At 43.3% G+C, this 72,089-nt stretch overlaps 2 protein-coding genes across 2 annotated transcripts; one reads left to right on the top strand and one right to left on the bottom strand.

Annotated features, from left to right (window-relative positions):
* Positions 1-20,357: 20,357 nt before the first annotated feature.
* On the top strand, positions 20,358-26,809 carry LOC145413287 (uncharacterized). Its single transcript, XM_080283016.1, has 7 exons — positions 20,358-20,475; positions 21,179-21,278; positions 22,020-22,153; positions 22,601-22,834; positions 25,101-25,284; positions 25,800-25,952; positions 26,569-26,809. The coding sequence occupies exons 1-7, from the start codon at positions 20,358-20,360 to the stop codon at positions 26,807-26,809; spliced, it is 1,164 nt and encodes a 387-aa protein (XP_080139142.1).
* A 4,804-nt stretch (positions 26,810-31,613) lies between these two features.
* LOC145413298 (fatty acid-binding protein, brain-like) lies at positions 31,614-40,605 on the bottom strand. Its single transcript, XM_080283029.1, has 4 exons — positions 40,536-40,605; positions 33,665-33,837; positions 33,025-33,129; positions 31,614-31,765 (listed from the first exon to the last, which is right to left on the bottom strand). Exons 1-4 carry the CDS (start codon positions 40,603-40,605, stop codon positions 31,715-31,717), a joined length of 399 nt encoding a protein of 132 aa, XP_080139155.1. The 3' UTR covers positions 31,614-31,714.
* Between the last annotated feature and the right edge of the window lie 31,484 nt (positions 40,606-72,089).

Here is a 72,089-nt window from a genome sequence, read left to right on the forward strand (position 1 = left end):
GCAAGAGAAAGGTCAGCTGGTAAAATGACTATGTGCTTGTGTGTGTGTGTGTGTGTGTGTGTGTGTGTGTGTGTGTGTGTGTGTGTGTGTGTGTGTGTGTGACGTAAACAGAGGCCAAACACCTGTCCAATTTAACCTTAATTAACCCCCCTCAATTAACCCCTACCTGTCCCCCTTGACACCTATAGCGATGACTCAGGTATGGCGATCACCTGTGCTCTAATTAACAGCTCATGAACGGCACAGGTGTTCCTGGAGGTGAGTCATAGGTTGCTTTTACTCCAGGCATTACGACACCCAGGCCATATGAGTGGGTCAAATAATAACTTAGAATGATTCGCTAACTGGCTGGCGTTGAGGGTGTGGAGGATGCTTGGTGGGGGTTGTAACTAGTGATATGTGTTATCTTGTTATCTGTCATCACTGGGGTGTTATGGATTTGTTAGGTTAGTGATAAAATCGGTGATGTTCACTGATATAAATAGGTCATTGACATTCGCTAACACGTCATCATCATTATCATCATCATCATCTTCACAATTATAAATATCATCATCCTCATCATTATCGCCATTATCATATAAGCCAAATCAACTGTAGTAATATAAATAGGTCACTGGCATACATTACACGTCTTCGTCGACGTCGTCGTCGTCGCTGTTGTCATCATATGATCATCATAATGATAATAATCATAATAATCATCGTCATCATCATTATCATCATTATGATAGTCATTGTCACCGTCGTTACTGTCGTCGACAATCATCATCATCATCATCCTCATCGTCGTCGTCGTCACCGTAGACAAACATCATCATCATAATCATTATCATCATCGTCGTCGTCATCGTCGACAGCATCATCACACAGACAAATTCACATATTATGCCCTCTAATATACACAGGTGAGTGACATCCATTAACATATCAACATTATAAACACAGCCACACACACCACCACACCACACGAGCTAATAAAACAATAACCCGGAATAACACCGTATTCCAACGTCTGCTGCGGCACTATGGGGAGGGGGACATCAAGCTTCGTATTCTTGTTCAATGAGGAAGCTCCGTAACACCTCTGCCATGGCGATTTATTTTTGGACGTGGGAGGTTAATAGCCTTTTGTACGTTATTTATGTAGAGTATGACCATATGTGAGCGATTTATGTAACTCAGAATTGGACAGTAAAGAGTAATAAGCAAAATAAATCGCCTAGGAAAAGATGCACAGTTCGAGCTCACATTGTTCATCCCTCGGCCGAAACTGTCACCACGAGGAACAAGGAACAGTGTTTACATCAGGGAAGACGGTAGTGCAAACAGCCCTGTAGCCACTCCTGACGTCAGCAAACCATTAAACCAACTCTGGCCAGAATGATTTGAAGGAGTGTGTAGAGGCGCCAGGTGTGATTGAAAGGATTATACAGTGACGTGGTATGATTAAGAACACCTGTATTTACCTGTATTGCTTCCACATAACATAACACAGACTTCGCCACATCCCATAAAAGTACTGTATGTAATTTTTTCACATAGCATAGCATAGTTCCTCTTCTGTAAATCAAATAAATGCATTAATAATAAAATAATTAATTCTTAAATACCATGTTGTGTGTTTTTTTTAATTTCCTTCTGTTAATATCAGTTTTTTTTCCTTTTATTTGACTTCTGGAAGGATGGAATACTTGAGTTATCCCGATCATGAGAGGGGCTACGATGGGAATACTGATGCTCGCAAATTACTCTGCTTCATTAATACCTCCATCTCTCTCTCTCTCTCTCTCTCTCTCTCTCTCTCTCTCTCTCTCTCCAGCATCTGTGACCCGACATGATTCACAGACCAGCGCTAATAATATATATATATATTTTTTATTTTTTCTCTTTTTTTCTTTCTTTTCTTCTCTCTCTCTCTCTCTCTCTCTCTCTCTCTCTCTCTCTCTCTCTCTCTCTCTCTCTCTCTCTCTCTCTCTCTCTCTTTTCTTTCTTCTTTTTCTTCTCTGACTCTTTTTTTTCTTTCTTTTTTCTCTCTCTCTCTCTCTCTTTTTAGGTCAAGGCAATATTAGTCATTTCTCTCTTAATATTGAAACTCTCCACTTCCACTTCTCTTTCCCTTCCATCCTCTCTTCTTTTTTCCCCCTCCCCTCCTCTCCTCTCCAAGTTTCCCTCCCCTCCCTCTCCCTTCCCACACACCCCTACCCTTTCCCCTCCTGTTCCCCTTCCTCTTCCCCTTTCTTCCTTTTCCCCCTTTTCCTCCCTTCATCCCTTCTCCCATCATTTTATTTCCCTCTTCCCTCACTCCATGTCTTTCTCTCCCCGTTTCCTCTCCAATTTCCCCTCTTCTCGTGTTTTTCCCATATCATCCCTCCTTTTATTCCCCTCTCCTCCTTCCCCCCTCCACACCTTTCCCCTTCCCTTCCCCACTCCACCATTTCCTCCCCTCCTTTCCATTCTTTTTTCCCTCCCCCCTCCTCTTCCCCTTCCTCCATTAATCTTCCCTCCCTATCCCTTTTGCTTTCCCTCCATTCCCTTCTTCCCTTCTTTCCCTCCACTCTTCCTCCTCCCCTCTCCTGTCCCCCTTCTCCCTCCCTCCCTCTCTCTCCCCTCCCCTACCCATACACTCATGCCACTCTTTCTTTACATCCCCTCCCTCCACCCCACTTCCTCTCCCCCTCCCCCTCTCCCTGACCTCCTCTGACCTGACCTACTGTGACTCACTCCTGACCTGCCGACCTCTTCATCTCACCTCACTTCACCTTACCACACTTCACTGCAATGATGATGATTATGATGATAATGATGATGATAATGGTGGTGGTGATGATGATGGTGACGGTGATGATAATGATAATAATGATGATGATGATGATGATGAAAATGTTAATGATGATGTTTCTGCTACTGATGATGATGATGATGATAATGATGATAATAATAACGTTAACTACCCAAACGAATCTACAATATTCGTGATGCAATTCGTACTCTCTCTCCTCACGAAGCTCCCCCCTCACGCCGGTCATGTGGACGTAACAGAGGGTGTGGTGGTGCTCTGGCCTCACACGAACATCTCTCCTAGTCGTGCGGAGTCGTGAGGCACCCCTTATGACTCACGCTGTCTCACTCACTCGCTCACTCACTCTCACTTGGTCACTCACTCACTATCTTACTTGGTCACTCACTCGCTCACACACTTGCCTTGCTTTAGGTTTCTGTCTGACTATCTCACTCACTCACACACTTGCCTTACTTCAGGTTTCAATATCCTCTCATCCCTTGCTCTCACACATATGCTGGCACACACACACACACACACACACACACACACACACAGAGCTTGGCACTCTGACTCATCTTGTACGCTATCTGTTGTCTCTCCCTTCCCTCCCCTTCCCCTCCCCTCCCCTCCCCTCCCTCTCCTGGTTTTGATATCAGTGTGCAAAGGTGAATCGGTGAGTGGATTTTAGATGATAATGACGGAGTTGTAGTTAGGGAGAAAGAAGCTGTATGTGTGTGTGTGTGTGTGTGTGTGTGTGTGTGTGTGTGTGTGTGTGTGTGTGATGCTCCTACAGCCGGTAAAAAGGACTATTACAGCCTACAAATTACCTTCTTATATATCCCACCTTCACTTCCGTTTGACCTGCGTATTCTGATGACACCTGGCCATTTTTTTCACCTGAGGACCCCCCCTCCCCGTGACATTAACCCTCTCACTGCCACTGTCTCTCCCTTTCCTCCATCTCTCCACCTCTCATTTCTCCTCCTTTTCCATCTGTTTCCTCCCATCTCCCCTCTTCCTCCTCTCCTCCCCCCTCCCCTCTTCCTCTCCTCCCCCTTCCCATCCCCCTCCCTCTCCGTGACTCACCTCACAACACCTGTTTGCAAATTATTTTTTAATGGCCTTTCCCCTCCCCTCACCCCTCTCCCCTCCCCACCCCTCCCCAACCTCCCCCTCCTTCTTCCCTCCCCACCCCTCCCCAACCTCCCCCTCCCTCTCCCCTTCCCCCTCCCCTCGTCTCCTCTCCCCTCATTACCATCTTCCCTCCCCTTTCCGTTTCTCTTCCCTCTCCTCCTTTCCTTCCCCCCCTTTTTCCCTCCCCTCTCTTCCCCCTCTGCGACTTGCCCACTCCCTTACCTGTCCCCTCCCCCTTCCCCTCCTTCTCTTCCCCTTTTTTCCCCTCTATCCCCTCCCCTTTCCTCCCCCCCTTTTCTTTTTTATGTTCCCTCCCCTCCTCTCTTTCCTCCCCTTCTCATCTCATCTCCGTCCTCCCTTCCTCTTGTTCCCTCCCCTCCCCCCCTCTTCCCTCGCTCTCGTGAGGCCAGTCAGCTCAGACGTGCTAGAGACCTGTGGTAGTGTTGTGCTAGTGTGCTTTAGTGATCTGTGATAGTGGTTGTGTTAGTGTGTTGTAGTGATCAGCGATAGTGCTGTGCTAGTGATCCGTGAGTGTGTGTGTTGTGGTGACCCGTAGTGACCCGTGATAGTGTGTGCTACCTTGTGTGAACTAGTGCGTAATGGCTTCCTCGGCAGAGAGCTGTGTCCCCACTGCAGGTACTGAAAAGGACTACCTTGAATTAAAGGAGGAACTTCTCGAACTGAAGCGGGAGGTACAAATTCTCAGGCAGGAGAAGGCACAAATGAGGGAATTGTTGGAGGAGATGTTGGAGGAGAAAGAGAAAAAGGCTGAAGGTTGGACACTTGTTAACAAGGGTGCAACGAAGTTCACTCTTAAAAAGCGAACGGAAATTAAGACAACTAATACATTCGACACACTACGGGACGAATGTGAAGGGAAGGCAGAGAGGGAAGTAGAGGAGAAGGACGGTGAGAGAACTTCCAGTACAGGTAAGTATAAACAGAACAAGAAAGGTAAGAAAAATGTTGTTGTTGTTGGAGACTCCCAGGTGAGATATCTGAACAGGGCCATGTATACTCCACTCGCTAAACATGTGTGTCTTCCAGGGGCCAGGGTGGCTAATGTGGTAGATAAAATTTCAAATATCGTAAAGGAAAGTGGTGACAAACCCACTGTGTGCCTCAGTGTAGGAGGCAATGATATTAGTAGCCGTAAGAGTGAGGTACTGTGGAAAAGGTACAAGTTGATGTTAGAAAAGGTTAGGGAGAGGGGAGGAACCCCTGTAGTGCTTGGTGTTTTACCAAGGTGGCGGGTTGGAAGGGAATGGTTGAGCAGGGCAATAGGGTTTAATTGCCGCCTTGAAAGGTATTGCAAAGATAATGCAATACCTTTCATAGACAGCTGGGACCGGTTTTATGGACGAAGTGCCTTGTATAGTTGGGATGGGACTCATCTTAGCAGGCAAGGAGTTACTGTTTTAGCTGGAATGATAGATAGGGAGTTGGAGGGATTTTTCGAGATTGAGAAGTAGGTGTACAGGAAGATGCAGCAACTACACTCAGAAATCATTATTACCATGTTTGGATAGATGCATCGATACTTGCAAAATTAAGAACAAAAGTTCAACCAATAGTGTAGATACATCCACTCAGGCACCTCAAATTGAGCAGGCGATGATAGATGATAGAACAAGCGATGATAGAAGGGCGATAAGCGATAGTACAAAAAATTGTTATATTAGTAAAGTAAAGAGTTTCCCAGTTAGTAATAAAATAAATAACAGTAAATGCCAAGGTAAAGGCATAACTACTCGTAATAATCTGAAAGTGTACTACACAAACAGCCGGAGTTTACGTAATAAAATGGATGAACTGAGGGCTTTAATTTGTACAAAGAAAATAGACATTGCCGTTATTAGTGAAACTTGGATGAATACAGACACTCGAGAATTTTTAGCAGAATATCAGATAAAAGGCTATAATATTTTTGTGTCAAACCGTCAGGGAAGAAAGGGGGGAGGGGTAGCTATTTATGTAAAGGATTCATTAAACTGTTACAATAAAGCAGACATTAAAGTAAATAGGGACACAGAAAGTGTCTGGGTTGAAATTAGTAACAATAGGGAGAAATTAGTCTTAGGAGCAATTTACAGATCTCCAAAATTAAGTAGAGCTGATAGTAAATACCTCTGGGAGGAAATTAGGAAAGCATCACAGTCCAGCTTAGTAATAATTGTTGGGGACCTTAATCTGCCAAGGATAGATTGGAGAAATCAGACAGGAGATGCAGAGTCAGAGGAATTTCTAGAGGTAGTACAGGATAATTTCCTTTATCAGTATATCAGGGAGCCCACCAGAGGTAATAATATACTAGATTTGGTTTTAGCTAATAAAGAAAATATCATTAGCGATATAGAGGTTGGTGGACGACTTGGTAATAGCGATCATGAAGAAATTAAGTTCAAATTTATTTGGGATGTCTGTTCCACTGAAAATACCTCCACCGTTCCTAATTTTCGTCTAGGAGATTTCGATGGCTTAAGAGCTTATTTTCGAACGGTATTCCACAGGGAGATTAGCTATTTGAGGGAATGTCAGGTTAGTGGGGATCCCCAGGTCATAGGTCAGGCGCAGGAAGCACGTGGGGACGTCCGTCAGGTGTCTGTGAGGGGAGGTGGTAGATAGGAATGTAGTCCAGGTGACGGAAATTAACTCAGCTCCAGTACCAAACAGACGTTCGACCAGTGAGAAGTATAACGAGTTAATAAATATAATATACGGAGGCCAAGATAGATATATTCCTTCAAAACCGTTTAGAACTAACAATTCAGAACCAAGATGGTTAAACAACAGATTAAAATCTCTCATAGGCCAAAGGAAAGGAATATATAGAAAAATAAAACGTGGAGAGGAACACTTACGTAACCGGTACACAATTTTAAATAGAGAAGTAAAGAGGGAGATAAGAAAAGCAAAGAGAAGTTATGAAATTAAGGTTGCAAGTGAATCAAAAGTAAACCCCAAGGGTTTTTATCAAATGTACCGAACGAAAAATAAAGATAGGATAGGACCACTCAGAACAGAATCAGGTGACATTACCAGTGAAGATAAAGAAATGTGCTCCATCCTAAATAATTATTTCATATCAGTATTCACCAAGGAAAATCTAAGCCAGCAAATATTTACCATGAGAATACGGAAAATATTCTTAGTAAAATAACCATTAGTAAGGAGGACGTATTGAAAGAAATTAACAAGTTAAAACCTCAAAAATCGCCAGGTCCGGACGATATATATGCAAAAATTATAAAAGAAACCAAAGAAGAATTATGTCAGCCACTTTTAACGTTATTTAATGACTCTTTAAGTTCAGGAGAAGTTCCAGAGGCGTGGAAAACCGCAAACGTAGTGCCCATCTTTAAAAAGGGTGATAAATCAGCTGCGTCGAATTATCGTCCGATAAGTCTAACGTCAATAGTAGGAAAAATGTTAGAGTCAATTTTGGCAAATAAGATTAGAGAACACTTAGAAAGATTTAATCTTATAAACGAAAGTCAGCACGGATTCAGGCAAGGACGATCCTGCCTCACAAATTTGTTGTCATTCTACTCGGAGGTCTATGAGGCAGTAGATAGCGATAAAGCTTACGATGTTATTTATCTGGACTTTAGTAAAGCTTTTGATAGGGTCCCACACGAAAGGTTAGTTAGAAAGGTTCGAGCACACGGTATAGACGGCGATATCTTAAAATGGATAGAATCCTGGCTGAAAGGACGAAAGCAGAGAGTATTAATAAATGGAACTAAGTCGGACTGGGGATTAGTAACTAGCGGTGTACCACAGGGTTCAGTACTCGGTCCCTTATTATTTATCATATATATAAATGATCTAGACTTAGGAGTCAATAGCAGAATCAGCAAATTTGCCGACGATACAAAAATAGGGCGTATCATTAACTCGACTGACGATTGCCATTACTTACAAAAAGACCTCGATACATTGTCCAAATGGTCTAAAACTTGGCAAATGGAATTTAACGTTGAAAAATGTAAAGTACTTAACGTAGGCAAGACCATTGGAGATACTAAATACAGCTTAGATAACAAAGAAATTAGCAAATCGGAATGCGAGAGAGATCTAGGAGTTATGATTAGTAACGACCTTAAACCTAGGCAACAGTGCATTAATGCGAGAAATAAAGCAAATAGGGTCCTAGGATTTATTTCGAGAAGCTTGAGCAATAGATCATCTAAAGTAATACTGAAACTTTATCTAGCATTAGTAAGGCCACATTTAGACTACGCAGTACAATTTTGGTGTCCTTACTATAGAATGGATATTAATTCGTTAGAAAATGTACAGAGAAGAATGACTAAAATGATACATGACGTCCGGAACCTGTCATATGAAGACAGACTGAAAAGACTAAATCTGCATTCGCTAGAGAGGCGTAGAGTAATGGGAGACTTAATTGAGGTTTTTAAGTGGATGAATGGTATAAATAAGGGAGATATTAGCAAGGTACTTAAAGTGAGCATACAGGATAGAACTAGAAATAATGGTTTCAAACTAGAAAAATTCCGTTTCAGAAAGGAAATCGGTAGAAATTGGTTTGGTAATAGAGTAGTAGACGAATGGAATAAGCTACCTAGTAAAGTAGTTGCTGCCTCTTCCATTGAGAGTTTCAAGCATAGGCTAGATAAGCATATGACAAATAAGGGGTGGATATAGAATAAAGAAAATATTATAACCAATACTAATTCAAAAATAAATTTTCTTTTCAGGTTACACTATGATAGTCTCTATTCTCCTTTCACACTTTCCTGTAAAATGTCCACGCCAGTTTTTCTATACGGCGTGGTGTTCTTTCTGACTTTTTCCTGCCGGCTTCGGCTGGAGGGTTTGGAGGGCGGGGGAGAGCCTTCTTCTTTGCTATCCTTATCTCATTCTAGTAGTTCAGTTACTCTTCTAGGAGCTGCCTAGCATGGGCCAACCGGCCTACTGCAGTTATCCTCTCTTCTTATGTTCTTATGTTCTCCCCTCCCCACTCCTTTCCCTATCTAACACATTTCTACTTCCCCTCCCCCTCTGCCTCCCCTCCCATCCCTCCTGCCTCACACTTTTCCACTCTCTCCATCTCCCCCCTCCCTCTATCCCTCCCCTCCCCTCCCCTCCCTCTCTCTGTGCCCTTTGACCTAGGAGCAAGAAACACACACACACACACACACACACACACACACACACACACACACACACACACACACACACACACACACACATACACACACGCACACACACACACACCTTGGCACTCTCTGACTCATCTTGTATGCTATCTATTGTCATCCCTCCCCTCCCCTCCCTCCCCCTCCCCCTCCCCATCCATTCCCTCCTGTTCTTTCCTATCTCCCTTACTATCCTTGTACTCTCTCTCTCTCTCTCTCTCTCTCTCTCCCCCCAAATCCCACATCCTTTCTCTCCCATTCCTTCTTCCTCTTCCCCTCCTCTCCTCTCCCTCCTCCTTCCTTCCCTCCTGTCCCGTCCTGTTCTCTCCCCTCCCTCCTCTTCCCTTCCGTCCCTTCCTATCCTTTTCCCTCCCTCCTCCTCTCCCCTCCCTCCTCTCTTTCCTCCCCTCTCCCCTATCCTATCCCCTTTCTCCTCTTCTCTTTCCTCCCTTCCCCTCCCTCCTCCTCTCTTTCCTCCCCTCTCCCCTATCGTATCCCATTTCTCCTCTCCTCTTTCCTCCCCTCCCCTCTCCCCTCTCCCTCCTCCTCGCCATCTGTTCATAACTTATTACTTGCCTTTGCTCTCTCTTTCCTATTCTGAGGAGACCATTTAAGATATTGTGTTGAAATGTAGCCACAACACACACACACACACACACACACACACACACACACACACACACACACACACACACACACACACACAATACACGACAACACACAGCACAATACCACACCACACACACACACACACACACACACACACACACACACACACACAACGACACAAAACACGACAGCACACACAGCACAATACCACACCACACAACACACAACGACACAAAACACGACAGCACACATAGCACAAAACAAACACCACAACGCAACACATAATACAACACAAACACCCCAACACGCAACACACTAGTCCCCCATTACAACACTGCTTAGCAATAATTCACAGTCCTTTTTCCTGCGGCCTTAATTATCAACGCCTTTCCTTTAATTCCTCCGATAAGATGAAGCCCATTTACATCTCTTAAAACACACACACACACACACACACACACACACACACACACACACACACACAAAACGACCAGCAGGTGTTACCGTTTGTTTCCTTCAGTGTGTGACTCCGAGTACTTTTGAAACACGAAATTCTTTGGCATACATAAATTCAGTTGGTGTATGACTCCTTGACAGACAGACAGACAGATAGATAGATAGATAGATGGCTAGATAGATATTATATTTCACTCTCCTCTCATGTGTTATCTCATGCAAACCTCTTTCAGTAATCACAAAGCCTTGGTTAGATTTTACGATATGGCTAATTGGTTATTTTACCTCTCGAGCCAGGAGGGTAATTACGGCCTAATGAGGACCTAATTCCCACTCTTACGAAAACAGGGACGTATTAGGAGTAGTATTTTCAATTTTGTAAGTCCCCCCCCCTCTCTCTCTCCCCTCTCTCGTTTTCTCTCTCACTTTTTTTTTTTTCCTTTAAGATTTTACATTGAATTTTGTATCCCCCCGACTGATAACCTTTCTATAGGTCACTAGGCCTTCTGGTGTCCATAGCTTCAATATTTTCCTTTCTACTCCTATCATCCTACGTCGACAGGTGTTTGTGTGGTGGTGTGGTGATGGGGAAAGGTGGTGTGGTGGGGACAGGTGATGTAGTGGGGACAGGTGAAGTGATGGAGACAGGTGGTGTGGTGGGGACAGGTGGATGTGTGGTGTTGATGTGATGGGGACAAGTGTGGTGGTGTGGTGGTGGGGACAGATCGTTATGTGGTGGTGATATGATGGGGACAGGTGGTTGTGTGGTGTTGACAGGTGGTTGTGTGGTGCTGACAGGTGGTGGTGAGTCAAAGGTGGTGACTTACTCATCTCTTAATTACCTGCCTCATCACCTGCCCGCCCCTGCCTACCTGCCTACCCACAGACACTCGCTACACACATTTTAATAAGCACTCTTGGCCACACTGAGGACTTTCACCACACCAGCACTACCACACCACCACACCATACCATACCACCACAGCATCTAGCCACACCACTACACCACCACCATACCACCACACCATACCATCACAGCATCTTACCACATCACACCACCACCACCACTATACTGCCATACCATCACAGCCTCTTACCACACCACTCCACCACCGCCATACCACCACCACCACACTATACCACCACCACCACCACCACCACCACCACCACCACACCACTCTAACCCTAACCCTCACCTCACTTCACCTCACATATTTCACCACACCACCCCATGCCTACGTGTTTTTCTTATCTATTTTTTTTATTTATATCTATTTTTTGGGTGGCGCACCTGTGTTACCTGCCAATCACTCCCGGAACACCTGGCCTAATCACTCAATCCCCCACCACCTGGACACTAATCACCAATCATCTGTTGTTTGATCATATAGTCATCGTCTTCCACCACCTGGCCGATATTTCCACCATCTGGCCAATACTTCCACCATCTGGCCAATATTTCCACCACCTGACCAAAAATAATCACCTTCCACCACCTGGCCACCTGTGCATGTCGTGTATATCATCACCATCATCATCATCATCATCATCATCAACTTAATTTACCTGTGCAAGCAGAGGCGGGTGTGGTACGCTATGGCTACAGATCACTACCCCATCTTCTTCACTTCTATTTTCTATCCCTGTGTATTTTTCCCAATCCTATTCTTATTTCTGCTCTTTTCTGCTTTTCTATCTCTTATTTCTGCCTCTTTCTTGCTATTTCCTGATGAATTTAATAAACTAAGGATTGATTTTTGAACTGGAGGGGTTAGATGTGGATTTAGTTGACGTTTTCGCCGCTAGAGGTCCTTTGCACCGTCCAAGGGAAATATTTTAAAAGATCCGATTTAAATTTCTAAGATAAACGAGTCTCCTTATCAGTTAACTCTTATCATAAACGGTTTTATTTTGGGAATATTGTCATTTAAATATTTACTGTAATATTGGACTGTAGGCTGTTTCTTATTTTCTACTTTAGTATTTGCTCTAAATGTGGAGTGATTGGAAGCTATAGGAGTGGAGGGGAAGGGGGGAGGATAGAAGGGAAGGGGGTAGGATAGAGGGGGAGGGGGTTATGTAGAAGGGGAGGGGGTGGGATAGAAGGGGGGGAAGGGGAAGAGAGAGGGATGGGGGGGGTGAGTTTAAGGGTATGTTTATGCAGCGTAACTTAATACTGCCCAAGAGTGGAAGGATTAGTTGGCCTGAGCGCCATCTTGGGGGAAAAGATTTATATGCCTGTTGGTAGGTGGCGCCACACACCTCATTGACTCACACATACATACATACATACATACCCGGTACATACACACTCGCACATACATACATATACATATAAACACACACAAACGCTTACATACAGGTTCACATACACGCATACACTGACACATGCAAGATCGAACACACACACACACACACACGAGAGAGAGAGAGAGAGAGAGAGAGAGAGAGAGAGAGAGAGAGAGAGAGAGAGAGAGAGAGTACCATGACCTCATCCAGCAGGTAATGTACTCATGGGGGAGGGGAGGGGAGGGGAGGGGAGGGGAGGGACAATAGGGAGGAAAAGAGGGAAGGAGAGGGAAGGGGAGGGGGAGAGGAAAGGAAAGGGGACGGGCAATAGGGAGAAAAGGAGGGAAGGAGAGAGAAGGGGAGGAGGAAGAAGGGAGGAGGGAGAATAGCTAGTATGGAAGGGGAGGGGAGGAGGAGGGAGTGGAGAGAAGGGAAAAACAGGGAGAAAAGATGGAGTGGTGATGGAGGTAAAGGGACAGGTGGTGGGGACAGGTGGTGGAGGCAATTAGTGGGGTGGTGGTGTGGTGGGGACAGATGATGAGGATAGGTGGTGGAGGCAATTAGTGGGGTGGTGGCGTGGTGGGGACAGATGGTGGGGATAGGTGGTGGGTTCAGGTGATGAACAGGTGATGGAGACAGATGGGGACAGGTGGTAGAGACAGGTGGTGGGGTGGAGGGACGGTGGGGACAGGTGATAGGGACAGATGGTGGGGGACAGATGACTGGGAACAGATAATGGGGAGAGACAGTGAGGACAGGTGGTGGGGACAGGTGGTGGGGACATTAGAAAGTCAGGTGTGGAGGTGGTGGGGTGGGTGAGGCGGAGGGTGAAGGGGGTGGGGGGAGAGCCAGTGGAGTGTGCCAACAAAAAGGCATTGGGATAATCTCTCTGACTCACACATGTTCAGAATCTCACAAGTCTGCTCATATTTATCCAACATTCCTTCAAACACTTTCAGTATTGCTCAACTTTCCTTTCCATTCCAGCGCCTCTCTTTCTATCTCTCAGCCATCTTTTCCTGCAATACTTCTCTCCTTCTTTTAGGTATACTGATGAAATTTACGTAATATTCCTCGACTTGTCCATCTTGCACAAGTCATCCTCAATGGCCTAATATGTCTCACTGTATTTCTTAGTCATCAGCCATCTTGCTCGCCAGTATTCCTCAGTGGCTACCTTTGTAATACTTCAGCCAATATTCCTCAGACCCATTCTATTTTGCAAGGTTTTCTTTTTCATCTTATTCCTCCTCTTTAGCTCCCTCAGTCATCAAGCATCTTTCTTGTCAATATTCCTCCGCGTCGCTAACTCAGTAGAAGTATTTTTGGCATCCCTCCTTTCTTTCAACAATATTCCTCTTTCTTATCAGTATTGCTCAACTATCCTTTTATTTTCCACTCTAATTTATCTTTCTTCTTCCCTCATGCCTTTTTGGAGTGCAATAATCTTTTGTATTTTTCTTCTATTTTGATTTTGGTTCCTGCGAAACGAGATATAAAAATGAAACTAGGATTGGAAGTTATGATGATGATGATGATGATGATGATGGGGACTCTGCTATAGCTCTGTACTGAAGATGGAGGGGTGTCAATTTTAGGCCAGGTTAGAGTAAGAAGACAGGTGACAGTTTTAGAGCAGGTTAGAATGAAAAGAGTATAGGAGTCCCAGTCAAACACGCTCTCCCGTCTGAGTAAAATCATCGACTGTCATAGTGGTGAGATAGTTAACTAGAATAGGGTCCTAGAGTTGTCCTAACGCTGAGAGGGTTAAAATACACTTAACTGTGGCAAATGGGTGTGGTTATTGATGTCCCTAAGTGTTAGTTGATGATATCTTAAAAATGTTCTTAAGCCGATTTGGAACATGTTGTGTGCGGGCCATTTTGTCTCTACCAGGGGCCAGAGAGAGAGAGAGAGAGAGAGAGAGAGAGAGAGAGAGGAGGGGAAGGGTTATTTAGGAAGAGCTGAAGAAATTTGGGATCCATGGGATAAGAGAGAGAGAGAGAGAGAGAGAGAGAGAGAGAGAGAGAGAGAGAGAGAGAGAGTACAGCGTGAGTCACCCGCGGGGGGCCAAAGGGTTAACCAGAGGCATGAAGTTTCCATGACCTTCCAGATGGGCTCCAGGGACTTATTTTACTTTTTATTTTATTAATCTATTTACCTGTCTATCTATTTACCTGTCTATCTATTTACCTATCTATCTATCTATCTATCAGTCTATCTATCTGTCTATCTATATCTCTATTATTCTTTTTTTTCTTTCTGTTTTATTTATTTAATCAGCTCCCTCAATGATACTTTTTAAAAATTATTACGGCCCTACAGAAGCAGTTACTTACCTGTGGTCGACGGGACTGCTCGGACAGACAGATCTGGCTTAAGCAACAACAACAACTAGAACTACAACAAGAGTATCATCACCACCACCACCACCACCACCACCACCATCATCATTACCAGCACCATCATCATCATCATAACCATCATCAATCCTCCTCCTCCTCATCATCATCATCATCATCAAGACAGACGAGACAGCTATATTTCCAACTAATATATTCCTCATAAATACAAGATAAATATTCCACTTCCCCTCCACCTCTGCCTCGTAAACAATACCATGAAAAATTTAAAACCACGATATTCCCTTGACCTGCAAATACTCTATGTGAATATTTTGAATTCCAGTATTTTTGAATCCTAACCAATCTAACCCAAATAAATCTAATCCAGTCTTATCCAGCTAACATATTAATCTAAATCTAATCAATAATCTACCTAACAAGCTAAATCTAATCAGCTCTAATCCACCTAAACACTAACCTAGCCTAATCTAACATAGCAGCCTAACCCAATTTAGCCTAACATAATTTACTTTAGTCCAGCCTCTAATCTTCTATCCTAAGTACAAAATAACTAGAGAAAAATATTGTTCGTTTTCTTTGCCACAATTAACTGAAAATGTGATGTGGGACGTGATTATTTTTTTTTAATTAATATTGGCGATTTTAATTAACCTGCAGAAACCCTAGAAGTGATCGTGCCAATAAACTGTGTGTGTGTGTGTGTGTGTGTGTGTGTGTGTGTGTGTGTGTGTGTGTGTGTGTGTGTGTGTCATTAACAGCCTTCGTGATCAATTAAGTCAATTACTAGGGAAACCACTTGTTGAAAAATGAGCAGTGATATAAGTGATATTAGTTGGAAATATAGCTGAGTTACTTGAGAGGAGCATGTGGAGTGACGTGGAGGGACAGGTTGACGAATGAAGACGTGAAGGAACGTTGTGGGGTAGATGTGGATGTGGTTGAAAAAATACACTGAGGTGGTTTGGACATGTGGAGAGAACGGAGAATGAAAGACTGACTAAGAGGGTGTATGTAGGTGAGGTGGAGGGAGGGAGAGGGAGGGGTAGACCGAGGATGAGGTGGAGGGATGGAGTTGAGAGGTATATTAGGGAGGGGGGGGGTGAGTTGGGGGGAGGGTAGTCAATTGGTGGGTGACAGAGTGACTTGGAGGCGTTTTGTCTGCGGCCACCCTTTGCGGGATTAGGGCGTCGGGCTATAGATAGATAGATAGATAGATATAAGTAAACACGAACTATTTGTTTGGCCTATAATTATGCATTGGGAATTAAAACTTAGTGTACATGAGGGAGTGCTGCTTGGAGTGGTGATAGAGGGAGTGGTGACAGAGAGGGAGAGGTAGTAGAGAGGGAGTGGTGATGGTGGTGGTGGTGGAGAGTGGTGATGGTGGTGATAGAAAGGGAGTGGTAATAAAGTGTAGAGAGGGGATCGTGATAGTGGTGAGAGAGGGAGTGGTGATGGAGTGGTGATTGATAGAGAAGGAATGGTGATAGATCCGCATTATGAACTCTGGGATTGGGCGTCCGCAGCAGACAGACGGACAGACAGATAGAAAAATAGCTTGCTAGATAGATAAACAGATGTATGGTACAGGAAAAATGCTTCTGAGGACCCACTATAATATATTCTTCAATTTTCTAGTTTTCTATGGAAGAGACAAGGACTTCGGTTCTGGTTTCGAGAGAGAGAGAGACAGAGAATGAGAGAGAGAGAGAGAGAGAGAGAGAGATGCAACGCTCATGTGTATCCTCCATATATAATTCATCTTCAGACATAACACAAGCAAAATAGAAAATAAACAAACAACAACAACAACAGCAACTTTTCAAGACCTTCCCGCAACACACGAACTTTTCCCCTGAACGTGAGGGGGTCGGGGTGGGTGGAGGGGGGTGACCTTATGACCCCCTCCCCTTCCCCTCCCCTCTCCCCCACCCACGCCCACACCCCCTCCCGCACGCCCTCACACCTTGCCCCACCCCCTACACCACGCCCACCCACCCACCCACATGTTTATCCATACACCCCTCTCTCTCTCTCTCTCTCTCTCTCTCTCTCACACACACACACACACACACACACACACACACACACACACACACACACACACACACACACACACACACACACACACACACACACACACACACGACCCCGTCATCTAACATCCATACATTGTCACGACTCAATCCTTACACCACACACACACACACACACACACACACACACACACACACACACACACACACACAAACACGTGCAAAACGACAAAAGAAGCCATAAACCACACACAAGAGGCCGACAGACACACACAGCCTGAAAAACACACACACACACACACACAAACACACACACACACACAAACATATACAGTATAAACACCCACTTACACAGTCTCTGTCTGTCTCTGCCAGATTGTTTTTAGTTTTGTCTGTATGTCTGTCTGTCTCTGTTTCTGTCTGTTTGTCTGTCTGTCTGTCTGTCTGTCTGTCTCTCTTGCTGACACACTGCTGGCACCAGAACACAACACAGCACAACACAGCACTACTCAAGACATAACACAGCACAACACAGCAAGACTAGGGTGTTTGTAAGCGCATATCTCAGCCTCTGGAGAGAGAGAGAGAGAGAGAGAGAGAGAGAGAGAGAGAGAGAGAGAATCTTGTGCCTCTGATTCTCAAAGTAGAAAGTGTATGTTGGCGTGTTTTATCGAAGGAGTGTGGGGTCAGCTGTCGCATTCATTTTCATACATCAGCTGGTCAGGGCGATTAGTGTCATTCAAGAGTCCGCGTCTCCCGATTTGGACGCTCGCTTGACTTTCTAACGTGGCTTCCTTCGGAGTTGCATTCGGTAGATACTTTGGCGACCTAGATTGGCTCATTCTATTCTCAAGGTAGTTCCCGCCGTAAGACAGCTCTAACAGTCTTAATTCGCGAAAATGGCTCAGACCGATTTTAACGAAACTTGGTGGAAAAGTTGAAGACTATCCATTGAAGAAATCTGTATGTTTAAGAAAAATAGATCAAAGGTCAAGGTCACAGAGCAATGTCAAAGTTAACTTTTCCTTGTGACCCTCAAGATATTGTTCTTCAAAAACAGTAGGCTAGGTTTTGTCATGAGCTGCCCCTCAACTCTTCCACCAAATTTAGTTAAAACAAAATTTTTAAAAATGTTTCTTTTCTCATGCCCTATGATACCCTTAATGATCTTGTTACTTTAAATTTAGCTAGAGAGATTTCCTCTGATTATTTACTACACTACATGGGTGATTTAGTTGGAAATTTGGGTGTTACACGATGGTTTATTAGTTTTTCTTGCTGTATTCTAGCATTGCTCGCTCTGCAGCGCGTGGTGGTATTGCCCAAGCACGCCAGCTGGTAACGCTGATGTAAACATGTAAACAAAGCTTGGTGAAGGTGGTATATGCTGAGAGGGACAACATGCATGCCTTGATTCACTAAAACAAGAGGAAAGATGACTGAAAACAAGAAGAAAGAGGACTGAAAACAAGAAGGGGTTCCAGCCACATTAACGTGAAGAAAACGCCAAACATCACAAACGGCAGCCGTAGGTAAGGCTGTGTCGAGTCAGTCGTGTTGTGACCCCATGCCAGCCACATGAAGCATTAGTGTATATTTAATGAGTGTATAGGATAAAGAATTCAAGTTCTTACTAATATATACTAGTCATGTCATACTTTGTTTCTTGGCACTTTGAAAATCCTGAGAGAAACGTTGGTGAAAATTTATACCTTGTTCTCATGTAAGGCCAGTGATACAGTATTGTTTTTTTCCCCTAAGAAATATAGCCTGATTATCACGGTACAGTAATAATGTAAAAAAAGTTGTGGATATATGGTATTTTCATGCTGTTGTACGACTACGTTAATGTAACCTTTTGGCCGCGACCTAGCATTTCTCAGTCATTCCCCTGGACGCGACTTAAGTCCCTAAAAAATGGAAGTGCTAGTTATTACACTGTTGCTACTTTTTTTAGATGGAGATGATCATGAAGTTTCCATTTTTTACTGTGATAATGGTCAAAAATGCACTTTGTACGAAAAAATTGTCATTTTCTGAGAAAAATGCGAAAACAGCCTAATTATTTTGCTGTTGCCTGATTTTTCAATGATGACGAGATTATTTACATCAAGCAAGGTTTTTTACTTGTAAATATAGTAAATATACACTAGATGCAAAGTACAGTACACTGTTTGTGTCACATAAAAGAAATCAGAACTTACTGTATTTGTACAAAAACAACAAATTTTTGGACAGAATTTTTTTTTTTGGCTGTTTCCTGAAGTGGACTTACATGTCATGAAGAAGAATTAGTAGGGCGACCACAGTTACCTAATGTGTCGAAAGGGTTAACACAAACTAAGTCAAATGACATTTAACCAAACCTTGAGCGCAACATTTTTTGCTCCTAACTTTGTTATCTTTCTGTCCTTAGTTATTTTTGTATAATTCAGATGTAACAAGTTAATTACACCATGATGGAAGTCCCTGTCTGATAAACAATCTGTGTGAGTGAGCTTTTCTAGATTTTGCTTGAAACAAGTCAAAATCTATCTATCTGTCTATTGCCAGACACCATAATCCCTTAAGGGGTGGCCATTTGACTTTGAGTTATTTGTTTTAAGGGGAGGGGCACTAACCCATCACCAACCTACTTGACACGTAGGGAGCACGTATGGTTTGGTTGTTTGGTTACCACCCAGCGTTGTAAATGGAAAATCTGTCAAAATCTCAAGATGACGCATTTCATGAGATGTATGTCATTTCAGCCAGTTTTTGCTTTTGTACAGCCATTTTTTTTTTTTTTTTTTTTTTGTAGCATCTGTTACAGAGTTTTTGTTATTATTCATTCAATTTTTTACTCATGTCACCTGCAAATGGGGTTTGTAAATTAAAATTACTACCAAATATTGGACTTTGCCTAATAAACTTTGAGATTTAATGACTCATTATTCCTGCCAAAGTGAAATAAGGTGGAGCAGCCTGAGATTCGAACAAAGGTTTCTCCAGTTCGACCCGCACTCCTCCGATAGGCTTCTTTAAAAAAAAAAAACATCCCTACGTGTCAAGTGGGGTTGGTGGAGGATTAGTGCCCCTCCCTGTAAAACAATTAACTCTGAGCCCTTGGCCACCCCGTTTGGGATACATGGCGTCTGGCAATGGATGGATGGATGGATGGATTATTCCTGCAATTTGTCAGTTAAATGTGGGTTTACTATATTGTCCACATGTACGATTTTTATTTCATCACTGTACTGTACTTTGTTATGTAGTTTTGTACTTCTATGTACAATGCAGGTTTGACATTTCCAGCACAGGCGTTCTTTGCAGGTTTTCATCATAGTGTTGTAAGAGAGCCTTAGCTGAACAAACCCATCTGTACTGTATGGCGTGTACAGTATTTTAGTATGATCTTTAATATTTTTTTTTAGTAAAACTTTGATATAAACTTGAACCATCGACACTGTAATTTAGGTTTTCTTTCAGGTATTGCACTTGAAATAAGAGTACGGGATTGGAGTGCATTTATGAGACAATGCCAAGACAAACAGCGAAAAACGAGGACGATTCTGGGTCTGATTGGGACAGCATGTCAGAAATTGGTCCTCCACCCAGCAAACAGCCAGTGGGAAACAGCACAGATAGATCTCCCCGTGAGTTCTTGTATCATCCCCTTCATATCTGTTAACAAATTTATGTTCACAGTTGGGGAAGGTTTGTATTCTTCCAACTGCTTCCTCCACTGTCTGTGTTTTGCATCTTCTTCAATCAGTAGTGTAAATTTTTTTGCTGTAACCAATCTTCCAATGATTTCTTCATCTTCCTCGTCCTACTGATGCCTTTAAATATGTTTATGTTAAGAATATGGCGGTAGAAGTTAAGATTGCTGACACATATTGTCCTATCCGTCAGTCTTACATCATGTTCACTCATGCCATTTATTCATTTATTTTCATTGTAAAGAGTGCCCTTACATTGATAATGATAGATACAATCCAATCACCTTTTCATCCCTTGGACATACTTTTTATTTTGTTCTAATTAGCACAGGACAGTGTTATTCAGCTTACAAGAGAATTTGTGAGTTGAAATGTAATTATCGTATGGTATATCTTGTAACGTACCAGTACGATGTACTGTATTAGTTATACTGTATATCTGTTACATCAATTAAACTAGCTTTTGTTTCATGTTTCAAGTGAGAACAAATATGAAAATCGTTATAAAATAGAGTAATAAATTGATTCAGTATATCTGGAAATTAAGGGATCAATATGGACTAACGAACAGGATAATGAGAGCCTAGTTAACTGTTACTCCCGGGTCTTTCTGATTTTAACTTAATTTTTCTTCCAGATCAGCCTGTTCCAGTTCCTCATAAGCTTAAGTCCATGACATTTGTAGATCCTCATATGGACAAGACTCAGGCCAAGGACAACCCACCCTATGATTTCAAGTAAGTGGAGAGGTACAGGGGAAACCTTTATGTATTGTAGAAATCTCAAGGTACCATTATGGACACTAGCACCAAAATATGTCAGTGCAATATGGGTGTGATACCATAGAATAAAATACTATTTGATACAGTACTTTTATCAAGACAATTCCCTGCATATTAGACAGATCACAAGTAATAGATGATTTGGCAGTTATCGACCATCAGGAGTACCATTGTGTGTGAGGACAGAACTGCAGTGTATTCTTCAATCTATGTCATAAGATTTAATGCATATTGTGCAGTGATATTTATGGAGCTAGTGAACAGTACATTGTATAGAGTGTGATTGTTTTAAATGCTCCTCCTGCTCTGTTTCCCAGTAAATTCCCCCCAGAAGTACATGTTAAAGTTCAGCCGTTATCTGCAAAGCTGACTATCAGTTTCCCCCAGTCTGCTGTACTGGTTGTATGAAAAAAATAAAAAAATAATGTACTGGGAAACAACCTTGATGTGTACTGATGACCTACTGTACATATTTACACTGTTTCTATTTGAATGGTAATGGCTAGTCCTGTATTACTTCAGTTAAGGTTAGGGACCTATAATTTACAGTATGATATATTGCCAAATAGATTAGACAGCTTGTAACGAGGGCTTAAGCATTACCCCCTTTTTATACGTCAGGACCTTAGGCTGGAACTCAAGATTATTGGGGTACTGGAGTAAGTTTGATTTTTCTTTTTTTTTTCCCCTTTGCAGACCAGAAGTTTCCAGTCCCCACAGATCAGACCCTCCTGTCAAGCCTGGGAAGGGTAGTAAGGGAAGGACGTATGACCCTCGACACGCCTCTGCCAAACATGTGACTTTTGAGGCTAACGACACTGGTAGTCAAAGTTGGTATTGGTTGATGTGTAATCCCTTTAATCTATGTGATGTCCTTGTAAGTTTATTCTTGTTGCTACCAGAGGATTTGATTCAGGTTAGGAATGGCCTCTCATATTACAGGGGTTGATTAATGCTGTATCTAACCCTTCCAGTTCAAAAAAGTATCTCCAAAGATGAATAAAGTTACAGTATCAGGAAGTAGCAGGAATATGGAAAAGGCTGTCACAAGCTCATTGGGTTGATAAAATATATCTTTGTTAAGTATAATTCATCTGTTTTACCATAAAGATCACAGTGAATAACAGAATAATTGCTTGCTACAATTCTGTTATTATGTATAAAGCTGATTTGCCAGTTCCTCTAAGTTTCAGTTCCAAATGTATGAAATAAATCCATAACATGGTTGGGACTATTTGAATCATCTGACGTGTGTGTATTACCTTATTTTGTAACAGATAAGTGGTCTGGTCAAGGGGATGGTGGAGGCCAAGACAGTGACTCTGAGGACCCACTTTACTCCACAGTAAAGCCCAGGAGCAGCAGACAAAAAGGAGGAACAAAAAGGCCGTCTGAACAGAGTGCTAACACCACACCACAGGTCACCAATCCCAATCCTAAGAAGTTACCCTGTCTCAAAGTACCAGGATCAAAGAAACGATTGGAAGGCGTTGATAATGCTGGCTATGAAGGTAAGTTGATAATTTGTGGAGTGCCATAAGTAGTTGTCTCTCTGTTGGGGTACCCGGTAGATATTCAGCCGTCCAGATACGTGATCATATCGTATGCTCATCAAGCTCTGTTTAACTGAACTGTCACTCACATACCAAATTTGTTACAGTATCAGTAGAGAATTTGGAGCTCTCATCCTTCAAAATAGTCATCTTTAGGATGTCTAATGAATATCTATACTGGTATGATTTAAGATGTTCAGTGATGGTAGAGAGCATTCAGTGTGTCATATGCTTACACTGAGTAAACTATATAAAAATTACAGGAAATGTATGAAGAAATCTCATTAGATATTTGTGCCTAATTCCTTCTTATGTTTCTATCCATAACTGTAGAGTTTTAGGATCCATTCTTGACACATCCCATTTTTCCATTTCTGTATGCTGCAGTTCTCGGCCAGGATAACTCCATTCTTGGTATATTTTTGTATGATGCAGTTTGCATGGGTGTTTAGCATCATTTTATGAAGGATCTGTTTACTGAGGTAATACAGATATTCTGCTTCAGCTGCCTGCTTGATTAAAGCAAGTATTTTACCCCATGTGTCTTGGAGGCATATTTTCATGGGCTGAGAAAGATTATTAGCATTTCTTCTTCATTGCTTTATTTTGCATACTGCAATATTATATTCTCTTCTTTGTTAATATGAATTGTACTGTGATGAGAAAGGGATAGATTTAGGTGGTTTGGGCATTTGGCAGGGATGGAAGTTGACAACTGATAAGGGACTGAATAGAGTCCGTTAGAGATTAAATAGCGTGGAGGGCTGCCATCAGATGACTAAGGCCAATGCATTAAAAGATGTTGGAGCCTTTATTAATGAGATGAAATGAAGCAATGGATAATTTTGATAAGTAATACCAGAGAATATTAATGCGCCATATGTAGAAAACCACCTTCCAGCCTGTGAAAATACAGCCTTTGGTTTTACTTGAATTACATGCATGATTTACAGTAGATCCTTTATTTACAGAACTGTTGAAGGCAAAGGCATTCATACTTAAAAAAGTATTAAATCATGAGTTCATTGATGGAACAGTCTCAGCTGTCATATAAAATACTGTACATGCTATGGAGCATAGGATATTTTGTTTTTCCTTGTCTCTCAATGAAACTTCAGTATACGATACTAATTGTTATCGGTATGTACGGTATGAATTAAGAGGTCATCAGAGTTTGTCATCACAGTACGTGTCCTTTTATCAAATGGTGACAATAAATTGGATGTTTGTTAAATTAAGGATCTGCTGCATCTTTTAAAACCCTTTTGTAGCATTATAGAAATTATATGCTGTGTAGCTCTTGTTTTTATCATTGTAACATTTATTTTTTAGTTAAGTATTATGTACTGATAAGAACAGTGTTGTACTTAGTGTAATGTAATATCAGTTAATCATTCTCTTTTAGAATTTACTAAATGGAAATCCCCTATCAAAACAAGGAGTGCTTGGTGTTTGAAATAGTTTAGAACTCTGTGATCCATGTCTGTATCAGTATGAGTTCCGATATTTAGTTAGGTCGGTGGCTGCTTTAACAGTTTAAAGAAACACTAAGTGCTGATGTAGTTATTCTCCATTTCACCACCAGAAGTTGCAGAATAACAGGTAAAGTTTTCATGTTGCTAACAACAGTGACTGGAAAACAACAATTACAGCACAGAGACTCCAGTGTTTCTAAGTTCTATTGCCATTATTTATTGAACGCTGTATTGTTTCTTAGATTCTGGCATTTTTCTCAGCAAGTGCTATCTTTGTTTAAGTCTTACAGTCAAGTGATGTATTTCATTTAGTTTATTCTTCCAGCCTTTGGATGATTTTATTCATCGTAGGTAGGACGTGTATTAATGACAGGGTTAATGAAGGCTATATCTACCCTTTTCATTGTGAAAGTGTCTCCCAGGTTGAATAAAACTGTCTGAGGGGAATAAGATTAAAATATACAGTACATCATTAGCTTGAAGGGGTTAGAAGTGTGCAGTGTTGAAATGAAAGACATCTTTTTCTCTTTTTGTAGTTTATTCTTGCTACTACCAGGTATTTCATTCAGTTTAGGGACGATCTGTAGCTGTGAACCCTTCCAGTTCAAGAAGCATGCTCTGAGATATAAAAAATACTCTGAAAATATCAAGGATGAAATAATAACTACTGTACTGTACATTGTCAGACTGAAGGAGTTAATGGCACTGAACACTAATGTCTCTAGAATCTCCACACTGCCTCATTTCAGAAGATGACCAACCAGTACAAACAGACAGCGGTGTACAGGCCAACCCCAGTGTGAATTCAGTTCGTGTACCGGTCATCCAGCCACAGACAGAAGCATTGCCAAGGGAGGATGAGCTGATGATGAGAGAATATGAGGCCCACTTGGCACGCAACTCTGACAACCGACGCAGAGACAGCAGAGAATGGTGAGTTGACACTTTCAGCCCAAGGATGTCATTTTCTATATTTTCCATCTCCTGCCAGATTTACTTAGCTCTGGAGAGACTCTTTGAACTGGGGGTATATGGTAACTGTGGCCTTGATAAAACCCCTTAGAATATGGGAGGCCCTTTCTAAAGTGAATAAAATTATGAGGATGGCTTACTGGTGAGTTTGTAAATGGTAATGGTAATACCCAGTCCCATATGGTATTAACTACCCCTTGTGAGATGTAAGAATCCAAGGTTGCAGTGTAACTTTACTAAATATAAGTTATTAGTACCGGTACTTTTATTAACAGGCTTAGTTTATTGGCTAGTGAGCTTTTTTGTATGTGATTTGCATTTTTTTTTTTTTTTTAATAAAAATGCTGTAGTGTGACATTGTAGATGCTGTTTTTATTTATAGCTTGAAATTATACAGTACTTAAGAGAGTTCATTTTAGGATGTTTTGAGGGCTTATACAATCCTGTAATTTTATCACTGCTATGTTTATTTCCAGCTCACCCCCTCTCATTATGGCAGTGGGAGGGACATCATTTGATTCATTTGGCAAAAATTCAGTGGTGGCTGTGAATCGTGCAATGGCAGAAAGCTTTGCAGTCATCACATTCCCCTTTACTTGTCTCTCACTGTTCCTACACCACTTCTTGAGGTAAGTAATGAGAGTGATAGCGGAACTTTGGTGTAGAGAAGAGTTATGCAGTTTTATATAGATAGAGAATAATGAAGAAGGAAGAAAAATTTACATGTAAAGACAGAGTAACCTGAAGACAGTATGGCAAAGCCACCCCTCATCTGAAGTTACCAAGGAGGTACGGTACCATGTTAAGGCATTGTAAATGATGATGGTGATGAATAGGAGGAGGCTGCAAAAGTGTCATGGGAGATGTGTTCGTGAAATAAGTTGAACAAATAACACAAAATGAAGGTACCTTAGTTATGAACGTATTTGGAATGTAGATGAAACGTGTTTCAGTAAAAAATGCATGGTAATTATGTAATCTTACCAGATGGAGTTGGTAACAGTGATCATGTGAGAAAAATTTATAACAGTCCCTGTAACTGATCATGTTTAAATTTACTGTTATCAAATACTGTATTACATTCTTTTACAGTAATGACTTGTATATGTTGACTTCATGTATACACTAATATGATTACAGTTTTTGTTAGTGAATCCCTGCTATAACAGTACTGTACCAGTATAATTACTATGTACAGTACCTTTTTGCCTTTAAGTACCCTGAATTTCAGTAACTCGTTTTCAGGTTCCTGCTTCAAGGCGTATTACGACCCTTGATGGTGGACCCCCTGACTCTAGTGGTAGAGTTTTTGGTACGACCACTGGTGGCTGGGGTGGTGCGGCCATTGTTAGCAAGTGTTAATGTGGCTGCTACAAGTCTCTCAGACACATTCTTGGTCTGTGTACGTCCAGTTACAGCCATTTTGAATTCCTTCAGGCTGGTGGAGGTCAACTACACCCGCAGGTATTCAGTTGAGGAGATATGAAATAGGGAGAGGAAGGAGAGTAGTGAAGTAGTTGGGAGGAAGAGGAAGGAGAGTAGTGTGGTGGTTGGGAGTGAGAGGGAAGAGAGTAGTGTAGTAATTGAGAGGAAGAGGAAGGAGAGTAGAACAGTGGATGGGAAAGAGAGGGAAGAGAGTAGTGTAGTAGTTGGGAGGAGGAGGAAGAAGAGTAGTGTGGTGGTTAAGAGGAGGAATAGTAGATCATTAATGATATGGGAAGATTGGAATGTGGAGTGCCTGTGGGAAAGAAGGTCACAGTGGGATAAAGGAGTGTGGTTGATTCAAGATAAGGCTCTGTGGAGGGCTGCTTGTTATGAGTACCCAAGATGAAAAGGTTTTGGCTACAGAGACTAACTCATTCTTGAGTGAAGCATTTGTTGGGTACCGTATTGGCTGGATTAGATTACATGTTGATTAGGTAATAAAGTCAGTACTGTTTTTTATGCTGTCTTTCCTTCAGGAAATGCGTGGACAAAGCATATCCATGGCAGAAACATCATTAGGCCACTTGGTCACTTTGTGCTTTCTTCTCTCTCACATGCCCTTCCTCATTAATCCTTTTATCTGTTCATTGGTACCACATATCGGGTGATCTTGATAAAAAGACCACACGAACCTAACCTGATGCCACTGCAGTCGTTCATTCCAATTTCCTCCAACCTCCTGAATTTATCCTACTGTACTCCTCCTCTATCTTATTTGTTTTAACCCTTAAGCCTCAGCAGATGACATTTATTTACCTTGCCTAATACCAGACAATTTTACTTGATGCTGAGAAGTACCCAAGGGCTAAGTGTTAAGAAACTATCAAAATTTAAACTTTAAACCACTGTGATTACACCTATTGTTCTCTGGCTTATGACAGAATTTTTGACGTACTGCTGAAAAAACATCCTAAGGTGTGAGAATCATCCCTCTGTCCCTCATTCCATCTCAGTTCATGCAGGTGTTTTAACTAATTGCATGATTAAATTTTCAACACAAATCAAGTTAGTGAGGAGAGTATAAACGGAACAACGAAATATCTCGGCAAATCATATCCTGAATGTCATGAACCAAATTCTTCTAGTCATAATCTTTCTTGTTTGTTGTGAGGTTTGTGGTAGACTTTCATGACAGAAGTTTGTCACGGGTGCTTTATTCTTGTAAGAATTATGATTAGTGGCCATGAATATGTGCCATAACCGTATGTAGCTACTTAAGTAACTGGATAGTGAAGTAGTGCCCCTTTTTGCAATTTTATACTGCTCTTTGTATATTTTGAAGAGATCTCTGAGTATAATATTGAAATGTAATAGTAGTACAGTACGAAGACAATAATGTGTGGTAGTAAATTAAGTATATATGATTACAGATGTATGCATGCACAATTTATTTTTAGTACAATAGCATATAGCACAATGTATGTAAAATGAAACAGCTGGTTTGTAGAAGATATTGTCTGGTAAAATATGGCATGTAGAGAGTGTGTATGAAGTATAGTATGGTATATTTATCTTGTAAAACTGTGCAGCTGTTTATAATGGTAAGTACGTACTATGGTACATTTACAGACACAGTTCCTGATACAATTTATGATAAATAATGAGACTGGCCAAAGGCTTTCAAAACTATGCAGTCTGTGGAGACCAACACACATTTTGGAGTATTTTCTAAGTTTCATAATCATTTGACAAAAAAAACAGATGAGTGATTCTGTTGTTCACAATTGTACGAGCCGTATGCTAAGTTACTATGGTCAGTTTGTTTTCACCTAATTGCACTGGGTTACTTCCAATATTTAAACTGGGTTCTGCCTTAATATATGATTGGGTTACATTACATTGAAAATGATTAACATCAGTCATATAAAAAAGGCAGAGATTGTAGCAGTCATATCAGGGAAATCTGTGATTATATAATGAAAAATGATGCTTCATAGGAGATCGTAGTCTTCGTATGAGTGGCAATGGTGATTGTGCATTGGAAAAGGGTGCTAAAAATGTTAAAATCGTGTATAAGTGAACGGTTATATAACAGCTGATCGTAAAATGAGAGTAACCCGTACTAAGTCAGGGTTGCATGAGATTTGATGAGCCATAGTTTTGAGGAATGAGTTGCCTTCGTTACTCGTTATATTGACTCTCCAGTCTGACAGCACTTAAGTATCATCTAAGGCAAAAGGGGTGAGAGATCTTTGCCAAGTCAAACCCTTTGTAATGTTGTGTATTCTAATCATGCAGTATAGTAAATCGTTGTTTCTGTCAGGTGGAGTGGGAGTAAAGATTTACAGTATGGTGGGTTGTAATGCATTGTCTCAGTTGTCTTGCTCCCTTATGAGAAGGAAAGTAGTTAGGGCACTGAGACCAATAAAATTAAATAGGAATTTAAATGTGGGGGTAGAGAAGACATTACATGACAGTATACCTATTCTAACCGACATAATTATATCCTAGTAGTAAAGAATAAATGGTACTTAAAGGGTAGACATCAGGAGTAAGAGGTGTTATATCATGCTACCTCATAAGTGCCAGTGGAGTGATGTGTAGGGATAGATAGATAAACAAATGAACCTTTGATGAATGTTATACAGTGACTGATGTAATGGGAAAAAGTGAAGAGAAATATGTTGAGATGATTCAGTCATTTGAAGCAGATGGAGAATTTGTTTAAGGGAGTGTATGTGAGTAGAGTGGTTGGCAGGAGAAGGGAGTGGAGGGGAAGACATAGATGACAAAATAGATATGCTAAGAGAGTTTGGGTAGGAGAGTTGTTTGTTGTTGGAGGAGGGGTTCCTGTTGAGGAGGGAAAGGAATCTCATTGGATCATTTTGTTAATGCCGCATCTCAGAGAATACAACGATAGTCAATAACTATTGTAGCTAATATAAATAAGTAATGAAAACCTATTATATGAAACCTGAAATGCTTTCCAGTAAAGTGTTTGCCGTAAAAGTGATGTGCATGCCGTGAAAGTGTTTAACAGTGAAAGTGATGTGTATTCCATGAAAATATTTTGCGGTATAAGTGATGTGGATTCCATGGAAAGATTTTGCAGTACTGGTATAGGTGATACATTAGCAACAAGTTATGCAGCAATATAAACCATACGATATCCATTTGTGAAGCTGGAAGAAATGCTTGAAAAGCAAGAATAACTACAGTACATGGCGGTACAAATTTATATGATAAAATGTAAATAGGGCATTTTACTGACAAGCACACTTCTTTTATAATAATTGTGGTTTTGGTCGTTTTTTTGCTGAGAGTCACGTTTTGTTATGTTGAGTATATAACTGTGAGATTGCCGCACTTGCATTTTTATTTGAAGTGGTACGTTTCATTTATAATAAGTAACAGTTAAGTCTCAGATCTAGTCACCTTTAATTTTAAGAAGTTACAGTACACTGATTGTGTTGTTTAAGTCTGTATGTGGTTCAAGCCTTATATGGTACAGTACTCTATATTTAAAATTTATTGTAATGCACACATGTACCTTCCTCAGAATGCAGCCGTCCATAAGTATAAGGTACAAAAAAAAAAAAAAATACAGTGTGGAAGAGTAGATCAGGGTTCTGTCTAAAGTAAAGACAAAGTAAGGACACATTTTGCTCAGCCAAGAGGTGCCTGTATTTCTTAGTCAAGTCATTAGTGGATTAGAATCGTAAGAAGCTGGTGCACTTGGCAGTAAGGGTTCAAAGCTGGAAGCTGGACCAAAGATGTTCATCCCTTACATGTTTCAGACTGGATTTATAAAGTTGAAAGTGTAAGTTCATGGTCATATCTTTAGTCTGACGTATCATTACCTGTACTAGTCATTGATAAATGTGGATATCATGTTTGATCTCTTGTGAAATGTTGTACTGTATATTATATTAAGAAGAATAAAATGTGATTAAAAAAAAAAAAAAAGTGCCCTCAGTTTTACGTTCTTTGTAGGCCACAACAGGAGTCCTCTTATTAATTGCACTTAAAAGTTTAGAGTCACTGTATTCAGTAGTGTGGATTACCAGTAAAAGCCAAGCCCATATCAGTAAATCAAATACAGGTAAATATATCCTGTGAAGTGTGGAAGGTGTTGCTGTTCAAATGATACTGCTGTATAGGGAAAGAGGAACCATGCAAACCAAAGCTTCAAAAAATCTTTATTAGCTGAAAAAATTGCTCATATCATTTTGGCTTCCTTTAACTGCATGGACATTGAATTTTAACGAACACTTATATTTCTGAAAAATATTAAAATTTGGAGAGCAAGTTAACTGTTAGTACAAAGTTTGGTAAAAGGTACATGTGCATAATAGTTGTGGAGATATAATTTCATGATATTTCCTTAATGCCTGAACTGTTCTATTCTGAAAGTACAGAAATTACCCACCAGAAATCTCAAATCATTGCTCTTAGATGAATTAATGTAAATCACCAAAAGAAGGAGCTGTAGATTTTTATTATTAAGAAATGAAATTCAGCATAATATTTTTTCCTTGATAATTGCAGCGTCAGTGACTGGAGAGACGAGGAGTCCGTGCATGTATAGAGACTGCCATTATGAACATTGTTTTTAAAGGTGTTGGTAATTGCTGTATCGATTATTCAGCTTGTTTCGTTGTTGGTGTTTAGGTCATTAGTGTTTGTTAATTGGATTTTTTTCATCCAGTGTATGGTTAATCATGTGTGGGTAATGAGATGTGTGGAAAATAATGTGTTTGGCTAAGTACTGGATAATCAGGTGTGTGGATAATGTGTATGGGTAATGAGATGTGGATAATCAGGTATATGGATAATAAAGTGTGGATATTAAAGTGTATGGGTAATCAGTTTTGGATAATGAGGTGTGTGGATAGTGTGATGTCTGCCATGATGGAAGTGTGACTGTTTTTGGTGATGATGTTTGCCGAGGTGCAGAATGGAGGAGTTATTGACGCTTGTATGTTCTCTTGGAGACCACACCATCACATTCGGCAGTCTGAAGTAGAAGAGAAACATCATCATCATTATTGTCCTCCTCCTCCTCCTCATCATCATCATCATCATCATCATCATCGTTATCATCATCATCATCATCATCATCATCATCACCATCATCATCATCATCATCATCATCATTTATCATCATCATCATCATCATCATCATCATCATGACTTTTTTTCATTGTATCCTATTCTTCCTACATGTCAACAAGTGGGTTGGTGGAGGGTTGGTGCCCCTCTCTGTAAAACAACTAACTCAGTGTCAAATGGCCACCCTTTACGGGATTATGGTGTCTGGCAAGAGATAGATAGATAGATATTAGAGGATGAAAATTAAAATGATAAATGGTCAAATTATTTAAGAGAAAATACATATTGATACCCAGAGTAGTTCATAATATTTTTTTGATCATAATACTGTTGGTTAATTAAGTAAAATGAAGCATAAGGTACAAAAGTCAGGGTACCATATTCCAGAACACAGAATAATGAGATTTAAATTGCTAGGTATGCTTTTGTTGATAAATGCTGTATAGTAACAAGCATGAAAATATCCACCAACTAGCTAAATAGCACTGGACAGGGCAACATGGAGGTGATTGGTTTTTGACCACCCTAAATGGGATTAAGGCATCTGGCTATAGATAAAGACAGATAGATAGATAGACGTCTAATAAGAATCTGGGTATGCAAGTAAAGATACAAAAAAATAGATCTTGATTAGCCATTCATGATGAACAAGTGTCTGGCTAATGAACTTGTGGATTGTATAGTAAAGAAATATTTCTTCATATGTGTGTAACTGAATGGGATAAGTTGAGGCACAGATGAATGAGAGTGTGAGGAGAGAGAGAGTGATAATCTGGGTACATGTGACCTTGAGGGGACTTTATGTTGGTTCTTTACATAAGGCACTAAGGGTGTTACTGTGAGAGAGTGTAATGGGAAGGAATGGTTAATTGCAGTACTTCTCTCATCATCGTGGTACTCATAATCATCATTACTGTCACTATTATCGTCATCATTGTTGTAATTATAAGCATCATCACTAACCCTAATATCATCATCATCATCATCATCATATGTTTGCAAGGCCTCAGGAATAGCTGTATGGTATAGTGACTAATGTACTGTAGCTTCCTGATATGCTGTAGCTTAATTCTTTTGCATCAAGGTATCAAAGAGAGAGAGAGGGAGAGAGAGAGAGAGAGAGAGAGAGAGAGAGATGACAACATGCAACAGCAGTGAACAAACCATGATCATGTGTGTGTCGGTGAACTCTCGGATGTACTTGGCGCTCTTGCCCTTGCTGGCCTTCTGGTCCTGGATCAACTTGTTACCCTCCAGTGTGAACACCGTCTGTGGGTGGCCGGGTGAGAGGGAAGGTTGCATTAAGGTTTGGCATAGGGGCGGCTGAGTCTGGTTTTTGTTTGATTTGGACAAGATTGAGTTGGGTTGGTTTGGGGTAGGTTTGTTTGGGTCTGGGTTAGTTTGATTTGACTGCAGGACTGGGTAAGGTTTGGGGTAAATTTGGTTGAGTTTGATTTGGAGAGGACTGAGTTGTGATTGGGATAGGTTTGTTTAAGTTTAGGTTAATGTAATTTGGACAGTAGTGAGTGAGATTTTGCTAAGGGTTAGTTTGATCTAGCCAGGAGTGGTACAAGTTTTGCTGAGGTGTGGGATAGTGTCAAGTTTGGGTTAGTCTGCATTAGTATCCCATCATGTAGTGCCATATATTTGCCTCTGTCTGTGCATATAAATCTCTTCACTCATTCCATCCTGCAGTCGTGTATATTTCTCTCAGTCTTTGTATGTATATTTTATTCCTCACTCTCATTCCACCTTTCGGTCTCATCTGTTAGTGAACGATCTGTACTCCTCACTCGCATCCCACCTTGCAGTCTCGGCCATCCATTGTAGTCTCATCCACTTCCTCGCCCAGTTTGAACTTGAGCTCAGTGGTCTTCATGGTTGAGATGGTCTTGAGGGTCCAAACGCCATTCTCCTCACTCAGCTCTACCGTTGGCTTTGATGTTGTCCCCAGTTTTCGCAGCATCATGCCAACGCCTGTAGGCAGTAGTTAGGACAGGTTAAGGACTGGGTGATTTGGGATTGGGTGAGGAGGATAATTAAAGACTGGGGATATTAAGGATTGGAAAAAATTAGGGATTGGGTAAGGAGGTTCATTGGAGGTTGGGAATATTAGGGATAGGGAAAAATTAGAGATTTGGTGTGGAGGGTCATTACAGATGAGAATATTAGGGATAGAGGAAACATAGGGATTGGATGACAGGGTGGTGAAATGTTGGGAACATTAGGGACAGACAAAAATTATGGATTGGGTGGGAGGGCAGTTAGAGGTTTGGATTAAAAGAGAAAGATAAATTAGGTTGACATTTACAATTCGTGATGGTGGATTATTGTTAGCATGTTTGGCTCCCCAGCTGTGGGCAGTGCTTTAGTCTCTTTCCCTTAACTTGGCCGAGGTTTTTGCCCTTTTGTAGCTTAAGCCACATAGCTCAGTGGCAGAAAAAGACAAAACTACAGCTCTCCATCTATACCAGGGGTTCCCAACCTTTATTTACCCATTACCCCATTTTCCACACCTCTCTTCACTCATTACCCCTCATTGCTTATGTTTCCACAATTGCATTTTAGCTGCTTAACATTTTGATGCCAAGATTTTAGTTTGAATGTAGGACTTAATTAAAGGTTAGGCTAAAACCAAGAGGGTTATTGCAAGGAGTAATTTATTTTTATTATTAACACTGATACCAAATAAACATGACATTCATCTCTGAATTTTAGTATAGGTCCGAAGTCTATCATAACTGGTATGATTTTTAGATTTTTTTTTTTTTTGTTACCTCCCCCATTACCCTTCACAAAAGACCAAATTACGCGACTTGGGGTAATTTACCCCAGGTTGGGAACCCCTGATCTATACCATAGCCCTTCTTCGTGGGCAGCATCACATTCTGACCATTATTTCATTGTTAAAGCTCAGCATTAAAGATGCGGAGATGCCAGTTTTTAGGTCAGCATGCAGTAAAATGAATATAGTTTTTCACTGTATAGAGTCAAGCCAGAAGGCATGTGATTAAGGATGGGTGGGATCGATGTCGGAATTAAGATTAGAGATTTGGTGTGATTAGATGTGAAAAACAGAGATGATGAAATATGTTTGAGTAAGGATTAATATTGGGCGAGATATGGACTGAAATTAAGGGATTAGGGATGGCATGAAACTTGATTGACCAAGATTAGAAAATGACATTAGGAATGATAAAGGTTAGGAATGGACTGAGATAAGAGAGGGAATTAAAGGTCCAATTTGAGACTAGGGATTGATTATTATTAGACTGAGAATTGATTATTAGACTGAGTATTATTAGGATGGAATGAGATCAGTGAATGGAGAGAGAGAGAGAGAGAGAGGAGTGAGAAATCATGCGAGGGAGGGAGAGAGAATTGTTTACATTGGTGAGGCATGGGTGAGTGGATCTCCCCCCCTCTCACTCAGCGGGTGTGGGGAAGGCTAAGCTGTAAACACAAACGAGGCAGTTATAGTCCACTGTAAACAAACCCAGACCGCCATTAGACATCCCACAGGCAGCCCTTATTCATGGATCTTTTTTTTTATTATTATTTTTGAACGTATCTTGGTGTGTTGAGCATTAAATGTATCCCATAATTTTGGAATCTGGACTTTGTTTAGTTTTTTTAAAGTTTACTTTTTGCTTGGTGTGTTGAGCATCTAAATACTGTAATCTCCCTTAATTTTGGAAGCATTTTAATCATGAGAATTGATGGAGGTTAGGATTTGGATGGAGGTATGTAGGTATGGATAGGTGGATGGCGTTATGTGTGGGTGGATGTATGTGTGGATAGCGTTATGTATGTACAATATATAGGGATGGATGGAAGTTGTATGGATGCATGTATTTATGTATGGAAGTATGTATGGATGCTGTATGTAAGTATGAATGGATGATTGGTGGAAGTATATTTGTATGTATGTATATGTATGCACTCATGCTTGCGTACATGTATGATGTTTGCCTTGTTTGACGTATTCTCCTGCACCACATCCTGTAAGGAGTGGCGTTTCCTCTCCCTCACTCAGCACTGACCCCCTCCCCCCCCACACTCGTCCCCACTATCACACGTCACCCTCCCTCATAAGCGGACCTCCTGACCTGCATCATGTGAGGGGTGCCTTGGAAAACAGCACCTCCAGGCATTTGTCTCCTTACTCAGCAATGAATCCTTTCCCACGACACACAGCCTTCCCTCACGCACTTCCTCGCTTTGTCCCTAATCAGTAAAGAATCCCCTGCCTGCCTTTTATAGTTCCTGACCCTGTCCCTAAGCAGTAACGCACCCATTACCCACATCACACCAGCTTAATGCACTACCCAATCCTGTCCTTAATAACAAATCCTTCTCTTATCCCTACTCAGTAACGTACCCTCTTCCCACACCACACCAGCCTCCCTCATGTCCCCCAGCCTCTCCCCAGGGTCGGAATGATGTATGGGAGGGACGGTGGCCTGGTTCTTCTTAGTTCTCTCTCGTTGATAGGCCTAGGGAGCGCATTTGGTTGGTTTATTTAGGCTAACACTATCCGCAGCTGGTGGGAAAAAGGTTAGGGTGATGGTGGTGGTGATGATGATGATGATGATGATGATCGTGATGACGGTGCTTTTGATAGTAATGATGATGCTGGTATTGGTGATGATGATGATGATGATGAGGTCGTGTTAGACATCCTTCCCAAATTGAATAATATCGAGTAGTGATAATAAGAAGAAAAAAAAAAAAGAAAAGTTATTGGATTGAAAAGGCTTAAAAACTGAGAAGGGGAATTAGGTAGGCAAGCCCCCCTCCCCCCCACTCCCAAATTTTGATAGTCATTATTGAAACACCTGGCGTGAGGAAGTAAAAAAAAAAAAAAAAAATGTTTGTCTTCTACCTGCCCGCCGGATGTGCTCTGTCCCTATACGACCTTCACCTTAACTTTGCCAAAATTTTCGCCCGTTTTTTCACGTAGCTCACTGGCAGACCAGGACAGTGCTACGGCTTTGCATACTTACCATTGCGCTTCTTCGTGACTAGCAGCATATTCTAGTGCTAATCTGATTTTACAACGCTGCCTTCAAGATGGAGAGATGGCAGTTTTTAGGCCAGGTAAGAAGTGTATGGGAATCGCTATACTCTTTTCACCTTAACTTGGCCTGAAACTCATCTCCCCGCCTTGCATGCTGAGTTGTAATCGTTGTATGGTTTATAAAGACTTCATTAGGCTTGCATGCGTCGGCCTTGGTCACCTAATGGCGTCTCTTCATGCACCTTGATATCTGGCAGCCTCCCAATCCAGTCCCTTATCTCTCTGTCTGTCTGTCTGTCTCTCTCTCTCTACCGACTTACTAAAACATCTTTCCCTTTCAGTCACCCTTGTTATATATTTATTTGTTCATCCATTTATGTATGTATGTATTTTTATATTTTTCCATTCATGTACAATTTCCTTCATGGGCATACTCTTTCAAAAAACGCAAAATTTTCTGATAGTCTCGCGTTTTGTAATTGAGCTAGTGAGTCCAATGATACCAGCGGCCATTAATAAAGCAACGATAACTACCAAATTACCTCGTTAGGCATAGATAACAATGTTCTAATGATGATAGTAACGCCAGCAGACACCACGATAACGACCCGATAAGCATGTGAGGTTAGATAACAAGCTGGTGTGATTCGATCTATTGTAACGACCCAAAACCACGATAACCACCCAATTAGCCTGTTAGATGAAGTAAAAGTGACCTAACAATGATACTAACTACATCAAAAACTACTGAAACTACGAAATTGGCTTGTTAGGTTAGAAGACACGTTGTAATGGTGAGTCCTATACGTAACTATCAAAAAGCCACGATAACCACCCAATTAGGTAGTTAGGGTTGTTAGGGTAAGATAAGATGGTTACTGATAAGGGAGGATAAAGGCATTAAGGGTTTACGTCATTAATTCAGCGCCTACGTGACTATCTTCCCGTTCATGGTGGAGGCTTTAGGGATGAGTGATTTGCTCTCTCTCTCTCTCTCACGGGTACAAACAGATACACACGCTGACAGACGCTGATACACACACACACACACACACACACACACACACACACACACACACACACACACACACACACACACACCTCTCTCTCTCTCTCTCTCTCTCAACCAGTAAGAGGCGTGTGAACCTGAAGTACAATTAAAGATAAGAGCTATCTCACTTATCAGGGCGGCACTCGTGGAAGCGGCGTGTATAGTCTCTAGGTAACACGCCATCTCTATGTATGTATATGTATGCGTGGAGGAGGAAGAGAGAGAGAGAGAGAGAGAGGGAGTATGTGTGTGTGTGTGTCTATCAGTCTTTCTCTATATTTGTATCTATCAGTATTTCTATCTATCTGTGTCTATCTAATAATACTCATAGCCATTGCTCTATAATTAAAGGAAAAGATAGCACAGAAATACAGCTAAGAACTCTATAATCTAACCCAAATTAATCTAACTTACTAACTCTCTCTCTCTCTCTCTCTCTCTCTCTCTCTCTCTCTCACAGATCCAGTCCTTAGCTCAGAGATTAGGTGCCGTAATAACTGATAAGAAGAAGGCTGTGTTAGGCGCTTTTATCAGGCTGGCTTGTAATGCTGTTAAGTTTTGTGACTATGGGGGTTGAGAGGGAGAGAGAGGGAGAGAGAGAGAGAGAGAGAGGTGACCCTGTGGTGACCTCTGGCTCCCTGTTATCTATCGCTATCTATCGGCATCCTCCCCCTGACGACTCTCCAGGTTGTTATCTCGTGCTCATGACTCTTATCTCTTCTATATCCTCAAGTGCACTCGATACACACGTACATGTATACTGGCATGCATTGACGTACACAGTTTTACACACACACACACACACACACACACACACACACACACACACACACACACAAATTTATAGGTACTTATGTAGATTCTCTCTCTCTCTCTCACACACACACACACACACACACACACACACACACACACACACACACACACACACACACACACACACACACACACTGATGCACCCGATGTTATTTTCCCACATACGGATGCGGATATCAGAATCAGATATTTTACAGATGCGGTTATTGTTATTGACTGATATTGTTATTGGATGTTATTGTTATTGGATGTTATTTGTTGTTGTTATTGATGAGTTTAAAGCACAGGAATGAAGTGTTTTGCCAGGATGTGAAAATTAGGCAGGAAGATCAACGAGGAACATAGTGGAATAAGCATGATCGTAGAAATATGTAAAACTATACTCTTTTCACCCTAAGTTGGCCTAAATTTGCCGTCCCACCATCTTGAATGCTTAATTGTACTATATTAACACTAGAACACCATGCTAGTCACGAGGAAGTGTTATGGAAAGGATTACAGCGGAAGGTTTGTCTCTTTCTGCCACTGAGCTACGTGACATGAGCTCCAAAAGGACGAAAATCTGGGCCAAGTTAGAGTTAAAAGAGTATGGTTTAAAACACGAGGACTTAATTGCGTAAAACGAGAAAAACGGTGGCTCTATAGGTCTTTCACATTAACCTGGTCTAAAGTTTTGTCATTTTGCAGCTTATTTCACGTAGCTCAGTGGTAGAAAAAGACTATGCTATGGCTCTACAACCTTTACATGGCACCTCTTCGTGACTAGCACCATATTGTAGTATTAATCTATTGCTAAAACTCTGCAGTGGAGAATAAATCAGTGAGGAAAAAGTGTGTCGAACTGTCCACCCACAGATACGCCATACACGCTCATACATAAGCATAGATGATACATAGAGATAGTACAGATAAGGCCGTCCTTCACCTGTGTAATTGACCCCTGTACGGTGCCCACCTTGACGTCCCCCTCCGCTACCTTTGGGTTCTTTTACGCGTGGTACGCCGCCTCAGCCTACTCGTATATCGCGCACATGGGAGGATTACTGTTTCTCTCTCTCTCTCCACGGAAATACCCCACCGCCTCTTCCCCGTGCGCACATTTGCAGCACCAATGAGGACAATTATTAGGGTGAAAATCAGTCCCATTGGAAAATATGATTCGACGTCAAATTGAAACTGGCATAACAGGGACCCAATTCCAGCCATCCTGCCAAGTTTCATCAGCATCTTTTTTCCACTGTTGGCGGCGCTACACACACACACACACACACACACACACACACACACACACACACACACACACACACAGACACACAGACACACACACACACACACACACACACAGACACACACACACACAGACACACACACACAGGATTATAGTATACTAGATGTGGGTAGGACTATATTAACAGATGATGGAGTTGGAGTGGTGGACTAGGAGCAAGTGTGGAAGGGTGTAACTATCTTTAATAATTAATAATAATAATAATAATAATAATAATAATTTGGAATGAATTATAGTTACAGGTAATTGGGTTAGAGTGAAGGAGTTTGGACAGGTGTGGAAGGGCGTAACCAGCATCAGTAACTATAAGAATAATTTTGAGTGGACTATAATTGCAGGTGATAAAATAGACAGGTGTGGAAAGGTGTAACAAAAGACGGCCAGGTGTAATTCTAATCTAAAATGAACTCTAATTGTAGGCGATAGAATACAGGCAGGTGTAATTAATGACATGGGCAGGTGTAACTCAGGTGAAGTACAGAACATCTTAAAAGACTCACCCAGCGTCTTCATAAACTCATCGAAGTTCTCAGAGTTCTCGAGGGTGTATTTTCCTGGGACTTTGGCCATGTTGAGTGGGACTTGAGCGGCAGTTGTATGGAGTCTACGGAGGTCAGGGCAAGAGTGGACCACGATCGCCGGTCACCTCTCTTTATATACCCTCCCTCCCACCCACCCCCTACCTTGGATGCCGATTTTCTCCCGATTTACTCGTCCGATTTCTCTCTCTCTCTCTCTCTCTCTCTCTCTCTCTCTCTCTCTCTCTCTCTCTCTCTCTCTCAGTGAAGTGGTCAGTAAGTCTTATTAACACTCCTAATACCAAAATTCTCTCCTAAATTGAGCAAAGTCGTCTGGTAATAGCAATATATATATATATATATATATATATATAAAGTCATGGGATTGGAGGGGTTAACCTGTGCTCAATGTGAGCACTCTGAACGAGTTTGAAAATTTCGCAGCTCCTTTTCGTCAGCGATTTATTTTGCCTGTCGTGCCTCAATATTCTTTGATACAGACTGTGTCCATATTAAAACGAGGTAAGTGACGTACGAGAAAATGATGAGACGTGGTGGGCAGCATCTCAGAACCATTAGGAAAGGTGGTGCGTTGAAGTATTGTTATTATGTTACTGTGACCTGTTAAGCTTTCTGGAATGAACTGCCTTCAGGCCGATGCAACTTGAAGAGGAAGTTTGTAAATGTTGGCTACTGTAGCTGTGTGGAGACCATCTTGCATTCCCCAGGCAGTGTTGGCAGTCTTTATTTTATTGATTTAAACAGAGCGTCATTCTTGTATTTATTCTGATATTGTATATACTGTATTTGTATTTCTCCTCTCATTTGCACTTCTATGTCTTCTCACTTATTCTTAGCTTTATTTTTCTTGTCTGAATTTCGCCTTGTCTCTGTATTTATCCTTGTATTTGTTCTTGTATTCCTTCTTGTTCCTGTAATTATTCTTGTATTTGTTCTTGTATTCCTTCTTGTTCTTGAATTTGCTCTTGTATTCCTTCGCATACTCCTTCTTGTTCTTGAATTTGTTCTTGTATTCCTTCGTGTATCCCGTCTTGTTCTTGTACTTGTTCTTGCATTCCCTCATGTCCTTGTATTCCTTCTTGTATTTCTCCTCCTCATACAATTCCGGAAACCTGGCATCCTCAGAGCCTTCGATTGGGTTTTCCTGATAATGAAGGTTAAGGTTTGTTTCATATCTGTTTGTGCTCCGGGTGATAAGGTTAAGTAGCAACCGTTGTCCTCATGTTACAAGTTCAATGGCTTACTTGCTCCATTCCCTCTCCTGCCTCCCCCTCCTTGCTTATCTCCCCGTCCCTCACCCCTCCTTCCCTCCCTGTCTTCATCTCTCCCGGTGTCTAATGCTCACCCCATTTCTCTCCTCACCCCTGCCTACCTTTCCCTTTCTTTCTCATCCACCGTCGTTCCTACCCTCGCGCGCGTACACACACACACACACACACACACACACACACACACACACACAGTACAGGAATTATGGATGTGGAACAAGGCGTGTGCATATCATATATTTTATTACCGATTTTCGGGGGTGGGGGGCCAGAGAGAGAGAGAGAGAGAGAGAGGACACTTAAGGTAATCAAGGAGACACTCTGGACCCTTCATTGCCATAGCAACCTCTCTCCTCCTCCTCCTCCTCCTCTTCCCCTCTTCCTCCTCCTCTTCCCCTCTTCCTCCTCCTCCTCCTCCTCCTCCTCTTCCTCTTCCGTGTCAGTATCTTGCACTTAGCGCTTCCTTCACTTTTCTGTCTGCCTTCTTAACCCAGGCAAAGGTGGTGCACTGTAGATTTTCGCTGACTTGGCCTCCGTACCGTCTTGTCAGTGTTGAGAGGCTGGTACAGGGGGACGTAGGGTACCAGGGTGCTGATGGTACACGCCCCCTCCCTTCCCCCCGTGACTCATGCTGGGGGACAGATAAGAGAGGCGCTTCGTGTGTGTGTGTGTGTTGATAAAGATGTGCTCGGCGCGTGTGTGTGTGTGTGTGTGTGTGTGTGTGTGTGTGTGTGTGTGTGTTGATAAAGAGATGCGCGTCTTGTGTGTGCGTGAGAGAGAGCGAGAGATCTTTGTCTTCTCATGTTCCTTGCTTAAAACACTTCAAGAACATAGGTACTGAGGTTTGTGAAGTGGGTTACCTTCTTATTTCATTTACTTTTCATCTTTATTAACCATTTAGTACAAGACCAAACAGAGGGAACATTGTCACTGAAGGCCAAACAGGAAGGGTACATGAGGGCAAGAGAGTACAGTGACACATAGGGCAAAAATGATTACATGAAGCCCAGTTACAAACACAGCAGGGAGTCACAGCGCTACATATAAAACGGTATACAAGTAGAGCAGAAACTTTAGTAAAAATAAATAAGACACCCTTTTTAAATGAAGTGATGGTGAAGAGACTTGAAAGAAAATGGTAAGGAGTAACTTGCGTAGAGGAATCTTAACAGGCGCCCCGCAAGCTTGCCTTTTCTACCCACTCTATTCTCTCTAGATGTTGGTAATTTCATGAAGCAATAAAGATCGTGAGACAGGAGCCAGAGCTGAGTATTATCAAACATTGCACGGGTTAATGCAGATAAATACTAACCCATCAGGTACTGGGATAATTTATTGTGATCCTCATTTATTAGTGTGTTTAAGTACTACTATTTCCTTGAGAGCTAGTTGAAGAAATGCGATTAAACAGCATATTTTTTAATGTCTGTAGGCTATACTTTTTATACATTAACTCAGAACCAAGTAAAAAGTTAATGAAGAAGGAGTACCTAGTCTAAAATAATATTGTGTTCCGGAAAACTTTATCTTTTTACCTGCTGCTCATGTTGCACTCAGGTAGATGGCTCTGACCACGATTGTATTCAGCTGAGGAAAAGCACTGGCAGTCAAAGGGTTAACTGCTTGGGTTCTCTCTTACCACAATGATGTCATTTTGTGTGAACCAGAAAATTTTGCGTGTGATTAGAACGGTGAAAGAGTTTTTAATAATTAGTGATTATTGTTTATTTCAGATACTGAGAGCAAGAGTTAAGAAGTGGAGAAGGGCGTACCCAGCTTCCATAGCACGGCGGGTGTAATTACAGTTTTGGGCAGGAAGGCTTCAGGTAAGCTGTGTTGTTATGATGATGATGATGATGATGATGATTATGCAGGAGAAAATCTTCACACAAACGCTTATACTGTATTCCATATACACCACTAGGAGTGCTGTAGATTATCTCCATACATACATTTATTTACACACACACACACACACACACACACACACACACACACACACACACACACACACACACACACACACACACACACTCAGTTGGCTGCTCCCGTAGCTACTGTTCGAGAAGTATGCATGTGACATCAGAGAAGAAAAAGAGTAACTAAATACATCTTTTTTCTTCTTAAAAAAAAGAAAAAAAGAAAAAAGAGGACGACATACTCCCCATGAAAATAATGAATGTGTGGCGAACCCCTTCATAACCCTCCACTACAGTACCGCGGGGAAGTGGTCATAACGTTATCAGGTTATTAGACACACTCAGGAGGTTTAACCTGTAGTGAATGTCCTTTATTTATATAGAGCTTTGCATTTGTAGTGAGCTTTGCATTTCGTTCATCTCGTACCTGCGACTCTGCTATTCCCACTCAATGTCGTGGATCTTGTACCTGCGACTCTGTTCTTCCCTCTCAACCATGTCGCAGCAAGTAAACCTCTCCCCTGAGTCACCGTCTTGCCCACACCAGACCACAACGACCAAAACCTTGAGAAGCGGAAGACGCCACCACCACCACTTGACCGTCTGACTTGCTGACCACACACCCACCACCACCACCACCACCGTGTGTGTGTGTGTGTGTGTGTGTGTGTGTGTGTGTGTGTGTGTGACCTAACTTGCAGTGCCGTGGATTTGTTGAAGTGGAAAAACTTAGTATGTTTGTGAAATTCTCCCTGGCATATTAAAGTTCTTTGCCCGGCTACGTTAATTTTCGGTACAACAAGCTTTCCTCATTTCCCACAAAACCCACGAACATGTCATGAACCCCGCCAATACCAGTACATCAGCCCGGAATGAGACAGCTGTGGCGTGTTTTCAAAATGGACAGTAGGTATTAGCGCCGAAATGGTGACATGCGAAGTTGAAAAGTAGTAGGAAGACCTCAGGAGCTGTTATAAGAGTAGAATACATAAGAAAAATAAGTTGTCTCAGAGCTGGCGTTTGTACTTTTCAGCCGTTCAACATTTTTCACGCACACACACACACACACACACACACACACACACACGAGGCGATTAAGGCAGGCACAGTGAATTTTGCCAGTTCCTATCCTTTCCCTACAAGACGATGCACAACGGCTAAATTGACATAAAGATTCCCGGTTGTAAAAATATAATCTTGGTAGCATTAAACTTCACCTACGAAGCCGCTCCTCTCCCAGCACATTGAAGCCGCCTGTCCTCTCACCATTTTCTCTTGGCCCCGCGGCGGACTGCACCCAAACTGCTATACCTTGTTCATCACCACCACCACCACCACCACCAATGCCGCAGCCACGAAGACCACTACCACCACCATCATTACCACTAAGACCACTACCACCACCACATCCTTGCCACTACCACCACCACCACCATCACCACTACCACCACTCCTCTGCCACTTCACCACACCGTCACTGTCCCCATACGCATGTTACGGAGAGCCTCAGCCATGTGCATTTTATTGGATGGGCGAGTTTTGTCAGATTGGAGGGTGGTTTTGACTAGTAACCAAGGAGATTCTTTTTGGTAACTCGTTCAGTTCCGTCAGATGAAAACAGTGGAAGCATATCAACAGTCTCCCATCCTCACCACCATCATCAATCTTGTCCACCACACCAGCACACCTCACACCACAATACCACACCGCCACACCACACCACACCGCACCATCCAGAATCTCGTCCACCACACCAACACACCTCACACCACAATACCACACCACACCACACCACTCCATCATCAATCTCGTCCGCCACACCAGCACAGCGCCACACCACACCACGCATCGCGCCACTATACCACTCCCGATCAAGGTCTTCACACCAGGCACACACCGGCACAACTGAATCATTATTTTGTCGAAGATTAGAGCCATAAATAATACACATATTGTACACCCATCACTCAGAATAGACGCATCTCTCTCTCTCTCTCTCTCTCTCTCTCTCTCTCTCTCTCTCTCTTCTGCTCTCTCTCTCTCTCTCTCTCTCTCTCTCTCTCTCTCTCTCTCTCTCTCACTTGTTCACTACTAACATGCTAGTGAATAGATGAATAAATGTATGGTCTATTTAACAGAGAGAGAGAGAGAGAGAGAGAGAGAGAGAGAGAGAGAGAGAGAGAGAGAGAGAGAGAGAGAGAGAGAGAGAGCGCAGGTGGACGGAAGTGGAGGCAGGGAAGGGTAATTGGAGGGGTAGGCAATTGTGGTGAGAGAGAAGGGGGGGGAGGGGAGGGGAGGAGGAATGAAAGAAGGAAGAGGGAGGGAGGGAGGGAGAGAATGAAGGAGGGAGGAAAGGAGGGGGAAGGAGGGACAGAAGGTAAAAGGTAGGAAAGGGAGGAGCAAGGAAGTGGGAAGAGAAGGAGTGGAGGAAAAGAAGAACAGGAGAGAGAAAGTGAGAGAGATGGAGAGAGGAAGGAGAGAAACGTGGAAAAATGGAAGGAAGAAGGGAGGGAAGGAAAGAAGGAAAAAAAGTGGAGGAGGAAGGAATGGATTGAGATAAGAATGGAGGAGAGAAGGAGAGATGATTGAAGAAAGGAATGAGAGAGAGGAAAAGGAGGGAAGGAGGAAGGGATGGAGGAAGAGAAGGCAAGAGAAAGAGAGTGGAGGGAGGTAAGGAAATATGAAGGAGAGGGAATAAGGTGAGGGAAGGAAGTAGAAGGATGAGGATAGACTGGAGGATGAGGAAGGAGGGAGGGAGGGAGGAAGGGGGAAAGGGAGTGGATAATGAAGGAAATGGGAGGGGCAGGAAAGGTCAGAGAGAGAGAGAGAGAGAGAGAGAGAGAGAGAGAGAGATGAAAAGAAAAATATAGTGTGTGAGAAAAGAAAGCAGTCATCAGTGGAAACAAGAATATGAAGAGAGAGAGAGAGAGAGAGAGAGAGAGAGAGAGAGAGTGGGTCATGCATAATATCACCCCGGGCACAACACGACTCCTACCCTCACCCCTCTCCGCCCCTCCTTATCCTCCCCAACACTGCCTACTTCCTCCCCATCCAACCGTCATCCCTCCCCACTCTCTCCCTTCTTTCCCCATCCCTCCCCACTCCCTCCCCTCCCTCTCCACCCTTCCCCACTCCCTCCCTTCGTCCCCCACTTCTTGGATCTTCTCCCCTCTTCCCCATCTCTTCCCGAACTTCCTGCCTACTTCCTCCCCAGTTCCCCTTTCTTTCCTCCCCACACCCTCTTTTCTTTCCCCCCACACCCTCATCTTTCTCCCCTCCCCACAGTATTATCTTTCCCCCCTTTCTTTCATCCCCACACCCTCCCCTTTCTCTCCTTCCCACACCTTCTTTTCTCCCCCTCCCCACATCCAACCCTTTTCCTCCCTCCTCCCACACCTTCCCTGCTCCCCGCTCCTCACACCCTCCCCTTCACCCCATCCCACACTCTCTCCTTTCTCCCCTCCCCACACCCTCATCTTTCTCCCCTCTCGACATTATTTTCTTTCCTTTCCCCTGCTGTCCCAAACTCTCCCCTCTCCCCCCTCCCCCATGCACCCCTTTTCCCCCTTCCTACACCCTCCCTCTCCCCCTCCCCACACCCTTCTCTTCCCCCTCCCCTTTCCCCTCTTCCTGCATCCTCCCCTTCCCCTCTCCCCTTTGACAAGACCCGGTGGCTCAGTGGTAACAAATCAGGCTCTCAACTGGAACTCCACAGATTCATTTTCCGTGCCGATCGGACTCTTGGACTAAGTTGGTTTTCTCCCCTTGTCTCCGTCCACCTAGCAGTAGAATTGGGGACCTGGCGGGAACTTCGATTGTTGCGTGTTGTGTAGGGAAGAGTTTGACCTAAAAAAAAAGAATATCTGCTTTAGTAACCCCTCGTGTAGTTAATAGGTAAAAATTCTGAGCCATTTCTCCTCCTCCTCCTCCTCCTCCCCCTCCCCTTCCTCCTCCTTCTCCTCCTCCTCCTCCTCCTCCTCCTCCTCCCCCTCCCCCTCCTCCTCCTTCTCCTCCTCCTCCTCCTCCTCCTCCTCCTCCTCCTCCTCCTCCTCCTCCTCCTCCTCCTCCTCCTCCTCCTCCTCCTCCTCCTCCTCCTCCTCCTCCTCCTTCTCCTCCTCCTCCTCCTCCTCCTCCTTCTCCTCCTCCTCCTCCTTCTCCTCCTCCTCCTCCCCCTCCCCTTCCTCCTCCTTCTCCTCCTCCTCCTCCTCCTCCTCCTCCTCACTTTCTCCTCGTGTCTGTATTTTCCCCAACCTTGGCACATTTCTTCTCTCCCTTCCCCAGTCCCTCCCCACCTCGTTTTTTTCCTCTCCCCTCCTCGTTTTTTCCTCCCCACCTCCCCCAAACTCCTCCCAGTTTCTCCCTATCTCCCCCAAGCCTGCCTTCATCTCCCCCTCCCCTCTGCTGGTCTCGCCCTTCCCTCCCCATCCCATGTAGATTACTCCTCACCCCCTGGAGAACTCTCCCCTCCCCTCCCCTCCCATTCTTTTCCTCCCCAGGCATCCTTACATCCTTCTTCCCCCTTTCCTTTCCTCCCCACTTCCTCCCCACCTCCATAATTTCTATAGTACTCTCCCCACGCCTCCTCACCCCATGGATCTCTCTCTCTCTCTCTCTCTCTCTCACATTATTTTCATTTCTCTTCTCTCCCCACAAACTTCCCTTCTGTCCCCTCCCCTCCCCACCCCTCCCCTCCCCTCCCCACCCCTCCTCTCCCCTCCCCTCCCCTCCCCACCCCTCCCCACCCCTGCCCCTCCCTCCCCTCCCTCCCCTCCCACCTTTCTCTCTTTGACCTCTCTTTCATCCTACTGTTTCTCTTTCACTGATTTTTTCCACCCCTCTCTCTCTCTCTTTCTCCTTTCTCTCCCCCGACCTTCTCTCCATCTCTAACTTCTCTCCCCTTCTTGTTTTCCTCCATTTTCTCCCCCTCCTCTTCCTACTTTCTTTCTCTTCTCTTACTCTCCCTTCTCTCTGATCTCTTCCAGTTTTCTTCCCCCTCCCTCCTTCCTTTTCTGTTTCCTATTTCCTAGAGAGAGAGAGAGAGAGAGAGAGAGAGAGAGAGCAGACGTAACACACTCTTCTTTTTTTTAGAAAGTGTGAGAAAGGCAGTGAGCGACCAGGTTAAGATGGCCGCCCTGCCCTCTACACACACACACACACACACACACACACACACACACACACACACACACACACACACACACACACACACACACACACACACACACACACACACACACACACACACACACACACACACACACACACACACACACACACACACACACACACACACACACACACACACCAATATACATGTAAAGACGAATTGCTCTGCACACAACCTGTCATGCAAACACACACACACACACACACACACACACACACACACACACACACGGCGTTTGTTAGGTGTAGGTCCAAAAAAGCAGTTAGGTTGAGTGTCCAGATGTGTGCTTTCTATGCCCAATAAGGAACCCCAGAGGATCGGGGGGGGGGGACACCTCTCTCTCTCTCTCTCTCTCTCTCTCTCTCTCTCAGCAGGCTCACTTAACCCATTCAGTACGATGATGTAGTTTTCTTTTTCGGTCGTATTTCTAGGCGATAATACTCAGATCAAAGAGATTTTATAGACGCCCTCACTGCTAGAAATCCATCCTGAGCTGATCAAAAAATCGTCTGGTGATCGCAAGAATAAAAACATAGGTCATCATCTTCAAGGGGTTAATTCCACAAACTTACGATCAGTGTCTTGTAAAACTTCGTACGTACGCTGATGTTCATAGGGCAGATGACCTGACTGGCTTCCTTCTCCACCAGGGCCAAAATTCAGAAGCCAGTCTACCATTCGTTCGTTGCTAAAAATTCGTTCATATAGGTATTTTATTGAGGGTGGCATTAGATGTATTTATAAACTTTGAGAGGAGTCCTGGCTCTTAAAGGGTTACAGACTTCATTGACCCTTTTTACCAACAGGGGTAATGAATGGTACTCTAATCAGACTTGCACCACACTAATTTGTTTACCTGAGAAGAATCGTAGCGGTCCCATGCCTCCTTTTTATCACCTCCGTCACCATCACAGTTACCATTATCACCATTACTTCCACGATTTTCACCACGATCTCATCCGGACCCTATTTGTAAACACTGGCGCTTCAGCAGGACTTGTTTCCACACACATCTCATCCTACATTTCACAAACCTGTCACTTATACCCGTGCATGAAGCGTGGGTGGGGGCGGGTCATTCCTCCAGTGGCCTATGTGGTGTTTCTCGGCCCAATGGATTACCTGCACCTTAGAACTTCCCTGAAATCATTTGGAACGTGTATAACAGAACTGGTCGTATATCGAGAGACGCGTGCAAGCTCATTTCTCTAATTTACGCGGATATTCTTACTTTCTACTTCTTCATGGTCTCTGTATTGCCACATTGCAGTCTCTCGTTCCATCCTGACCCACCTTCCCGCAAATATTTCTCTCTATTTTAGCCACACTCCTTAATCCCGGAGGGGCTGGCCACCGATAAATCGCTTCAATTTCACCCTGTCCTCCGCATCAAGCCGCCTAATCTCAGCCACACTCTTTCCTTCCCTCCCAAATCATCTTCCCTCATCTACTTTTCATCTTTTCCCCAGCTTACCTGTAGTCCCACCCAAGCCACCTTCCTGGAAAGAGTCAACAACCCTGACGTACTTCATTCTTTCCCACTTACATTATTTCTTTCTTGCTTTCCCTGGCATATTGTTCTTACACTTGTTCCTTAATCTCTTCAGTACGGCAAGTTTTTTTGTTTGTTTGTTTGTTTTTTGTTTTTTGCTACTCTCAGACAGCCACTGTATATTCAGATCAAGGGAGACCTCATAGTGTGAAGAAGGTAATGAAGGCTTCTATCCTTTATTTGCCCACTGCCCAGTTTTCTCCACTGCTGTGACTCATTACCTCACACAGCAAATAACGCCAACACAGAACGCTGGCTGTGTGATACTTGGTTTAAGTGGCGTATAGTCCTAGACTCCAAAATAGGAATGTCCTTGTTAATTTATATAAGTAATGAATATGTATGTTGGATTATTTTTATGTGTATATTACTGTTGCTGGGTGTACAGACAGTGACTAAAAGGAGTGTGAGTGGAGGGCTGGAAACCACCCTTCTGGTGTCGGCGTGGGGGCGTGGCCACCGCATCATCCACCATTTATGTTTCAAGCAGAGCTGTCTCACATACGAATTGGAAAATTGAACTGGGGATTCCTTATTCCTCTTAATCATGCCCCTGGAGATTATATTAAAGAGCATTGCGCTCGATCTCATTCCATGCCAGCTTGTGAATACTAAATCATTATTTTTTGATTATTACTATTAATTATCTCACAGCAGAGTACATATTGCCTCACATGAAATAATTTATCCCAGGTTGGGAACCCATTTTTTAGAGGAAGTAAAAATAAACTATAAAATGACGTCACATACCCAAAATATAAACACAAGAGGTTTATGCAGAGGGGAACTGTGGGGTGATTGTTGTGTGCTGGTGACGTAGTGTTGCTGCTGTGGTGGTTTGGTGTTGTCTGCTGTGCTTACGTACTACTAGTTTTTGATTTAAGATTTACCTAGTAGGGAAGTAGCAGATGTTGTTTGGTCACAGGTGCCTTACATGTGGTGAAAGGATGGTCATTGCACCATTGGCTTTTATTGTGGACACAGGGGGACATGACTGCATCGGGTGTTCTTTAGGTCGGGGTGTCGGGCGAGTCACCTACTGTCCATCTCTTTTGTCTTCCAAACCTGAGGGTAGGAGGGGCTGGCCAGGCTGCCTTACAGACTCCGTTATGTACCTGGGGTGTCCTGGTTGTGTTGGTGGTGTGGCGGGGGGTGCAGCTGTGTGGTGGCCGTTACTGTACCTGGTGGGAGGATGGGTACAGGTGGAGTTACGGTGGCTTGGTGTGTGTCGTGTAGGAACTGGAGTGAGTGCCAGGACTGTTTCGGCCACTGTTATAGCCATTCCTCACATACGGTAGGTGCATCTTTAAACTGTGGCAGTATTTAAGATGGCCGTGTGGCTGTGTAGTGTGCATGTCTCAGTGATGACCACCAGAAGCTTTGTTGTTTTTGTCTTATGTGGAGTGGTATTTTTTCATTCGATTTTTATTTCCAAGGGCGGTATCATCCAGACCACAAAAGGGAGGTTACCATGGCTCCCAGTTGCTCTGATTGGCAGCCGACCTAAGTGGGGAGCCTCTCTGACTGGCTGTGTTCCAAGCTGCTTGCCTGCTGATTTGCAATTGATCTGCACTTGTAGCCTTGTGGTCGCACGGTGCTTTCAGTGACAGAATCAGTGTTGCTGCCACCCATCCTTAAACCCACACGGATGACGGCGATAATCTGCCACAGTTCTCTACCCACCCCTCTTCTTTATTCATAACACATTACTTCTCTGGCTGAACACCTGGCCTCGGAACCACAAACACACTTTCAGCCAACTCACTATCTTACCTGTGATTTGTTTTGCAAGGAAGGACAAAGAGAACAGAGTGCAGGAACTTCATTGCCCTTGCTTTCCCTGCAAATCAAAATCCGAGTTACGCTGGGGACTTGTGATCGTAAGTTTGTTGGCAGATCAGGAGCCTACTTCGGACTGCCTCACGTGTACTACTGGGAATTGAACCTGAGGCCACTAAACGATATCTTGTGCTACTTCTATACGATTTAGGTCAACAGTTCTCTTACACACTAGAAATTGGTCCAGAACTTAACGAGATTTTACCAGACTCCAGCAACGTGCACGGGGGTTGGTGTTTCGTGTCATGTTTCCAGAGCCTCACATATGTAAACAGACTTTTGGCCGGGACTGTACTCCACTGGGCAGTTGGATACAAGAGCAGTGCCTTGATCTGTCAGGGTTCACTTCCTGGTTGATATAGCAGAGGTCTTTCAGTGTTGACTTTTGCCACATACCATAGTGTGATTGATGATGAAGGTCTTTGGGTTTGCAGTGAATGGGCTACAGAGGTGGCGTATGGGTTTAAAGTGTCTCGTAGTTGGCCCTTTCACACCCCTCCCTTTCTCTGCCCCCTCCTTCCCCCTTTCCTTTCTCCAGCCTACAGTACTTCCCCTCCCTTTCTCCATTCCCACTCCTCTCCCCTCCCTTCTCCCCTTTCTATTTCCCACTCCTCCCCCTTCCTCTCCCAACCCATTGGTACTTCCCCACTCCCTCCTCAGCACACGCGCGCGCCTCTGCCCTCCATAGTCGCCACTAGTTGTGCCAAATCTCACATTCCCACCTCCCAGTCTGGCATCTGTGAACCCTCACCCCTCACACCCCTGCACTTCACACCTTCCCCTCGATCAAACCAATCCCCCAGTAACCACTCTACCCCCAGCACCCCCCAGACTCGCACCTTTAAATGAGAAATAAGAAAGTAAGCGGGAGACTTGGCACCACCGCTGGGCACTCTGGGACGGCAGGAAGGAGTGAGTTCTCAGTGTGCCGCTAGCACTGGTATCGTGAAGGTTGGTGTATCTGCGCTTCTCCCACTTGATACCCCGTGTGTGAAAATGTGTGTAAACTGTAACATCCCCATTCTGTAACCTCCCTGTGGCCTCCCTTTGTACTTTTGGCTGACCTGTGAGTGTTATGCAGTGTCAGTCCAACCTGCTGAAAAAGAGACTGGATTTTATAGGTGAAAAGCATTGTAGAAGTGAGTATTAATTAGATTTTCATTCTTATAACCCCACCTGAAATTTTGTCCCCATTAAGTACCTCATCTCAGCCAGGTAATTTCCCTTAGCATGACAGTTTCCCCCATTATTTCCATTTCATATATATTTTTTCACTATTCCCAAATTTAGTCCTCAGATTTCACCATTATTTCTAGGGTGTTCTTCAAGTTCATGCCAACATCCCCATCATCATCATCATCAGACCTCCCTAAAGCCCCTAAATTTTCCTAAAAGTATCCCTTATTTTCCCTCACGTTTCCACTGCTCCGTAATTTCCCTCATTTCCTTTATTTCCCAGTTTCAGACAACCCCAAAGTTTCAGTCAACTCTGTTTCCTCAAGAACAGGAATATTTACCTATTCAATTCTCTTTTATTTCCCAATTTGCTGTAAAATTCCCCAGTGTCCTTCCAGTTTCCTTAGCATAACACATTAGGCTACCTACCAATTTTCCTCTCGTTCAGTAATAATAATAATAATAATAATAATAATAATGGTGATGATGATGGTGGTGATAAGATCGTCGCCCACTCCCTAATTTTCCCTATGTATTCAGTTTTCCACAGCATCCCCCATTTTTCCCCTCCACTGTTTTCCCCACACTTCCCAATTTCCTACCAGTCCCACGCGTTTCCCCAGTCCCCAGATCACCCAGTACAACCCCAGGTATCCCCAGTTCACCCCACACAAGCCCCATCATTCCCCAGTCTTCCCCATTTCCCCAAAGTATAGCAGTAGGTCATAAGGTATTCGTAGTGGCGTGGACAGGATAGGTATCTAAAAGCATTGAAGGCTCTAGATGTGACTCCAATCCTCTTCATTTCGATTTTACCCTCAACAGCCTCCCCAGTAGGCCATAGTTCTCCCTCTACAATCCCTAGTTCTCCCCACACAATCTATAGTTCTCCCCATTCATTCCCTAGTTCTCCCCATTCATTCCCATTTCTCCCCATACATTCCCCAATTCATCCCATTCATTCCCCTTTTTTCTCCCCTTATTTTTCCATTTCATTCCCCACATTCCCCTGTAAATATCCAGTTCTCCCCACACAGTCTCCACTTCTCCCCAGTTAAATATCCAGTTCTCCCCACACAGTCTCCCCTTCTCCCCAGTTCTCCCTACACAATCTCCCCTTCTCCCCAGTTCTCACTACACAGTCTCCACTTCTCCTCAGTTAAATATCCAGTTCTCCCCACACAGTCTCCCCTTCTCCCCAGTTCTCCCTACACATTCTCCATTTCTCCCCAGTTAAATATCCAGTTCTCCCCACACAGTCTCCCCTTCTCCCCAGTTCTCCCTACACAGTCTCCACTTCTCCCCAGTTAAATATCCAGTTCTCCCCACACAAACTCCCCTTCTCCCCAGTTCTCCCTACACAGGCTCCACTTCTCCCTAGTTAAATATCCAGTTCTCCCCACACAAACTCCCCTTCTCCCCAGTTCTCCCTACACAATCTCCACTTCTCCCCAGTTCTTCCCAGTACCCATGTCGCCAAGTACCGCAGTAGGTCATCCACTCTGGCTTGCGTCGTGGACAGGATAGGTATCTGAAGGCGTTGAAGTCTCCCCCACAGGGCTTTTCGACGCTTGACCTGATGTTCCTCCTAATTTCACACCTTATTATTTTTTTTATATATACTTATTTACAAGTCTTATTAACGCTCCTTATTATGAACCTCGTATTTAATTCAGGCTCTTCCTTGGGGGGGTATTCTCGTCGGTTAAGGAAGCTCCCTAACACCTTCTCCCAAGCGATTTATTTAAGCTTCGTAACACCTTTTCCCAAGCGATTTATTTTTACGTCTTACGGTCCAATTCTGTTATAAAAATCGTTCTAATATCACCATACTCTGCATAAATAACGTAAAAAAACGATACCAATCACCCATATCCTAAAATAAATTGCTGAGGAAAAGGTGCTAGGGAGCGAGAATACGGACCCTCGTCTTAAAGAAACCTAGCGAACCCGAACTAGTATTATTCTTAACTATCCCTCTACTCTTTTCACTTTAACTTGGCCTAAAATTGTCATCCTTGCCATCTTAAATGTTGAGTTGCAAGAGTAGATTAGCACTGACTCAAAATATGATGCTAATCACGAAGAAGTGCCGTGGAATCGATGTAAACTCGTAGCATTTTTTTTTCTGCCACTGAGCTGCTTGAATATACGAGCTGCAAAAGTGGGACAGAAGTTGAGGTGAATGTTGGTTAAAGAAGCTCCCTAACAACTTTCCTTAAGCGATTTATTTTGTTTATTACACCTTGCCGTCCTGTTTGTTGCGCACATCATTCTAATATCATGATCATCTGCATGAATAACGTATGAAAGGATATTGGCCAGTCTTATCCAAAAATAAATCGCTGAGGAGGGGGTGTTAGGGCGCTCCTTTAACCACCGAGAATACTAGCCTTGTAGTATCATCGTGGCGAGAATTAAGGACTATATTGTATTCCAGTCACTTAAAAGAATATAATATTGGACAAAGTGTTATATTTATTTACCTCTGCACTGTGTCTGACCTGAGAGAGAGAGAGAGAGAGAGAGAGAGAGAGAGAGAGAGAGAGAGAGAGTAGGGGTATGAAGAGAGGGGAGAAAGAGGGAGGAGGTCAGTGTGGAAGGGGAGGGGTAGGGGGAGTGGGCAAGTGACCTATTTAACGTGTGCTGGAGTCATGCAGTGCTGACCTCTCCATCCCCCTCCCCCTCCCCTTCTCTCCCCTCCCCTCCCCTCTACTCCTCCATCCTCCTTTCCCCTTCTCTCTCCTCCCCTCTCCTCACCATCCCTTCTCTCCCCTCCCTTCCCCTTCATTCTTTTCTCCTTCTTTTTCCTTACCCTCTCCCTTCCACTTCTCTTCCCTCACCTCACCTTTCTCTTTCTCCCTGCCTTTCCCCTTCCCTCACCTCCCCTTCACTCCCCTCTCCTCCCCTCCCGTCCCTTCTTTTCTCTTTAAACTTTCTCTCCCCTCCATTTCCCCTGTCCCCCTGCCTCTTTCCCTCCCTCCTCCTTCCTTTCACCTCCCCCTCCTCTCCATCTCTCATCTCTTGCCACTCCTTGCCTTTACTTTCTCTCCCCTCCTTCCGGTCCCCCCCCTCCCGTCTCTTTCTCCTCTCTTCTCCCTTCCCTTCCTCTCCCCTTTCCTACTCTCACATCCTCCTCTGCTTCTCTTCTCCCCTTCCTTTCCTCGGATCTCCTCTCATCCCCAATTTTCCTCCCTTGTTTTACCTCACCCCTTCTCCCTCCCCTCCAATCCTCCCCTCCCCTCCGCAGTCTTCCTTCCCCTCCACTCCTCCTCTCCTCCCCCCCACCCAGGTTTCTTCCTTTGTTGACCTCTCCCTATGTTTGCATTTCTTTTCCTTTTTTTTCCCCTTTTCCACCCAGGCCCTGCTATCTCCTTTCTCTTAAGCGTAGCACACCACGCATATTGTACTTCATGTATTGCAAAAACCAAAGAATGATATTATTTCTTCTTGCTGTTAATTTCTTTTTCCTTTTTCTTGCTTTCTTTTTCTTTCTTTCTTTCTTTTTTTTCTGTTGAGACTCTGGGCTGATTTGGTTGTGACTTAAATGAGCTCTAGATATCTGGACACTTCAGGTGGACGCTCCCAGAGATTTTTTGTTTTGTTTTGGGTGTCGGGGGGGGTCTGCTGTGAGAGTGAGGTACATGAGGTAAGTGTGAGGTGCATGAGGAGTTAAGTGTGAGTTGCGTAAGTGTGATGTAAGTATGAGATATATTGAGTAAGTGTAAGGTGCATAAGATGAGTAAGTGTGAGGTGCATAAGATGAGTAAGTGTGAGGTGTTTGAGGTGAGTACAGTGTGAGGTGAGTAAGTATGCTGCAGTGTGAGAGGCGATATTGCAGTGACGGCCGAATGAACCGCGTGTGAAGTGTAATTTACGCTGCTAGTGAAGCGGCGAAGTGTGTTGTGGTGAGGGGGAAGCGTGATGTTGTCTGGGAGTCGTGTATTGTGCTGACACTGATGACAAGAATAAAACGAGTAAAGAAATAATCAGCGGATTCATACTATTGGAACTCATTTCTGTCTATCCCATGAAATTTCCCTCCAGTTTGCCGTTTTGTAGGATTTTTATTTTATTATTATTATTATTATTATTATTATTATTATTATTATTATTATTATTATTATTATTTTTAGCCAGCTTGAGAGGCATGTTGATATGTAGGGAATCTTCCGTACAACACACACACACACACACACACACACACACACACACACACACACACACACACACACACACACACACACACACACACACACACGTGGCCACTCCTCCCTTCCCAACTTCCGGATGCGGCCCTATAATTTGTGCAGCTGTTTCTTCCTCTCCTCCTCCTCCTCCTCCTCCTCTTTCCCTTCTTCTTCTTCTTCTTCTTCCTCCCTCCCTGTCTCTCTCTTCATCATCATCATCATCATCGTCATCATTTTTTTTAATGCTAAATAGGAAAGGTGTGCAAGAATATGTGACCATATAGCTTAACACACACACACACACACACACACACACACACACACACACAGTTTTTTGGCCAAGTCGAAGTGAACGGAGTGTATCGTCCTCTTGCCTGGGGGTGGAGGAGGGCTCAGTGTTTTGCTAGCCTTGTCTTATTTTATTTACTGCAATGGCTTCTTCCAGCACCATGAAGGCGAGACTAATTGGGTGGCAGGTATGTAAGGCTGGACAGGTGTGGAGGACGGCAGGTGTGTGACAGGTGTGTGTGAGGTGGAACAGATGTGATGATGATAACGTGATGGTGGTGATAATGTGATGATGTTGATTCAAGGAGTGCTGGCGGATAGTGAGGGGTGTGAGGAAGTGGTGATGATAGTGAAGAAGAAAGTGATGATAATGCTAGGGATGATGTGAGATGGAACAGGCGTGATGAAAGTGATGATAGTGATGATAGTGATGAAAAGGATAAAGAAAATGACGCAAGTGCTAATGGTAAGTAATGAAAGTGATGTCGAAAGTGATTATAAAATTGATTACAGAGGTGAATGTGACACGTATGAGATGACAGATGTGGAAGGGACAAGACAGGGCTGGAATAATAGAACAGGTGTGTGATAGAGCAGGTGTAGAATGGGACAGGTGTTTGATAGAGCAGGTGTAGAATGGAACAGGTGTGTGATGGAGAGGGTGTAGATTGGAACAGGTGTGTGATGGAGCAGGTGTAGAATGGGACAGGTGTTTGATAGAGCAGGTGTAGATTGGAACAGGTGTGTGATGGAGCAGGTGTAGAATGAACAGGTGTGTGATAGAGCAGGTGTAGATTGGAACAGGTGTGTGATAGAGCAGGTGTAGATTGGAACAGGTGTGTGATAGAGCAGGTGTAGAATGGAACAGGTGTGTGATAGAGCAGGTGTAGAATGGAACAGGTGTGGGAGAAAGGGAGATGGAAAGAAAGATGCTAAAGGGGAACACCTGGCACGGAACTGAGAGATATTTAAGGCTGGGCAGGTGTGTGAAAGAGACTAATGTGAGACGGAGATGATGTGACAGAGAGATAGATACAGGTGTACAAGAGACAAATGTGAAATAGCAGTTGTGTAACAGAACAGGTGAGAGTCTTGAGCAGGTGTGTAAAGAGACAGGTGTATGGCTAGATAGATGTGAGATAGTTGCGTAGAAGAGAAGAGAGAGGCTTATGAGACGATGGATTTAGTTTAGTAGATGGGTAATAGAGATTGGACAGGTGTGTAAAAGACAGGTGTATGAGAGGATAGATGTAAGGTAGATATGTGACAGGTGTGTGAGAGGACAACAGCCCGGGAGGAAGGCAGGTGTGACACTCTGGGGTGATTCGCCTCCTGTGACAAATGGTTCCTGGAGAGAGAGAGAGAGAGAGAGAGAGAGAGAGAGAGAGAGAGAGAGAGAGAACATGTGCAGTTGTGAGTTAAGAAAAGGGAAAAACTGCAGCTTATCCTCCATTTTTTTTTTTTTTTTTTACATGGAAACCCTTTTTTGGTAGTCACTCTAGGGGAAGTATCTGTAACTATTTATTTATTTATTTATCTATCTGTCTATCTATCTATCTATCTGTCTGTCTGTTTATCTGAACGGAAGAGAATATTAGGATGTAGCCAAAATGAGAGTGAGGAAGCAGAGAGGTGTGAGATTAAAGTGGGGTGGAGGGAGGGGAAGGAAGCGATGGGGTTGGGTGGTGAGGCAAAACGTTGGTAGTTGCATCACTTCTGTCATCACTTTTTTGTAGTAACTGTCGCCCTTACTTATTCCTTATTATTTACTTATGCAGTTGCTTTATCATCACTACTCTCATTATTATCACTGCTAACGTAATTGTCATCATCACAACCATCGCCACTCATCATTCGTATCATCACATATCATTAGCATCACTTTCATTATTGGGTCATCATTATTTGCTCTATCACCACCGTCACTCACATCATCATTTTCATTATCATCATCATCATTATCATCATCATCATCATCATCATCATCATCATCATCATCATCATCATCATCATTGCCCTCTTCCTTCCTCTCCCTCCACCTCCTCTTCCTTTCTCTGTCTCGTCTTCCTTCCCCTTCCCCCTTTTCCTTCCTTTCCCTATCCTCTTCCTCCCTCCCTCCCATTTTTAACTTCCTTCCCCCTCTTCCTCTCCCCCCACTTCATTCCTTTTCTCCTCCTTCCCTCCTCTCCTCCCCCAACTTCCCTCCCCATTCTCTTTAGCTATACTTCCTTTCCGTGCCGAGAGAGAGAGAGAGAGAGAGAGAGAGAGAGAGGATGTGTAGTTAGGGTGTGAGATGGTGCGTGAGGATGGGGCGGATGGATAATGGAAGTTATTTTTTATGACATTTCTCCTTCCATCCATCCATCCATCCATCCATCTATCCATCTATCCATTCATTTAGTCATCCATCCTTTCATCCATCCACCCACGTCCTCCTATCCATCCATTCATTCATTCTTCCTTCCTTCCCTTCTTCCTTCCTTCCTTCCATCCAAGCAGCAACTCTCTCTTGGTCATGACAAATCTAGTATTCTAATTCAGCTTAGAGAGAGGGAGAGAGAGAGAGAGAGAGAGAGAGAGAGAGAGTGTTGCAAGGTTACGGATGTGGTGGTGAAACATTGCATAGAAAAAGAAAGAAAAATAGTGGTGACGACACACATGGTGGTAGTGGTGGTGGTGGTGATAGTGGTGGTGGTGGTGGTGGTGGTGATAGTGGTGGTGGTTCTGAAAACAAATACCGGTAGATTATTAGTCTTTATCATCATTATTATGTTTTGTTTAAGCTTATGTATTGCTATTTATTACTCTTTACTACTACTGCTACTACTACTACTGCTACTACTACTACTACTACTACTACTACCATTATCACTACTTCTGCTGCTACTACTACCACTACTAATATTATCATCATCATCATCATCATCATTATTAGTATTAATCAACCACTTCCCGTTTTCTTTCAACAGGTCTTCTCAGCAGGTACTAAAGAAGAATCATCCTACTCAAACAACTAGCCCCGTGGTAGCGAGCCTAGTCCAAGTAGCCCAGGAGTGAAGGCCAGTGCTGGTTATTTACTTTGAAAACACCTGCCCAATATTTACTTTGAAAACACCTGCCCAATATTTACTTTGAAAATACCTGCCCAATTTTTACCTAGAAAACACCTGCCCAATATTTACTTTGAAAACACCTGCCCAATATTTACTTTGAAAATACCTGCCCAATTTTTACCTAGAAAACACCGGCCCAATATTTACTTTGAAAACACCTGCCCAATATTTATTTTGAAAACATTAGCCCAACATATACTTTGAAAACACTAGCCTATTATTTACTTTGAAAACACTAGCTCATATATGACTTTGAAAACAGTAATAAATATATAACTGAAAAAAAAAAAAAACTGATATTTGACTCTGAAAACACGAGCCAGTATTTTGACTTTGAAAAAATAAGTGTGAATAAATCAGAAAAAAAAGTGAGTTGAAAATATTTGATACTTGGATGATGCTAAGTGGAAAGTACAATTTGTGCTGAATGTACTAAATGTAATGAGAAAGTGCTGAGATATATCGAAAATTGACGATAGATTTCGATAAATTTAGAAGCCTCAAAAATACGGTCCATTTCAACCTCTTCCGTACGAGATTTAATTGGCTGGGCGTGGTTATTCTGAGTAAAATATTCTCGGTAACAACCCCTTCCCTACGAGAGGCCTTCCTAAGCTGAATAATATCGTCTGACTTGGGCTAAGAATAAGATTGAGGGGACTAGTAATATCATCTGAGGTGGACGAAAGTGAAGAAAAGAAAAGGTAGACGTTGACAGGATTCGTCTAAAGTGGGCAAGAATTAAGAGAAGAAACCAAGACTTCATCATACCAGCTGAAGAACAGTCAAGAAAGAAAAAAGAGACAGACAGATAGAAAAAAAATACACCGGAACTAAAGGTTAAGAAAAAAAAGGACAAAAAAATAATAATACACCAACACTAACGCAATACATACACTGAAAAAGGAAAAAAAACAAAAACAAAAATCTAAATCTGTTCTCGCGCAGACGGCCAAGAAAAATAAAAAAAAGGACTTAGAAAACAGAAAAAGAAAACACTGCAACTAAAGCATTATCTGCATTGAAAGAGTAGGGGGGAAATAATTCGGAGTGTTCCCGCGCAGAAAAGTATTGGATCGATGCGTGATGCTGGGCCGCCATTCCGTCCTGGCATGCTAAACACCGCCCAGTGAGCACCTCCTACTCCATCAATCTACAGTCTTCTCTCAGGTATGGCCGATTGATTTCTTCTTCTCAGATAAAATTGATTGCTTGATTTCAGGGGTGACTGAAGGATTCTGTACGCTTCAGTTTTGTTTGATTGCTAATTATCCATCGGTCTCACTGTCTGTCTTTTTATATATACGTGCATCTGTTAGTCTGTCTGTCTGTCTGCCTATCTCTGTGTCTGTCTGTAAGTATCTTTCTATATCTGCCTCATCCTATGTCAGTATGTCTATCTGTCTGTATCTATCTATAAATATGTCTATTGATCTTTCTGCCAGTATGCATGCCTGCCTGTCTGTCGGCAAATCTATGGCTTCGTTTATCGTTACATTGACATTTCCTTCATATATGTTAAAGTTAGGATAGGGTAGATTAGGTTGAGAATATGGATAATTGAAAATACAGGTAAACCATTGTGTTGTAGTGGACAGAGAAGGGACGGGAATGTGTGGATAGACGGATGATGCAGGCCCGTTTTAATATTAAGTCCTTTAGGCGGAGGGTACAGAAAGGTAGTGTCCAGTCTAGCAGGTGTAGTAAAGAGAGAGTGATGCAACATTGCGGCGAAGACGAGGTTGTAAAGGAGTCGGTGAGAGAAGGAGAGTCGATGAGGCGAAAAAGCCTTTGATTCTAACCTGTTTACATGAGCTATATAAGGAGGGCCTCCCCCCTCCTCCACAGAGAGAGAGAGAGAGAGAGAGAGCAAGAAATCAAAACAGCAATCCTACATCTGTTCTCTATAATAAAAACCACACCTGTCCAGTAATTAGTCACACCTGTCCTGTAATTAATCATATACCTGTCATGTAATTAATCACATTCTTATTAATTAGTCACTTGTCAAATAATTAGTCACACCTGTCTCAGAAATAGCCACACACCTGTACAGTAATTAGTCAGGCAAAGGTAATGTAATTAGTCATACACCTGTCTGTAGAACGTCACACATCTGCCCACCATAATTTACCTGTTCTGTATAATAGGTCACACAGGTGTTCTCTTATTGCTACACGTGTCCTGGAAGAAGGTTAGGGCAGGTGTGTGTGTGTGTGTGTGTGTGTGTGTGTGTGTGTGTGTGTGTGTGTGGGTGTGTGGGTGGGTGTGTTGCCTCTTCAGTGTTGTTGACCTGATCCTGTGTACTCCACAAGTATATGTAAACATTTGTGCTCTCTCTCTCACACACACACACACACACACACACACACACACACACACACACACACACACACACACACACACACACACACACACACACACACACACACACACACATCATTTATACATTCATGCATATGCATTCACATAATTATACTTGTTTGCCGTACAAACATACGTACCGTACATAAATATACATAGAGAGAGAGAGAGAGAGAGAGAGAACTTTCCCAAGCTGACCTCGATTAAAAGGAGAGTATTACGTCCATGAAGGAGGAGGATTAGGTCAGTCTCTCTCTCTCTCTCTCTCTCTCCAACTTACTCCCCCAAGGGATTCGTGACTCTCTTACGGAACAATTTATTCCTCCTCCTCCTGTTCCTCCTCCTGCTCCTCGTCCTTCTCTCTCTCTCTCTCTCTCTCTCTCTCTCTCTCTCTCTCTCTCTCTAACCGGTTCGCTAATGTTCAAACAAGTACCTCAATCAGCATCCCGCCCTTCCATCACCTTGAGCTAATTTTCCACCTCAAACTGTAATTGCTCGTTCAGGTGTGTTGTGCAGTGGTTAGGCCAGGCCAGGCTAGGTTGGGTTCGATTTGGTTAGGTTAGGCTCGGTTAGATTGCGTTAGGTTAAGTGTAATTAGGTTCTAGATAAGGTTAGATTGAAGTAGGATTGGTGACGTTGTGCCTGTGTCGCTTAGAGTATCATGTTTTGCTCAGGTTACGTTAGGTGGTTATATTAAATTGGGCACGGTTAAGTTAGGCCACGTTAGGTTAGACTGGAGTAGAAAAAACTTGCTTCGATTGCTGTGGGTTAGGTTAGGTTAGGTTTGACTGGGCTAGAAAAAAGTTGCTTCTGTTATTGTGGGTTAGGTGAGATGAGGTTAGGCTAAATTATCCTCAACACCGGGATTATCTGTGCTGGCTTAGGCGAGAACTAGATTAATTTTTGTGTTGCTGGATTACGTTAGGATAAATACGGATGGGATAGGATAGATGTTAGGAGAGATATGGACAGGGTAGGATAGATAAGGATAAGAATGGTGGATGGAAGGGTGGATGGTAAATAGGAAGGAACGGTGGAATGAATGAAGGAAAGGAATGAGGATGGGTAAGCAAGGAATGAAGGAAGGATGGAAGGGTGGATGGTAAACAGGAATGAACGATGGAATGAATGAAGGAAAGGAATGAGGATGGGGAAGCAGGGAAGGAAGGAGTACAAGTGTGAAGGAACTAAGGAAGGCTGGAAAGAAGTGTAAATAATGAAAGAAGTATTGAGGAAAAAAAAAGGACGAATGAAGGTAGGAAAGATCGAATGAAGGAAGAGGAGAAGGTACTTTAAAATGAGGAAGCGTAAAAGTTAAGGCAGAAATGAAGGAAGGAAGGAAAGAAGAAGTGAGGAGGGAAGAAAGTAAAAATGAAGATTATGGAACAAATGAAGGAGGGAAAGAAAAAGAGAAACGATGACGAAAGAAAATAGGGAATTAAGGTGGAAATAAAAGGAAGCGTTAAATGCGGAGGAAAAAATGAGGGAAAATAAGAATGAAAGTAGGAATGAAGGAAGGAAAGATTAAGAGAAATGAGGACGAAGGAAAACAGTGAAATAGGAATGAAAGAAAAGGGAAAAATAAGCAAAGTAGGAAAGAATGAAAACTAAGAAGGCAGGAAGGTGGAAGGTAAATAATAAGAAGGAATGGAGAAAGAAAGAAAGAAAGAAAGAAAGTAAGGAAAGTTTGTTATGGGTGAGATTTAAAGGTATGGGTACATTTAAATTGCAAATGTACTCTCTCTCTCTCTCTCTCTCTCTCTCTCTCTCTCTCTCACATCAGGAGAAAGCCCGCCCCTCAGGTGAGTCAGAGAGAAAGCACTAGAGCCGAGCTGAGTGAAACCTCCCGCTGAATAAGAGAGAAAAAAAGCTAGTGAATCCTGAGTGGAGAAAGCTAGCTCTACCTGGTGAGAGAGAGAGAGAGAGAGAGAGAGAGAGAGAGAGAGAGAGAGAGCAATGGATTTTTGGATGTTTAATAATTTGGTTGGATGATTTTCTGAGAGAGAGAGAGAGAGAGAGAGAGAGAGAGAGAGAGAGAGAGAGAGAGAGAGAGAGAGAGAGAGAGAGAGAGAGAGAGAGAAGGGGGCTTGTCTAAATCAAATGCAAATTACTGAATGAATATGAATAACTTTTATGTACACTCACATCATGTAGGTGTGTGTGTGTGTGTGTGTGTGTGTGTGTGTGTGTGTGTGTGTGTGTGTGTGTGTGTGTGTGTAGACCATAGGCACGTAGAAAGGTCAAGGTATATTTATGTGTGGACGTACGTACGTTGTGTGTGTGTGTGTGTGTGTGTGTGTGTGTGTGTGTGTGTGTGTGTGTGTGTGTAGACTGTAGGCACGTAGAAAGGTCAAGGTATATTTATGTATGGATGTACGTGTGTGTGTGTGTGTGTGTGTGTGTGTGTGTGTGTACCTAGAGGGTGTGGGGTGGGTAGGGTCAATGGATACGTAGGGAGGGAAGAGGGGATGGCAGAGCAGATGGAGAAGTTTATTAGAAGGCAAAATTGGACATCTATTCGAATCCACAATTGTGTTCTAAATTATTTTAACTCATCATCATCATCAATATCATCATCATCATCATCATCATCATCATCATCTTATCTTCTACCACCACCACCATCATCATCATCATCACCCTATTGAACCACCACCAGCATCATTATCATCATCATCATCATCATCATCATCATCACCCTGTTGAACCACCACCACTACCACCACCACTACCACCACCACCATCCTCCACCTTCTCCTCCTCATCATCATCATATCACATCATAACTTCACTATACCTCATTCGTATATTCGGGGTGATTAGGGTCCAGGGGAAGGATAAAAGGTAAGAATATTTATCTGAATGAATTCCTTAGAAGATGGTAAGGTGAGAATGAGGAAGACTTTATCAGCCTTTGTTTCTTTTTTTAGGAAGTGGTTGGTAATAGTATCTCTCTGTTTATCACCGTCTGTCTCTGTTTAATATTATGTATCTATGTGTCTGTCTGTCATTCTCTGTCTCAATCTGTCTATCTATCTCTGTCAGCCTGTCCGTCTATCAATCTCTCAGTCTATCTGTTGTGTGAATCTACCTCTTAACATGATAAATGCAACATGGATAGTGGGTGTTAGCGCCAGGTGGGTGACGGGCTGAGATAGTTAAGCGGCGTACCATCTCGTAATATCCACCCACGTAACTCTCGTAGACTCTCACCTTAACCTACCTTCCTGCCCACTCACATTCCCATTCAAGTTTGACAGTATGGTTGGTGGGTGTTGGCGCGGAATGGGTGACAAGGTGAAATAGTGCTACAATAGGCCCTCCTAACTCCTCCCATCGTTTCCACCCACCTAACCCATGTACATTCCCTCATTAACCTACTTGTCCACCTGTTCATTTAAGAAAGACGGTATGGGCGGTGGGCGCTAGAGCCATATGAGTGACAAGGTTAAACAAAGCTACAATACGCCATCCCAATCCTTCTGTACCTTTCCTCCACCCATCTAACCCACCTACATACCCACCTTATTCCATCTTCCTACCTGCCTATTGAATATGATAGTGTGGGCGGTGGGTGTTAGAGCCAAAAGGGTGACAAGATAAAACAGCGCTACAGTACACTATCCCAGCCCTTTCATACCTTCCATTCACCCACCTAACCCACCTACACACCCATTTTACGTACCCACCTTCCCCATTGAATGTGACCTTTGACCTCTGATGACCTTTCGTCCTTTCTCTGATATTAATGGCTCCTGGGCGTTTAATTGGCTTGTGCCTAATTGCTGGAGCATTCGTAATTACCTCATTGACCTTCCTTTCCTGTGTTTTTGAGAGAGAGAGAGAGAGAGAGAGAGAGAGAGAGAGAGAGAGAGAGAGAGAGAGAGAGAGAGAGAAGCAGCTAGGTAACAGGTACAGGTAAATATTATAATTAACTCGGGAACAGGTAACCTAGACAGGCCTGCGGTAGGGTGAAGGTTGGATGAGACAGGGTGAGGTAGGGGGCAGGTATGGGGAGGTAGGGTGAGCTAGAGAGAGGTAGAGAGAGATAGGGTGAGGGTAGGGTGATAAAAGGTGAGGTTTGTTGAGGGTAGGGTGAAGAAGGGTAATTTTGATGAGGGTAGGGTGATGAAGGGTAGTTTTGATGAGGGTTGGGTGAGACAGGGTGAGATAGGGAGTAGTAGGGTGAGGGTAGGGTGATAAAGAGTGAAATTTGGTGAGAGTAGGGTGAGACAGGGTGAGGTAGGGGGCAGGTAGGGTGAGACAGAGTGAGGTACCTTGCTTCGTCGTTGTAAAAGTGAGTGAGAGAAATATATATATATATATATAGAGAGAGAGAGAGAGAGAGAGAGAGAGAGAGAGAGAGAGAGAGACAGACAGACAGATAGACAGAGACAGAGACAGACAGAGACAGAGAGAGACATACTTCTGAGAGTCCTTTAACCTCGGGAATGAAAAGCCTAGCCCCGGATCCCTACGCACCTGATGGCAAAATATAATTAGATGACATAGAATTGAAAAACTAGTATATATTTAGTGCTAATAAACTGGGGGGTTAGATTCGCCCTACTTTAAAATCCATCACAACTAAGAGACTCTAGATTTAAATAATAATAATAATAATAATAATGATAATAATAATAATAATAATAATAATGTGGAATTTGCATGAAAAGTCGAAAAAAGACGTCAGTGTATATTAGTGAGGGTGAGGTAGTGTGGTGAAGGGTGAGGGTACTATAGGGTAGGGTGAGGGAGGGGGAAGTAAGTGTGAGGGTAGGGTGAGGCTTGGATGAGAAGGGGTGAGGGTAATGTATGGTTGAGTGTGGGTAAGGTGAGGAAGTGTGTGTGGAAGGGTGAGGCAGTGTGAAGCAGGGTGTGGAATTGTGAGGGTTGGATGGAGAAGCGTGAGGATAGGGTGAGGGAGGGTGAGAGTAGGGTGATATTCCCGACGTAGCTGTGGTTTTCTCCTCCACCTCACCCTTTCCCATCCCTCCTCCCTGCCTCTCGACTCTCCCTTCTCCCTGCCTCTCGACTCTCCCTTCTCCCTATCCCTTCTTTCTTCCATCCCCCGTTCACTCCCTTTCTCCACACCCTTTCCCCTTCCACTTATCACTGTTCCCTGCTCTCCCTCTTCCATATCTTCCTCTCTCTCTCTCCACTACCTCTCTCCCTCCCTTCCTCCTCCCTTCTCTCACTTTTCCTACTATAGTGATATCCCTATTTGTACACCTACTTCTCTTCTCTCCTTGCCACCCATTCTCCTCTGCCCTTCTCCTAACTTTTTTTTTCATATAATTCTCTCTCTCATCGCCTTCCTTCCTTCCTTTCTCTCCCTCTCTCTCCTCCTTCCTGCTTCCTTCCTCTCCTCCCCTCCCTCTTGTCACCCAGCCTGTGCCTTACTCCTCCACGCTGAATGCATAAGTAATCTGAACCGCTACTGTTGGGGTACTTATGGCAAACTTACTACTTAAATGTTCATACTGTTTTTATAAGTTCTCATGTGGGTGCTACTCATTTTACGCCCTCCAACACCCAAACATATAATTAAAAGTAATGATGGTAATATGCTACTACTGCTACTACTAGAAATATTTTTGCTACTTAATAATTAACATACAAATGGATAAAGCAATAAATAAAAACATTAAAGAGAAGTAAAAAATGCATACCACTTAACATCACTTGTATTTTCGTGTCTGCAGTGTCATTCTTAGTCACACTTTCTGTCCTTCCTGTAAAATTATCTCCGTATATTTTCGTGTATGTTTGATTACTGAGGGTTTAGTGAATCTTGGAGGGCCTTCCCTTTGGCTCCCTTGTTCTTGGCTTCAGGTAGTATTAAATTATTCTTGTTGATATAGAGGGATCTTGTTGTAAATATAGCACAGAAAGGTTGGTGTGGGCTGGGTATAGATGTGGTGTTTCTCTCTCTCTCTCTCTCTCTCTCTCTCTCTCTCACTTACCTTTAACCCTTCCCACGCTACCCTTCTTGACATTCCCACCCTACCCCCCTTATCCTCCCGCTCCCCTCCCCTCCCCTCTCCGCCACTCCCCTCCCCTCCATTCCCGTCTACTCCACTCCACTCCATCTCCCTCCACTACCCTTCCCTCCTCTTCCCACCCCTCTCATCCTATTCTTCTTTCCCTTCTCCTTTCCCATCCCTTCCTCTCCCTTTTTCATTCCTCTTTCCCCTACACCCCCCCCTATCATCGTTCCTTCCTTTCTCCCTCCCTCCTCGTTCCTTCCTTTCTCCCTCCCTCCTCGTTCCTCCCTCCCTTCCTCTCTCCTTTCCTTCCCCTCCCCTCCCTTCCACATCACCTCTCTTCTTTCCTCTCCATTTTACTCCGTTTCTCTTCCATCCATCGTTTTCTGATTTCCTTCCTTCTTTCCCTTCTCCTCCCCCCTCCCCTTCTCTTTCTCATCTCCTCACTCTTCCTCCTCTTCCTCTTTGCAGTCCCTCTTCTCATCTCCTCCCCTCCTCTCCTTTTATTTCCTCTTCTCCCTGTCGTTTCCCTCTTATTTCTCTCTTCCTTCCTTTTCTTTCGCCAGCAATCTTGTCTCTTTCCCTTCCTCTCAATTTCTCCTTCCTCTTCGCCATCACGGAATAGCGGGAGGAGGAGGAGGAGGAGAGAGTGAATGAGGGAGGGAGGGAAAGCAGGCTGAGAGAGAGAGAGAGAGAGAGAGAGAGGGGCGGGGAAGAAAAATATATGGAGACATTAAAAGAAGCATTAAGAAGAAAAAAGAATATGACAGGAGAGGATGAGAAGAAGGTGGAGAGAAGGAAAATTTTGATGATGACGCTGATAATAGTTGTAAAATAGCAGTAGAAGTTGTAATAATATAAATAATGATAGTGACAGTTATAATGATAGAAGAAAAGAAGGAGGAGGAGGAGGAGGAGGAGGAGAAGTAAAAGAAGAAGAAGGAAAGGTCGAGGAGGATTTGTTGGAGGAGGAGGAGGAGGAGGAGGGAAGGATAAGCGTGGGAACTTCTAATTTTGTCTCTCTCTTTCTCTCTCTCTCTCTCTCTCTCTCTCTCTCTCTCTCTCTTTCTCTCATCTTTGTGAATGGTCCAGTATCTCATTTACAGGCAGTGTTGGTCGTGGCAGGCAGGGTGAGGCATGCATGTTAGAGAGAGAGAGAGAGAGAGAGAGAGAGAGAGAGAGAGAGAGGATGATCTGCTTCTCGCTTCTTGCACACCAAATCACTCTTCCTGTCAGTCCATTCTGTCTGTCTGTCACACACACACACACACACACACACACACACACACACACACACACACACACACACACACACACACACACACACACACACTTGTTTATATGGTCATTTCCCCACCTACTCATCTTCCCTCCCCTTACATACCCACCCATCCACTTACCTGCCTACCTACCTACCTACCTACCTATCACTAAAATACCCCCATTCACTTTCCTACTCACCCACTCATCTTCTCATCCATCACCACCCACACACCCACCCATTCCCCACCACCGTCAGTCCTACTTCTCCCCCACCCACCCACCCATTCCCCACTCACCCATCCATCCCCACCACCCACACATTCACCCATCCCCCCATCCGCTTACCCACTTACCCACCTACCTATTCATCACCTCGTCCCCCACCCACCTACCCACCCACCTATCCACGTCATTAATCAACTACTTCCACCTTCACCTGTCCCCCTCTCACCTGGCCACGCCTTAACCCCCCACCCCCATCCCATTCACCTCCCCACCCACCCACCGCCACACCCTCCCTCCCCCCCTTCTCTATGTTAGTAATGCTCTAAAGATATCTCACCCTATCTTTCACTCTTGCTTGCTTCATTCAGCCACACCCTCCCTTGCTCACTCTCACTCTCTTACACCCTCTCTCTCTCTCTCTCTCTCTCTCTCTCTCTAAGCATAAAATCGTCACCCTTACTCAGAATGAAATAAGCAAGACGTCATCGTTCTGAAGAGGTGAATGCCCCTCTTCCACTACCCTTCCACCCACACCTCCCTCCACATTCCACCCTCTCTTTCTCTCCTCTCCACTCTTTCCACCCAAATCTTCCTCCACCCTTTCTCCCTCCACACACACACACACACACACACACACACACACACACACACACACACACACACACACACACACACACACACACACACACACACACACACACACACACACACACACACACAATCCACTCTCTCCTCCCATCCTTTCCACTCTCGTAAATTTTTCGCATTCCTCCACTCCGTTTTTTCACATCCACTCTACCACCTTCCCACCTACACCGACCTCCACATCCATCCTATTACTCATCCACATTCTACACCCTCCCACTACACACCTACATCTTACTGCCTACACCCTACACAGTTATAACATTTTCCCAACACCCACTATAGCACCTGCCTTCCCACCTACACCACCAACCTTTCCATTGACCTCTGCCCTACCACCCACCCACCTACACCACCAACCTTTCCATTGACCTCTGCCCTACCACCCACCCACCTACACCCACTCCCACACCTTCACTGCAACTACACAGCTACACCCTACACCCACACCTCGCCTACCTTCCCACCCACCTACACCCTCCTCCATATCATAACTGCAACCCACCGTTCCTCATTCCT

Source organism: Coenobita brevimanus, chromosome 95, assembly GCF_032717465.1.
Source record: "Coenobita brevimanus isolate Jiangsu-jjx chromosome 95, ASM3271746v2, whole genome shotgun sequence".
In the NCBI taxonomy this organism is placed as follows: domain Eukaryota; kingdom Metazoa; phylum Arthropoda; class Malacostraca; order Decapoda; family Coenobitidae; genus Coenobita; species Coenobita brevimanus.

What these genes read in the sequence shown, in the direction of transcription:
- LOC145413287 (XM_080283016.1), top strand. Translation starts at nt 20,358, where the DNA reads ATGCCAAGACAAACAGCGAAAAACGAGGACGATTCTGGGTCTGATTGG. An exon ending in TGATAATGCTGGCTATGAAG is followed by an intron (nt 22,835 to 25,100) that starts GTAAGTTGATAA and finishes GCCTCATTTCAG; the next exon opens with AAGATGACCAACCAGTACAA. An exon ending in CGCAGAGACAGCAGAGAATG is followed by an intron (nt 25,285 to 25,799) that starts GTGAGTTGACAC and finishes GTTTATTTCCAG; the next exon opens with CTCACCCCCTCTCATTATGG.
- LOC145413298 (XM_080283029.1), bottom strand. Translation starts at nt 40,605, where the DNA reads ATGGCCAAAGTCCCAGGAAAATACACCCTCGAGAACTCTGAGAACTTC. An exon ending in TGGATGGCCGAGACTGCAAG is followed by an intron (nt 33,130 to 33,664) that starts GTGGGATGCGAG and finishes GGCCACCCACAG; the next exon opens with ACGGTGTTCACACTGGAGGG. An exon ending in CCGACACACACATGATCATG is followed by an intron (nt 31,766 to 33,024) that starts GTTTGTTCACTG and finishes CTTCTACTTCAG; the next exon opens with ACTGCCGAATGTGATGGTGT.